At 41.5% G+C, this 72,089-nt stretch overlaps 1 protein-coding gene across 1 annotated transcript; it reads left to right on the top strand.

The window, feature by feature from the left end:
* Positions 1 to 24,374: 24,374 nt before the first annotated feature.
* tlr7 (toll-like receptor 7) lies at positions 24,375 to 57,713 on the top strand. Its single transcript, XM_072584865.1, has 2 exons — positions 24,375 to 24,666; positions 49,582 to 57,713. Exons 1-2 carry the CDS (start codon positions 24,660 to 24,662, stop codon positions 52,779 to 52,781), a joined length of 3,207 nt encoding a protein of 1,068 aa, XP_072440966.1. The 5' UTR covers positions 24,375 to 24,659; the 3' UTR covers positions 52,782 to 57,713.
* The last annotated feature ends 14,376 nt before the right edge of the window (positions 57,714 to 72,089 follow it).

The raw sequence follows: 72,089 nt of genomic DNA, 5'->3' as shown, positions 1-72,089 counted from the left end.
CCTCTCACTTTGGTGATGGGGGTTTGCTTTGGGAATCCAGACTATGAGGTGGTAATGCACAATGGAGCTCAGTTTTGACAGCTGTGAGATCTATAAATGTTGATGTTTTCTTCTGTTGTTGGGATGGCTGAATCATTTGTTTTCTGAGCTTTGAGCCAGTATCACAGCCAGTAAAAAACCCTCTTCCTCCCAAAAAAAGTGTCACACAAAGTGAAAACTTTAAAATGAGATCAAGTTGGCAAAAAGTTTGTGAAATGTTAGCCTCAGCCTTGGCTACACTGATTTTGACCGTCGCGTTAATACAGAGCTGTTAAATGCTCAGATCTTTCCCTATATGAGAATTATTATATTCCTCTGTTGGAGAGGTATAAATAAAATTAGTCACTAATGGCTGCATTCAGTGACTCCACATGACCTAGTGCAACACACAATAGTAATGGTCTCAAGACTAGGATGGAATTTAGAGAAAGTGAGGACTGCGGATGCTAGAGAGTCAGAGTCGAAAAGTGCAGCAGGTCAGGCAGCATCCGAGGAGCAGGAGAGTCGACGGTTTTGGAACTTTCAAACTGCCTCAAAATCAATTTAAAGATTGCTCCTTGTGCATGTCATGTTCAGGCACCCAGTGTGCCCTTACAGCATTTAATGAAGCAAAAGGTACTGAAGACATATTCATAAACAACGGAGGAGTTCAAGCCAAATAACAAGGGCTGATGTAATCAGGAATGAAGGCGGCACATTTGGCTAAAAGTGAATAAAGAATCTCCATGTATCTCCATGCTGGGGCCAAATGCGTTTGATGTCGTTTTTAACCAATGCTGTCCCAGAAACCCTAGATCAACACAATATGCAGAAGTTCTGAACTCGCCATGACCTAACTAAAAATGAGAATGCACTAAGAGTTGTATTCCACCAAAGGAAACTGTTGATGAGTGAGGTTGTGAGAGATTGGGTTCTCAAATCAAAGAATCTCCCTGTTGCAATTTAGAAATAAATCTTTGTTCAGGGGACACCTCAAGGACAATAAGATCCAGGCCAAGATTTTGAGCAAAGGCAATAAGCTGTTGCAGTAGGAGACGAGAGTAATGGCAATGGCACAGTAGGTTGCAAAAGAGCTCATTCCCTGAACCAACCAGGTAAGTACTCTGTATTTCAGTGCGTTCCTGGTCATGTTTGCAGTGTGTCCAATTTCTGACAGCCTATAACTAAAACATTACCATATCCAATCCAAGTGAATGCCTGTGGAAAAGCTAGTCAGATCCAGGCAGTTTGCAAGGAGTGGAGAAAACAATGATGTCTCAGGTTCTGGTAAAGCTCTGATTCATCGTGATGTACCAACTCACAGTCATGGTAGATCTAATGCTAGTTTGGAAAACCTTTGAATGTGGGTAGGATTTGGAAACAGAAATTGATGTTATTAAGTATGAAGATCTGGCAGAAGAAGAGCATGAGGCACTTCATTGTCCAAATTCCTGGCAGTGGAAATTATAAAGGAAATAAATGAGAGTCACAAAGTATTAAATGAGATCACAGTATCCATTAGTAGAGCAAAGTGAATCAGGGTCTTTGATTAAGACCAATCAACAATGTCACTACACCAACCATTAAGTGGAATTGATAGAGTTGGGATTCGACACACGAGATGTTGAGAGGGAAGAATTAATCAGAAGATGATGGAAATTGAAAGAGATATTTAGTCATAAAGAAAAAGAAGTTAGATAGGTTAATTGAAAGTAGGTAGGTAGGAAGGAAGAAGAAATAAATTCTTATTGATAAAAATATCTCCATTTAGCAAGAAACAAAGACATGCTGATGTAAAGTGAAGCAATTTTCATTTGTGAAATTACATAGAATCGGCCACATGTCTGTGATTACAGTAAAAACAAATGCAAGCAAATCTGTAACAGTTTCAGGTATTGTTGATGTTGGTTTAAGCATTGTATTCTAGGAACCCATGTGCATGTATCATTTTTCATTTTAATTTACAAGTTTTGCTTTAAACTGGGGAGGAAGTGGGTTACATTGGAAGTTCTGAGCATAATGGTGTATTGCTCTCTCTGTTGCCATCACTATTGTGGAGGTGTGAATAAAGTTATTCAATAATGGTTGCCTGCTGTGCATCCACATTTTATTCTTTTTCTCAGTACAACCTGTAATATTATTGACTGCTTTAATTAAAACAGTGTCAACGAACATGTTCTCCAGTAATTCTGCAAAGGACAAAAAGGCTGGTATAGGTATAAAATGGGTACCCAGATTTGTTCACTTAAATCTTTGACAGGAATTTTGACCTTTTACAGTTTAACAAATGACTAAAACTAGTATTTGATGCAAAAAAAGTTAATAAGGATTGAGTTTAATGTAACATAGCACAGAAGACCATTTGACCCACCACATCCGTGAAATCGTTTTAAAAGAACAATTCAGTTCAGACATCGGAAGTCCCCATCTCTGTGGTTATTATTTAATGTCTGTACCCTGTCCACCATCCTTGGTATCAATCTTAAATGTGACATCCACAACTGTATATGTCTGCTGAGGTCTAACCGATATTTTATGATAACTTGCATGATTTTGTATTCTTATGGCTCTATTTTTGAAGCCAAGGATCGTTGATTTATTTGTCATGTCTTTTCAATCTGACTTTCAAAGAACAATGGCAGTTTTGGATAGCTATTCACGCTATATATTAAAGGATGATGCACGTGACATGAAACTCATATTAAAGCATATGACTTTATCAACTTTTACATTAAAACACAAAGCTTTTTAAATATTGCTAACTTCTACTGGTTTGCAATTAGATTTAATTTTTCAGGAAGTGATACAGCTTTCTGTTACAGAATGGTAATATTTTTGAGAGAAGTTATAGCCTGGAGCATGACTGGAAACTTCCTTCCAAAAGTCAAGGTTGTGCTTTTAGATCATGTGGTTTTAGGCATGGTGGACTAGAATTTTGAGCATGAAATGAAATCAACTGCTTACAGAATAAGGACTTGGTAGTGAACAAGACTGCTTAATGAATGAAGCTTATATCTTGAAACATTCTTTAATGCAACCTTCAGTGCATCAAGCAAAATACATTTTTTTTATGTTGTCACCGAATCATTGCAGACTTGAAATCTTAACTTCTGTCCTGGTGGGATGTAGACCATTCTTAGGGAGTCTAAGATTCTCAATCAATCTTTGGACACAGTCATGGCATTAGAAAATGACAGCACTGACAAATAACACAAACCCTTATGGACCACGTGTTAAAGTAATTTTCTGATCAGGAAAGCAGCATTTCATTTCCAAATGACGTTGCAAGGTTTAGTTTTGCAAAGGTGATGCTTGTGCATTGCAGGCTAAAGAACAAAGTGCTAAGTCAATTTACATTGACCCTAGGTAGTTCACAGGCTGGGGCGCGGAATTCTCTTTTTATAGAATACTATTCTGTTTTAATAAAATGTGTTCACTGCAAGACGTTGGTATTTGTTAAGATTTGGCACAAATCTTGCCTTGCTTAGAATATAGAATGAAAGATAAATGGCCTTTTTTTGTACTCATTTGCAGGACGAGGGTGTCACTGGCTAGGCCAGCACTTATTGCCCATCCCTAATTGTCCAGAGGGTGGTTAAGGGTCAGCCTCATTGTGCATCTGGAATCACATGTAGGCCAGACCTGTTAAGGATTCTGCTTCCTTCCCGAAAGGATATTATTGAACTAGATGGGTTTTTTTTCCTCAACAACTAGCAATGGTTTCATTGTCATTAGTAGACTTTTGATTCCAGAGTTTTATTGAATTCAAATTCGTCCAATTGCTATGGCAGGGTTTAAACCCAGGTCCCCAGACCATTACCTGGGTCTCTGGATAAACAATCCAGCAATAATAGCACTAGGCTGTTACCTCCCCTTGTAATTGTAATCTATATGTAACATACAGATGTAAAATTAGACAACTAATGAGCTCTAGTTAGAAAGTGACTTCCCCAGATGTATGCATATTATAGACAAAACATGTACAAAATTAAGGTTATAGAGTCACAGAATCATAGAGATGTTTGCACGGAAACAGATCCTTGTTTCCAACTCGTCCAGGCTGGCCAGATATCTCAACTTAATCTAGTCCCACTTGTTGCACCTGGCCCATATCCCTCCAAACCCTCCCTTTTCATATACCCATCTAAATGCCTTTTAAATGTTGCAATCGTACCAGGCTCCACCACTTCCTCTGGCAACTCATTCCATACACGCACCACCCTCTGTGTGGAAAAAATTGCCCCTTAGGTCTCTTTTATATCGTTCCACTGTCACCCTAAACCTATACCCTCTAGTTCTGGACTCCCTCACCCCAGGGAAAAGACTTTGCTTATTTACCCTATCCATGCCTCTATAAAGTCAACCCTCAGCCTGTGATGCTCCAGGGAAAACAGGCCCAGCCTGTTCAGCCTCTCCCTAAAGCTCAAATCCTCCAGCCCTAGCAATATCCTGGTAAATCTCCGCCGAACCCTTTCAACATCCTACTGATAGGAAGGAGACCAGAATTGCACACAATATTCCAAAAGTGGCCAAACCAACGTCCTGTACAAACAACTCATCAGAATTTGTAGTAAAAGCCCATTTTGCAACAGACTGTGGTCACCAAATGTTCTTTCTGACTGTCAACAGTTAATTTTGTTTCAAATCACGTTGGTTTTAGTTAAAACTGAGTTGTAATGAGAACCTGATCATTGAATTGTGCACTGCTTCACATTCAGGTGAATTTAGGACTGTGTAATAAAATTTTATTACACATTACCACCATCTGCTGGTGTTATGTGGGAATACATTTTTAAAAATCATTCATGAGATGTGGGCGTCACTTAGAGTTATACAGTCATAGAGATATATAGCATAAAAACAGACCCTTTGGTCCAAAAGTGCCCAGCAGCCATGATCGAATGGCGGAGTGGACTCGATGGGCCAAATGGCCTTACTTCCACTCCTATGTCTTATGGTCTTAAATCATCCATGCCGACCAGATATCCTAAATTAGTCTAGTCCCATTTGCCAGTACCTGGCCAATATCCCTCTAAGTTCTTGCTATTCATATACCTTTTCAAATATTGTAATTGTACCAACCTCCACCATTTCCTCTGGCAGTTCATTCCATACATGCAGCACCCTCTGCGTGGAAAGTGTTGCCCCTTAGGTCCCTTTTATATCTTTCCCCTCTCACTCTAAAACTATGCCCTCTAGTTCTGGACTCCCCCCCACCCTAGGGACAATACTTTGTCTTTTTACCCTATCTATGCCCCTCATGATTTGATAAACCTCTATAAGGTCACCCTTCAGCCTCCGACACTCCAGGGAAAACAGCCCCAGCCTATTCAGCCTCTCTCTCTAGCTCAAATCCTCCAACCCTGGCAACATCCTTGTAAATCTTTTCTGAACCCTTTCAAGTTTAGCCAACCAGTGTTCTGGGGAAAAGGATAAATTGGGTGGTCACTAGGACTTTTAATTTGCGAGTCAGGGGGAAGGGAAAGGGAAAGCAATGGGGAGTATGGAGTCAAGTAGAAAAATAAGCAACAGGTCAGCATGGGTGTAAGGTTTAAGTTCAAGCCAGACTAGGAATGAAGCAAAAAGGAAGGATAACTTATGATTTCCAACATCTCTATTAATATGTCCTGAGGATAAGAAAATTAGCATTAAGATGCTTTACCTGAATGCTTGTAGTATTCGTAACAAAGTAGATAAATTAATGGCACAAATCATCGTGAATGATTATGATGTGGTAGGCATCACAGAGACATGGTTGTAGGGGGTTCAGGACCATCAGTTAAACATCCAAGGATTTACAACTTATCAATTAACAGGGCAGGGTTGCCATATTAATTAAGAATGAAATTAAATCTTTTGCACTGAATGGCATAGGGTTAGATAATGTGGAGATTGTGTGGGTGGAGTTGAGGAACCACAAAGGCACAAAAATAATAATGGGAGTTATGTACAGACCTCCCAGCAGTGGTCAGGACCAGGGGCGCAAGATGTACCAGGAAATAGTGAGGGCATGTCAGAAAGGCAAGGTCACAGTGATCATGGGGTTCTTCGAAATGCAAATTGACTGGGTGAATAATGTTGCTGGTTGGTCCAAAGAAAGGGATTTTTTGGAATGCTTACAGGATGGCTTTCTGGAACAGCTTGTGATGGAGCCCACAAGGGAGCAGGCTGTTCTGGACTTAGTGCTCTGTAATGAGCCACACTTTATAAAAAATCTTAAAGTAATGGAACACTTATGAGGCAGTGATCATAACATGGTAGAGTTCAGTCTGCAGTTTGAAAGAGAGAAGGCAAAATCGGCTGTAATGGTGTTACAGTTAAATAAAGTTAAATAACGAGCATGAGAAAGGAACTGATGAAAATAGACTAGAAGCAGAGCCTAGTGGGGAAGACAGTACAGCAACAATGGCAGGAGTTTCTGGGTGTAGAGACATAGAGATGTACAGCATGGAAACAGACCCATCGGTCCACCCGTCAATTCCGACCAGTTAACCCAACCCAATCTAGTCCCACCTGCCAGCACCTGGCCCATATCCCTCTAAACCCTTCCTATTTATATACCCATCCAAATGCCTCTTAAATGTTGTAATTGTACCAGCCTCCACCACTTCCTCTGGTAGCTCATTCCATACTCTTATCACCATCTATGTGAAAAGGTTGCCCCTTAGGTCTCTATCATATATTTCCCCTCTCACCCTAAACCTCTGCCCTCTAGTTCTGGACTCCCCAACTCCAGGGAAAACTTTGCCTAGTTACCCTATCCATGCCCCTCATAATTTTGTAAACCTCTGTAAGGTCATTCGTCAGCCTCCAATGCTCCAGGGAAAACAGCCCCAGCCTGTTCAGCCTCCAATCCTCCAAACCTGGCAACATCATTGTAAATCTTTTCTGAAACTTTTCAAGTTTCACAACGTCTTTCCGATAGGAAGGAGACCAGAATTGCACGCAATATTCCAACAAGTAGCCTAACCAATGTCCTGTACAGCCGCAACATGACCTCTCAACTCCTGTACTCAATACTCTGACCAATAAAAGAAAGCATACCAAACACCTCCTTCACTATCCTATCTACCTGCAACTCCACTTTCAAGGAGCTATGAATCTGCACTCCAAGGTCTCTTTGTTCAGCAACACTCTCTCTAGGAGCTTACCATTTAGTGTCTAAGTCCTGCTAAGATTTGCTTTCCCAAAATGCAGCACATCGCATTTATCTGAATTAAATTCCATCTGCCACTTCTCAGCCCATTGGCCCATCTGGTCAAGATCCTGTTGTAATCTGAGGTAACCTTCTTCGCTATCCACTGCACCTCCAATTTTGGTGTCATCTGCAAACTTACTAACTATACCTCTTATGCTCGCATCCAAATCATTTATGTAAATGACAAAAAGTAGAGGACCCAGCACCGATTCTTGTGGCACTCCACTGATCACAGGCCTCCAGTCTGAAAAACACCACCCTCTGTCTTCTACCTTTGAGCCAGTTCTGTATCCAAATGGCTAGTTCTCCCCATATTCCATGAGATCTAACCTTGCTAATCAGTCTCCCATGGCGACCCTTGTCAAACGCCCTACACCTCCAATTTTGGTGTCATCCGCAAGCTTACTAACTGTACTTCTAATGCTCGCATCCAAATCATTTATGTAAATAACAAAAACTAGAGGACCCAGCACCGATCCTTGTGGTACTCCACTGGTCACAGGCCTCCAGTCTGAAAAACAACCCTCCACCACTACCCCCTGTCTTCTACCTTTGAGCCAGTTCTGTATCCAAATGGCTAGTTCTCCCTGTATTCCGTGAGATCTAACCTTGCTCATCAGTCTCCCATGGGGAACTTTGTTGAATGTCGTACTGAAGTCTAGATAGATCACATCTACTGCTCTGCCCTCATCAATCCTCTTTGTTACTTCTTCAAAAAACTCAATCAAGTTTGTAAGACATGATTTCTCATGCACAAAGCCATGTTGACTATCGCGAATCAGTCCTTGCCTTTCCAAACACATGTACATCCTGTCCCTCAGGATTCCCTCCAACAACTTGCCCACCACCGACGTCAGGCTCACCGGTCAAGTTTCCTGGCTTGTCCTTACCGCCCTTCTTAAACAGTGACACCACGTTTGCCAACCTCCAGTCTTCTGGCACCTGACCTGTGACTATCGATGATACAAATATCTCAGCAAGAGGCCCAGCAATCGCTTCCCTAGCTGCCCACAGAGTTCTAGGGTACACCTGATCAGGTCCTGGGGATTTATCCACCTTTACTCATTTCAAGACATCCAGCACTTCTTCCTCTGTAATCTGGACATTTTGCAAGATGTCACCATCTATTTCACTATAGTCTATATCTTCCATATCTTTTTCCACAGTAAATACTAATGCAAAATCTCATTTCGTTTTTCTCCCATTTTCTGCAGCTCCACATAAAGGATGATCTTTGAGGGGCCTGTACAGACATTCATCCCAAAGAAAAGAAAGATTATTGTGAGGGAGAAAGAGGGGATTAGACAACCATGGCTGACCAAAGGAAGTCAGGAAAAGTATCAAAGAGAAAGAGAGATCCTATAAAGTGGCCAAGAGTACTGGAAAATCAGAAAATTGGGAAGTCAAAAAAGCAAACAGAGGATAACAAAGAGAGAAATAGGAAGGAGAGGATCAAATATGAAGGTAAGCTAGCCAGTAATATTAGAAATGGTAGTAACAGTTTCTTTGAATACATAAGAAACACACGAGAGGCAAAAGTAGACATTGGGCCGCTCCAAATTGATGGCGGAAGGCAAGTGATGGGAAATAAGGAAGTAGCTGAAGAATGTAGTAAGTACTTTACATCAGTCTTCAGAGTGGAAGACATGAGTAATATCCCAATGATTAAGGAGAGTTGGGACAGAGTTGAGTATGGTAGCCATTACAAAAGAGAAAGTGCTAGAAAGGCTAAAGCATCGAAACATTGACAAATCTCCTGGTCCCGATGGGCTACATCAGAGAGTTCTGAGGGAGGGGGCTGAAGAAATAGTGGAGGCATTGGTTGTGATCTTCCAAAAATCACTGGAGTCAGGGAAAGTTCCAGATGATTGGAAAATCACTGTTGTAACCCCCTTGTTCAAGAAAGAATCAAGACAAAAGATGGAAAATTATAGGCCGATTAGCCTAACCTCGGTTGTAAGTAAAATTCTAGAATCCATCGTTAAGGATGAGATTTCTAAATTCTTAGAAATGCAAGGTTGGATTGGAACAAGTCAGCATGGATTTAGTAAGGGGAGGTCGTGCCTAACAAACCCGATAGATTTCTTTAAAGAGGTAACAAGTAGGTTAGAACAGGGAAACCCAGTGGATGTTATCTATCTAGACTTCCAAAAGGCCTTTGATCAGGTGCCTCACAGGAGGCTGCTGAGTAAGGTGAGGGCCCATTATGTTCGAGCTGAGCTACTAGCATGGATTGAAGATTGGCTGTCTGACAGAAGGCAGAGAGTTGGGATAAAAGGTTCTTTTTTGGAATGGCAGTTAGTAACAAGTGGTGTCCTGCAGGGTTCAGTGTTGGGGCTGCGGCTGTTCACTTTATGTATTAATGATCTGGATGAAGGGGCTGGGGACATTCTGGTGAAGTTTGCCAATGATATGAAGTTAGGCAGACAGGCTGGTAGTTCTGAGGAGGTGGGGAGGCTGCAGAAAGATTTAGACAGTTAAGGAGAGTGGTCCAAGAAATGGCTGATGAAATTCAATGCGAGCAAATGCGAGGTCTTATACTTTGGAAAAAAGAATACAGGCATTGACTATTTTATAAACGGTGAGAAAATTCATAAAGCCAAAGTACAAAAGGATCTGGGATTGCTAGTCCAGGATTCTCTAAAGGCTGACTTGCAGGTTGAGCCCATGATTAAGGAAGCAAATGTAATGTCATTTATCTCAAGAGGGTTGGAATATAAAAGCAGTGATGTACTACTAAGACTTTATAAAGTTCTAGTTCAGCCCCATTTAGAATACTGTGTCCAATTTTGGGCCCCACACCTCAGGAAGGACATACTGGCACTGGAGCGTGTCCAGTGGAGATTCACACGATGATCCCTGGAATGGTAGACCTAACATACGATGAATGGCTGAGGATCCTGGGATTGTATTCATTTGAGTTTAGAAGGTTGAGGGGAGATCTCATAGAAACTTGCAAGATAATGCATGGCTTAGAAAGGGTGGACGCTGGGAATTTGTTTCTGTTAGGTGCAGACACTAGGACCCGTGGGCGCAGCCTTAGAATTAGAGGGGGTCAATTTAGAATGGAAATGATGAGACATTCCTTCAGCCAGAGAGTGGTGGGCCTGTGGAATTCATTGCCACAGAGCACAGTGGAGGCAGGAACGTTAAATGTCTTCAAGGCAGATATTGATAAATTCTTGAACTCGCAAGGAATTAAGGGCTACGGGGAGAGTGCGGGTAAGTGGAGTTGAAATGCCCACCGGCCATGATTGAATGGTGGAGTGGACTCAATGGGGCGAATGGCCTTATCTCCATTCCTATGTTTTATGGTCTTATGGTCATAAGTTTCAGACTATCCTTCTGATAGGAGGGAGACAGAATTGCACACAATATTCCAAAAGTGACCTAACCAATGTCCTGTACAGACGCAACATGACCTCCCAACTCCTGTACTAAAAGCACTGACCAATAAATGAAAGCATACCAAACACCTTCTTCACTATCCTATCTACCTGAGCTTTCAAGGAGCTATGAACCTGCACTTGCTGGGCCAGCATTTATTGCCATTCTCTAGTTGCCCTTGAGTGAGCTACCTTCTTGAACCTTTTGAAATGGATCAGCCCACATGGCATTGAGACGGAGTTCTTATGAACGATACAAACTTATGAACAAAATATCTTAAGAACATTTATCTCATTCATCCTATATGACATATTCTGACACATCCCTTTTTTGAAGATAAAGTTGCATGATTTTCACCAACAAATCAGTCATATAAATAAAATTACACAGGCATCAGACAGGGTTGATGAGGGTACTGTTATTGAAATGTATGCAAACTTTTCAACAACCACACAATAAAATTGTTCACAAAATTAAAGCCTTAAGGATTAACGATTCAGTGGCAACATGGATGCAAAATGTAAAGGATAGGAAACAGATTATGGTGAAATGTTGTTTGAGAGAAATATGCTGTGGTGTACCTTAGGGATCAGTATTAAGATTACTGCATTATTTATGTACACATCCACACATGGATAAATTACATGAACCTGGGTATGTAGAAAATAATTTCAAAATTTTTAGGGGACACAAAACTTGGAAGTGTAATAGCAAACTTCAGGAAGATATAATGTGGGGGTGAAATGGGTAGATATGTTGCGAAAGCAACAGCTTACATTTAAAAAGCATTTTTATCATAATGAAATGCACCAGGTTGCAAAGTGATATTTCATTATTCTCAATTTCATGAATGTAAACTAATTGATATCAGTTTAAGTAGGGCGTAAGAACAGGGAAACCTGGCAGTGCACTCTTGAAAGTGTTAGGACAACTAAAGAAGGGCATTAAGAAGGCATCCAAGGTAATTGTTTTTATTGATAATAACAATTCAAACTTTGTAAAATGCTTTACAAGGATATTATAAAACAATGTATGACATCAAGCCATTAAGAGATATTAAGTCACTTGACCAAACATTCATTCAAAAGGTACAGTATGATTGACAGAAATTCTCAAAGAAGAAAAATGAGGCACAGAGGGTGTAGGGTGGGTATTCCTGAGTTTAGGTTCTGAGCAGCTGAGGATATGGCCACCTATGGTGCAGTGAATAAAACTGGGGATGTTCAAGGTGGCAGAGCTTGATGAATGTCAATATCTCCCAGGATACTTAGATACCTCAGCTATCTGTGGGGCTGGACAAGATTGCAGAAATGGGGAGAGATGACACCAAGGATGGATTTGAAAACAAGAATGAGAATTTTTAAAATTAAGACATTCCTTATCCTTGATGCTATTTTGTAATATCTAACTTGATAGTTGTTACTGAAATATGTTGCAAAGTAACTCAATATTCAACATTTTGATGTTTCAATAGAAAAGAAGGTAAAATGGAAAAGAAGGTGTGGTAGTTTTGTTAATAAAGGAAGTTATCAGTGTTGTAGTTACTGGCGATATAGGCACAATAGGCATAGGTGAGGTGACGGCCTAGTGGTGTTACCTCTGGTCTGTTAATCCAGAGATCTAGTAAATATTTTTCTGGTTTGAACCCTGCCATGGCAGATGGTGGAATTTGAATTCAATAATAAGTGTGGAATTAAGAATCTAACAATGACAATCCATTGCTGATTGTCAGGAAAAAAATGATCTGATTCACAAAAGTCCTTCAGGGAAGGAAACTGCCAATCCTTACCTGGTCTGGCCTACATATGATCCAGACCCATAGCAATGTGATTGTTTTTTAACTGCCCTCTGCGATGGGCAATAAATACTGGCCTAACCAGCAATGCCCTCATTCCATAAATGAATTTTTAAAAACCACGATGCATGAAAATAAGGGAAGGCAAGGGATCTGAGTCATGGGTCGGAGTCATCTATATGACCTTGAAGAATTGTTGCATTGTGGGACAAAGTATAAATCAGGAATTAATGGAGGCATGTAAGAAAGGTACCACAATGGCCATCGGTGATTGTAATTTGTATATTGACTGGACAAATCAGATGGGCAAGGAAAACGTGGAAGACAAATTTGATCAGTAATTCATAGATTGTTTCTTAGTGCAGTATGTCGCAGTAGGTTATTTTAGATCTAGACATGTGTAACATGGTAGGATTGACAGGAAATCTCATAATTGAAGATAATGACCATCATGTAACACTGTAGAATTTCAAATTCAGTTGGGAAGTAAATCAGATTTCAAAGCAGTGTTTTCGACTTCACAAGGGCAATCACTAATGTATGGTAAAAGCAGGGAAAATAGACTAAGGGGAAAATCAATGTATGATCAGTGGCAGATATTTTAAGTAGATATTTCACAGCAACAGTTGCTAAGCAAAAGCTTATTCTGATCAAAGCATTGATGAGAAGATTGAATCACTTTGGTTAACAAAGGCAGTCAAGGAGAGTATCAATCAAAAACTAAGTCTTAGACCAGAGGATTGAGGTTTTTTTTTAGGAACAAGCAGCAGATGATTAAAAAAATTAAAATAATGATAAAATAAAGAGGGAGAAGATTGACTGTGAAACTGTAATGAAGTATAATTTTTTTAAAAAAAATGTTACAGCTTCCACAGTTATATAAAAAGACAGTAGCTAAAGTTAGAGTGGAATCCTTGGAAGATGCAATTGGAGAATTGAACAGGGAATGGGGAACAAGGTAATGGGGAACAGGGAAATGGGGAACAGGGTAATGGGGAACAGGGTAATGGGGAGCAGAGAATGTGGAACAGGGTAATGGTAAATAATTGAAAGCAATATTTTGCATCAGTCTTTATCATGGAGGACACTATTAAAATTCCAGTGAGAACAGATAAGCAAGATGCTAATGGGTGAAAAGATTTTATAGCAGTTCTATTATGAGAGACAAATTACTTGATAAACTAAACTAAATTAATGGGGTAATTTCAAAACTAGTTACAAAATAAAAGGGCCCTCATTTAAAAGTGAAAAGCAGAAGAATTTCTTCTCTCAGAAGGTTGTGGATAGCTGTGACTCCACTCCAGAGAGTTGTGAAGGAGATCACTGAAAGGATTTCAGGAGAAGGTAGGTAATTCTTGAAATTTCAAAAAGTTGAAAGCTATGAGGAGATGTCGTGAAATAAGGGTCAGGGCCTGGGCAGATGAACCATGGTCTTGAAGGAGCAAATTACTGCAGATGCTGGAATATGTACTTTGTGATCCTCAGCCATAATCTTTTTGAATGACTGGACAGGCTTGAGGCACTGAACAACCCATTCCTGTTCCTATTTCTTATGTTCTTGTCTAGGAACTATTATAGATCATTGAGCACAGAGGTGAAAGTAGAAAGGAACTTGATTCATATTAAGAAATAGGTTCAAATTTAAGAAGGTTAGAACTTGAGAGATCAGCCAGGACTGCATTGGAATCATTAAACCTAATGAAAGGAAAAAGATATGAATGGGGATTTCAGCAGCAGATGACTTGAAACACAGGTGAAGTCAGGCATAGAGTGAAAATAAAATGAAACCAAGCTAAATCTTTATCAAACATAGGTTAGGTCTCAGCTGGAGTACTGTTTGACCACCATGTTCAGGAAGGATCTTCCTAGAATTGTACCGACAATCAGGCACTTCAGTCTTTTGAAGAGCTTGAAGAACTTGGATTGTTCAGGGATGGAAAAGGTTAAGTCAGATATGTTAAATTAATCAAGTAAATACAGCAATGTTCTAGAGCTAACCAGAAATTGTGGATGTAAGGTACTGGGGTGGAATGAAACTTCTGTTTTTACAGGGTGAATTGTGAACTTAAATATACTGCTTAAAAGAAGATAGAAGCAGCTACTTAAACAAAAAAAAAGGATATTGAATAAGTGTTTGGAAGGAAAGAAACTGCAGGCAAAGGAAGAACAAACTTGTTCATCGAGAGAACTCATGCACAATGGGCAAAACGGTCTCCTGTGCCATATTATTGGATAATTCTATCAGCTAACCCCCTAGTAACATCCAAGACACACTGATGTCACAATCTTGCTCAATATTTGCTCATTACTCCCCAATGTGTTGACACTTTTTTTTTCTAGGGGCTTTCCAAAATTACAGCAATCAGAAGAGCCTCCTTAAAAATGAATCTTAATATATTTAAATTCAAGTTCTTGACTCCAAATCATTTCTGTAAATGATAACCAGCTGGGCACCATCAATTCTCACCATTTACCAATCTGAGTAATTATCTCTAACATCTATTCTGTTTTGTAACAAGATTGCTCTCCATTACTTGTCACATCACTACACGTCCTCTGAAAAGTAATTTGTGTACTATGCATAGTTTTATCAAAGACTTTTTCAGAGATCCAAATTATTTCCTTCTGCAATTTTCAGTTTTATTTCTATCATGGCCAGAGAGCATGAAAAGATATCTGTACGCCATATTTTGTTTCTTTACAAAATGTACAACTTTGCTGGACTGAGAATGGGTAAGGCTGATCACATTATTGTATTGCCAGAAGCTTCTGAAGCAACTGCATTATATAGACATTACATTGAAAGCTGATGCAAAGGACTTGGAAACAAGCTATCTAATTTTAGCCAGCTCTAGACACAGGAAAACAGAAAGATGCATAACGCTAAAATGAGCACTACAGATTTTAGTTATCTCATCACCTTGCAATGGAAACTCTAATGGGGAAGATAAAGCTACATTGTTAGCTTAACAGTCTTTAATTAGCCCACTAAGGTAGGTCCTCAATACCTAAGTGTTGTTCCTTGTCAAATGACTAAAATCGGAACTGATTAAATTGTTTAAATGTGCAATTCTTGGAGTCTAAGTCAGTTGCTGTTTGACCTCCCTGGACTTGTTCTTTCCTTGTGTACATATTTATAGATATTATATTAGCTGGCTGTGAGTCCTCTGATATTGTTCCCTTGTCTATTGTGACAGCTTAGCTGCAGAAATAAATTCTAAAGAATGATTGGGAATGCTCTTCTAGTGTGGAAAAGACTTGAAGGACATGTACTGATTCTTTGTGCTTTGACCCAGTCTTGGTTCACAATGGGCTCAATCCATCAAATTTCTCAGTCAAAAAGTTACATTTGCTGCAAATAATTTAAAGTGTGGATGCAGACATCAACGCAATCAATTTTTCACAAAATTGGAGATAGTCAACATGGTTTCGTCAAGGGCAGGTCGTATCTCACAAACCTCATTGAGATTTTTGAGAAGGTGACCAAGCATATGGATGAGGATAGGGCAGTTGACCTGGTGTACACAGACTTCAGTAAAGCCATTGATTAGGTTCCACATGGTAGGCTGTTGGAGAAAATGCGGAGGCATGGAATTGAGGGTTATTTAGCAGTTTAGATTAGAAACTGGGTTTCTGTAAGAAGGCAGCAAGTGGTGGTTGATGAAAAATATTCAGCCTGGAGTCCGGTTACTAGTGGTGTGCCACAATGATTTGTTTTGGGACCATCTCTATTTGTCATTTTTATAAATGGATAGGTTATTAAGTTTGCAGATGACACTAAAGTCAGTAGAGTAGTGGACAGTGAGGAGGGATGTTGCAGGTTGCAGGAGGACTTGGATAAACTGCAGAATTGGGCTGAGAGGTGGCAAATGGAGTTCAATGCAGCTAAATGTGAGGTGATTCACTTTGGGAAGAATAACAGGAAGGCAGAGTACTGGGTCAATGGAAAGTTTCTTGGTAGTGTGGATGTGCAGAGGGATCTTGGAGTCCATGTACATAGATCCCTGAAAGTTGCCACCCAGGTTTGGTAGTGCTGTTAAGAAAGCATACCGTTAGGTTTTATTGGTAGAGGGATTGAGTTCCGGAACCGCAATATCATGCTGCAACTATACAAAATACTGGTGCAGCCACACTTGGAATATTGTGTACAGTTCTGGTCGCCCCATTACAGGAAGGATGTGGAAGCATTGGAAAAGGTGCAGAGGAGATTTACCAGAATGGTCTGGAGGGAAGGTCTTATGAGGAAAGGCTGAGGGACTTAAGTCTGTTCTGATTGGAGAGAAAAAGGCTAAGAGGGGATTTAGTAGAGACATACAAGATGTTCAGAGGATTAGATAGGGTGGCAGTGAGAGTCTTTTTCCTAGGATGATGACGTTGGTTTGTACAAGGGGCTGTAGCTGCAAATTGAGGGTGATAGATTTAACCAGATGTCAGATCAGGTTCTTTATGCTCACTCTCTCAGTGGAGCAGGTAACAGCTGTCTGGGTGGTGTTTTTGTAAGTCACGGTATAGTCCAGTTATTGTTTTTTTTAACGGCTAAAATTTAAAGTTTTTTTAAGCGCCTAACGGACCCGGAAGCTGGTGTCGCGCTAGCTTACCTGGGAAGGCTTTTTTCTTATAAAAGCGTGCAGGCGAGGAACCCGAGGCACTACAGGGGTAGAGCCTCCCACCCGCCCTCCTCCTCTAAGCTAATAATAAGACCCATTGTGACAAGCAGGTAAGTGCTGCATTTTGCTTGTTTGTTTCTTTAGGTCTAGTTTTTAAAGTTTCTCTTTTAGAGGGATGGCAGCGAAGGCAGTGCAATGTTCCTCTTGCAACATGTATGAGGTGAGGGAAGCCATTAGCGTCCCTCCTGATTACACTTGCAAGAAGTGCACCCATCTCCAGCTCCTCCAATACCGTGTTAGGGAACTACCGTGTTGGATGAACTGCGGATCATTCGGGAGGCAGAGGTGGTCATAGATCAGAGCTTTAGGGAAGTAGTTACTCCGAAAGTTATAGAGAGATGGGTGACAGTGAGGGGGAGTGGGAGGAAGCAGCCAGTGCAGGGACCCCCTGCGGTCATTCCCCTCAAGAACAAGTATACCGTTTTGGATACTTGTGGGGGGGGATGACTTACCAGGGGTAAGCAACGAGGTTCAGGCCTCTGGCACGGAGCCTGTCCCCGTTGCTCAGAAGGGAAGGGCGGAGAAAGGTAGAGCGATAGTTATTGGGGACTCAATAGTGAGGGGCACAGATAGGTGGTTTTGCGGGGGCGACAGAGACTCACGATTGGTATGTTGCCTCCCAGGTGCAAGGGTGCGTGATGTCTCTGATCGTGTTTTCCGAGTCCTCAAGGGGGAGGGGGAGCAGCCCCAGATCGTGGTCCACATTGGCACCAACGACATAGGTAGGAAGAGGGGTGAGGATGTTAGACAGGCTTTCAGGGAGCTAGGTTGGAAGCTCAGAGCTAGAATGAAAAGAGTCGTTGTCTCTGGTTTGTTACCCGTGCCACGTGATAGAGAGTCGAGGAATAGGGAGAGAGAAGTTTTAAATGCATGGCTACAGGGATGGTGCAGGAGGGAGGGATTCTGGTTTCTGGACAACTGGGGTTCTTTCTGGGGAAGGTGGGACCTCTATAAACAGGATGGTCTACACCTGAACCTGAGGGGCACCAGTATCCTTGGGGGAAGGTTTGCTAGTGCTCTTTAGGAGGGTTTAAACTAACTCTGCAGGGGCATGGGAACCTGGACTGTAGCTTTAGGGTACAGGACCTTGAGTGTAGGGAGGTTAGGAACATGGCATCGATCTCGAAGGAGGGTGCCTGTAAACAGGAAGGTGGCTTGAAGTGTGTATACTTCAATGCCAGAGGTATAAGAAATAAGGTAGGTGAGCTTGCAGCATGGGTTGGTACCTGGGACTTCGATGTTGTGGCCATTACAGAGACGTGGGTAGAACAGGGACAGGAATGGCTGTTGCTGGTTCCAGGGTTTAAATGTTTTATTAGGGTCAGAGATGGGGGTAAAAGAGGGGGAGGTGTGGCATTGCTTGTCAAGGATAGTATTACAGCAGTAGAAAGGGTGATGGAGGAAGACTTGCCATCTGAGGTAGTGTGGGCGGAGGTTAGAAATAGGAAAGGTGAGGTCACCCTGTTAGGAGTTTTCTACAGGCCTCCTAATAGTCCGAGAGAAGTAGAGGAAAGTATTGCGAGGATGATTCAGGAGAAGAGTGAAAGTAGCAGGGTGGTTGTTATGGGGGACTTTAACTTCCCAGATATTGACTGGGAAAGCTATAGCTCGAGTTCGTTAGATGGGTCGGTGTTTGTCCAATGTGCGCAGGAGGGTTTCCTCACACAATATGTAGACAGGCCAACAAGAGGTGAGGCTATACTGGATTTGGTTCTAGGTAATGAACCAGTCCAGGTGTTAGACTTGGAGGTAGGTGAGCACTTCGGGGGCAGTGACCACAACTCGGTGACTTTTACTCTAGTGATGGAGAGGGATAAGTGTGCACTGCAGGGCAACAGTTATAGCTGGGGGCAGGGAAATTATGATGCGGTGAGGCATGACTTAGGATGTGTGGATTGGAAAAATAGGCTTCAAGGGAAGGACACAAATGATATGTGGGGCTTGTTCAAGGAGCAGCTATTGCGTGTCCTTGATAAATATGTACCAGTCAGGCAGGGAGGAAAGGGTCTTGCGAGGGAGCCGTGGTTTAATAAGGAATTGGAATCCCTTGTAAAAGGGAAGAGGGCAGCCTATGTAAAGATGAGGCGTGAAGGTTCAGTTGGGGCGATTGAGAGTTATAAGGTAGCCAGGAAGGATCTAAAGAGAGAGCTAAGAGCAGCGAGAAGGGGACATGAAAAGTCCTTAGTTGGTAGGATTAGGGAAAACCCAAAGGCTTTCTATAGGTATGTCAGGAATAAAAGGATGACTAGGGTAGGTATCGGTCCAGTCAAGGATAGTAGTGGGAAGTTGTGTGTGGAGGCGGAGGAGATTGGTGAGACACTAAATCAATACTTTTCATCAGTATTCACTCAGGAACAGGACACTGTTGCTGATGTGAATATTGAGTCACAAGTGATTAGAATGGATGGCTTTGAGGTACGTAGGGAAGAGGTCTGGGGAATACTGGAAAGGATGAAAATAGATAAGTCCCCTGGGCCTGATGGCATTTATCCTAGGATCCTCTGGGAAGCTAGGGAGGAGATAGCGGAGCCATTGGCCTTGATTTTTAGGTCGTCGTTGTCTTCGGAAACAGTGCCAGAAGACTGGAAGATAGTGAATGTGGTCCCCTTGTTCAAGAAGAGGAGCAGGGATAGCCCGAGTAACTATAGGCCAGTCAGTCTCACTTCTGTTGTGGGCAAAGTCTTAGAGAGAATTGTAAGGGATAGGATTTATGAACATCTGGATAGGAATAATGTGATCAAGGATAGTCAGCATGGTTTTGTGAAGGGCAGGTCGTGCCTCACAAACCTTATTGAATTCTTTGAGAAGGTGACCAAGGAAGTGGACGAGGGTAAAGCAGTAGATGTGGTGTATATGGATTTTAGCAAGGCGTTCGATAAGGTACCCCATGGCAGGCTAATGCAAAAACTACGGAGGTATGGCATTGAGGGTGCATTAGAGGTTTGGATTAGGAATTGGCTGGCTGGAAGGAGACAGAGGGTAGAAGTTGATGGTATAGGTTCATCTTGGAGCGCAGTTATTAGCAGTGTTCCACAAGGATCTGTTTTGGGACCATTGCTGTTTGTCATTTTTATAAATGACCTGGAGGAGGGGCTTGAAGGCTAGGTGAGCAAGTTTGCGGATGACACGAAAGTCGGTGGAGTTGTGGACAGCGAAGAAGGATGTGGCATATAGATAAGTTGCAGAGCTGGGCAGTAAGGTGGCAAATGGAATTCAATGTAGTGAAGTGTGAAGTCATTCACTTTGGTAGGAGTAACAAGAAGATGGATTACTGGGCTAATAGTAGACTACTTGGTAGTGTGGATGAGCAATGGGATCTTGGTGTCCATGTACACAGATCTTTGAAAGTTGCCACCCAGGTAAATAGTGCTGTGAAGAAGGCATATGGTGTACTGGGCTTTATTGGTAGAGGAATTGAGTTCCGGAGTCCTGAGGTCATGTTGCAGTTGTATAAGACTCTGGTGCGGCCTCATCTGGAGTATTGTGTGCAGTTTTGGTCGCCATACTACAGGAAGGATGTGTAGGCATTGGAACGAGTGCAGAGAAGGTTTACCAGGATGTTGCCTGGCATGGTAGGAAGATCGTATGAGGAAAGGCTGAGGCACTTGGGACTTTTCTCATTGGAGAAAAGAAGGTTTAGGGGAGATTTGATAGAGGTGTACAAGATAATTAGGGGTTTAGATAGGGTTGACAGTGAGAACCTTTTTCCGCGTATGGAGTCAGCTGTTACTAGGGGACACAGCTTTAAATTAAGGGGTGGTAGGTATAGGACAGATGTTAGGGGTAGATTTTTTACTCAGCGGGTTGTGAGTTCATGGAATGCCCTGCCAGTAGCAGTGGTGGACTCTCCCTCTTTAGGGTCATTTAAGCGGACATTGGACAAGCATATGGAGGTTATTGGGCTAGTGTAGGATAGGTCGGCTTCGGTCAGCGCATCATCGAGGGCTGAAGGGCCTGTACTGCGCTGTATTTTTCTATGTTCTATGTTCTATGTTTACTCAGAGAGTGGTAAGGGCGTGGAATGCCCTGCCTGCCAATGTAGTTAACTCAGCCACATTAGGGGCATTTAAACAGTCCTTGGCTATGTATATGGATGATGATGGGATAGTGTAGGGGAATTGGCTTAGATTAGTTTTCAAGTCGGCACAACATCGAGGGCCGAAGGGCCTGTTCTGAGCTGTATTGTTCTAAGTTCTCTTAAAACAGGATCAACATGCTGTCTGAGGAAAATCATAATTATAAAGATGAAGAACTGCAAACTGCAAAAAAAATTTTGTTTGGGGATAATAATTGAGGAAATAGACTAAGCTTCCTTTTAAAGGCACTTCATGTTTATGCATCAGATTATAATGCTTACATTTATTAGCTAAAAGCAGGACCATGATGGAAACAACAAATGAAAGGTTGTGACATTCTGGTTTCTGTTGGTGGCAAGAATTTTTTTTATTGTCTTGTAATACATTAATGCAGCGTTCCAAACGGAACTTACCTACAACAAAAAAAAGCCTTTACATAGGAACTATATTCTGCTCACAGAATATTTGTGTCATTGAAAACGAATTCAGTAAGCTACATCCACAGGTGACCTAATAGTGAATGGAAGAACATTGGATTATTTAGAGAGGTAACAATTGAACTTGTAGGATTTTGTTAGAAAATACGTGGTATATATCTCTCATCTTGTTCTTAAAAGCTTAAATCAGCAGTTGCCTGAATTTCAGCAGATTCCTGATGAAGAGCTTTTGCCTGAAACGTCGACTCTCCTGCTCATCTGATGCTGCTTGACCTGCTGTGCTTCCTTCCAGCTCCACGTTTTATTGACTCTGACTTTATAGCATCTGGAGTCCTCACTAACTCCAAGTTGAAATACACTGACAGACTTATTAAAAATAACTGAATATGTGCTACCAACAGCAAGATGGTTACTTGCGAATGCACAGATGGCAAATGTAACTGCACCGCTGCGATATAGCCTTCAGACATTCGTGTAGCTATTGCAACCACCTCCATCCCCGGACTATTGTGCTGGCTGCATCGTATCCCTGCTGCAGTCTCTCCTCAGTTGCTGCACCGACTGTCTGGATCACCCCTTGTCTCTGGCATTTGGAGTAGCAAGTGAGACGGGTCTGAGGCCCCTCTGTCTGAGCTCTGCTCCTGGTTAGCTGTTTTCCTATTTACCTCAGAGACGTCAGGCCCTCTACAAAATAATCTACGAGGCTATTCCTTGCTCAAGCCAGTATCGGTGCTGATGGTATTGTCAAAGGGACAGGCTGTAGGCGGCCGAGCAGTTGTGCTGGTAACAAACACAACCTGGAAATACAGCTGTAAAAATGACTTAAAACCCAACTGATTCACACCCCAGAATTATTTTAAACACATGGCCAATTATAGTACATTTCATAGAGACACTGTTGATTCCTATTAAGAGAATTTACTGTCATCATATTTCTGTGGCAGGAAGTAAAGCATGTACTGTGTAGCTCCAAGACAAGGTGAAAGTGAATGTGTGATCCACTGAGAGACAAGCAGCATCAGCCAAATTCTACCTATAAATTCAAATGTTCATGCAATCTGTTGGCTTTTCTACCTGTCTCGAGCTATCAGATATCTTGGCAAAAGTGAGGATAGCAGATGCTGGAGATCAGAGTTGAGAGTGTGGTGCTGGAAAAGCACAGCAGGTCAGGCACCATCCGAGGAGCGGGAGAATCGACGTTTCGGACATACGCCCTTTATCAGGATGAGAGCGTCAGATGACTGTCTGTGAGGAGTTTACATTTCCTGATGAAGGGCTTATGCCCAAAACGTCGATTCTTCTGCTCCTCGGATGCTGCCTGATCTGCTGTGCTTTACCAGCACTACACTCTCAACTCATAAGTATTTCCTTCTATTTTGCTTCCAGTTCTTTTTTTTCATATGCGAACTTCTTTTAAATTCACCACATTAAATATAAGATTTTCCATTGAAGGAAAAGCATTAGCCATCAAAAGCAATCTCCATTTTCATACATTGATGCCAGCTAACTGGCTTCTCAACATATCCTTTGATCATCTCCGAAAGAAAACACCACATGTCACTTGAATCTATTTAAACATTTCTTTCACTCTAGAAACATCCAATAACTACTTTTTAAGTGACCTAGTTCCAGCAGATATAGCTGCGACTCATTTAGAACTTGCCTCTGAGTCAGGAGGTTGCACTTTGAGTTTCACTGGCAAATCCAATGCTACTCCAGTGGTGTGCAGTTAGAGGTGCTGTTCATCAAATTCTGCATTCTTGAACATCACCATATGCCGACCAAAGGCCTTATTTGCACTCTCACTTGGATATGAAAGATATCATGGAAATACTTTTCCCAATATCAACATGACTAAAAAAGATGACCTGGTCATTATCACTCACTGTTTGTGGGATCTCACTGAATACAAATTAGCTGTCATGTTCTTACGTTACAATGATGTGGAGGTGCTGATGTTGGGCTGGGGTTGACAAAGTCAGAACTCTCACAATAACAGGTTATAATCCAACAGGTTTTTTATTTGAAACCACAAGCTTTTGAAGCACTGTTCCTTCATCAGGTGAAGTCCTTTCCATGTTAGTTAAGTGGGTGCCATCGTGAAATGTTTGGGTTATTGTGGTTTCCCCATAGGTGGGAGAGAGCAAGTGAGACAATCCTAGAAATGATCTTGATTTCCATTTCCTCCCCCAGCAGCAAAAATCCTGCCTTCCTGTTTAGGTGGAACGGTGGCTCAGTGGTTAGCACTGCTGCCTCACAACACCAGGGACCTGGGTTTGATTCCAGCTTCAGGTGACTGTCTGTGTATACTTTGCACATTCTCCCCATGTCTGTGTGGGTTTCCTTCCACAATCTAAAGATGTGCAGGTTAGGTGAATTGGCCATGCTAAATTGCCCATAGTGTTCAAGGGTATTTAGATTAGGTCAATTAGCCAGGGGTCAACGTAGAGTAATAGGGAATGGGTCTGGGTGGGATGCTCTTTGGAGGGTCGGTGTGGACTTGTTGGGCCAAATAGCCTGTTTCCACACTGCAGGGATTCTATTCTTCATATTTACATCTCATCAGCTGGGATATTGTATCTGAGCCTAACTTAGTGTGGTTCAATTTTTTTTTGGTCTACTATTCAACTTGACACAAATTAATATCCACAATAACTGGTGTATTTTAGTTAACAAATTTGCTTTGTTTTAGGTATAGGAAAAAAATCAGTAGAAAGCATTTGGAAACTCCTTTACAAAATGTGTAACACAGAATTTACTCATGGCTACAGTTTATTAACCAAGCAAATCATTTTGTTTCATGCTATCTTTGGAGAGGTGGAACTAATAATTGAGTTTCAGTTTCATTCTTCTGATATAAGGGAAACTTAATTTGACATGAAGTTCATACTTGCTCCTGGTTATATCTACTGCTAGATCTACAGTATGCACTATATACACTCTATAAAAAACTACAATTGCTGATTAAGACGAGATAATGATGAAAACATTGTCAATCCAAGCATATTCTACCACTTTCTTTTGTCGAAAGATGGAAGGTTACTGAGACAAGTGTGGAAACTCTTAGCTACAGCAGAAAAAATGGTAGGTGTTGTATCACTTCCACTTTTCTTTAACCATGTGTTGATCTTTGGAGATTTTTAAGTAATCTAGTTTATTTAATTTTCTTACACTTCTCACATTTATGTGTTGGGTTTTCAGGAGATATTTTGTACTTCAATTTCAACATGTTATGTTTGATTTCAGAGGCAGCCTTGCTTTCAACAATGAACATTATTTGTGCTGTATGGCTGTTCAATATTGCATTAGCAGAACCTATTCATTTTTATATACAATGTAAAACAAAATGTAAGTTTTCATTGCTGAACAGAAACACAATGGACAGAGGGGTCTTCAGAAAGGATGCTCACTTCTCTTCAGGAGAACTTGGAATAAATAAATGTTTGCTGAAAATGTACCATTAAGAAAGTTGTTCGTATAGATGAGTTTGATTCTCACTGGTGCGCTGCATCAGACAGGTCTGTACTATATTTGTTGTCCCTTTCACCAGGGCTAGGGAGCTGGAAGACAAGCCAAGGCTCTCAGTCTTGAGCACTTTAACAGACCTGTACTAGAAATGTTTGTGGAAGACATGTTCAGGTTTAGCAACAATGTCCCCACGAATAGACTAGCTGCACATATTCACTGCCTAGAGGATTGTAACTCATCATAAATTATTGCTTTGAAAGAAGGAGGCAAAAAGAAGTTTTTCTGGAGATAAAAGAAATATGCGTATTTAAATCTATCTTTAATTTTAAACTCTTGTGTGAAATTAGGTTTTAAGATGGTTCTAAACTGACATCTGTGATTTAAGAGAATGGTTTGCAATCTTAAAAACTGACTAGTACATTATGATGCGATAATTGAGAAACATTCACTGTAGTTTCTTTTTATTTATTTGTGGGATATGGGCCTTTCCAGCTGAGCCAGCATTTATTGCCAATCCCTAGCTGCCCAGGAAAAGTCAGCCACATTGCTGTGGGTCACATGTAGGCCAGACCAAATAAGTATGAGATTTCCTTTCCTAAAGGACATTAGCAAACCAGATTGTTTTTTATAACCATCAACCAAAGTGGTTTACATGGTCAGCATCAGGCTAGTTGGCTCAGTGGTTAGCACTGTTGCCTTACAGTGCCAGGGGCCCAGGTTTGATTCCAGCCTTAGGTGACTGACTGTGTGGAGTTTGCACATTCTCCCCGTGTCTGCATGGGTTTCCTCCAGGTGCTCCGGTTTCTTCACACAATCCAAAAAAGATGTGTAGGTTAGGTGAATTGGCTATGCTAAACAGTGTTAGGTGCATTAGTCAGAGAGAAATGGGTCTGGGTGAGTTACTCTTCAGAGGGTCGGTGTGGACTGGTTGGACCAATATATTATTGAATTCAAATTTCACATTTGCTATGTAGAGATTCAAACTCAGTTCTCTAGAACATTAGCCTAAGATTCTGGATATATCTGGAGGACTGAAGTATAAGGATGCTGAGATTACATTGCAGCTAAACAAAGCCTTAGTTAGATCTGACTATGAGCAGATTTGAGCACCACACCTTAGGAAGGATATATTAATCTTAGAGTACAACACAGGTTTATAAGAATGATACCTGGATTTCAGGGGTTAAGTTACGAGGAGAAATTATACAAATTAGGCCTGTTTTCTCTAGAATTTAAAAGGTTAAGGAGCCTGTTTGAAGATTTTGTGATACTAACAGTTAAAGACAGGATGGATCAAAATAAACTTTTTCTAATGTTTGGAGATTCTAGAATAAGGGGCATAATCTAAACAGTAGGGCCAAACTGTTCAGGGGAGATATTAAGAAGCACTTTTTCATATAAAGAGTGGTTGAGGTTTGGAATTCTCTTCTAGAAATGGCAGATGACGTTTGATTTGTTGTTAATTTTAAATCTGAGATAGACAAATACGATAGATAGATTGATTAGATAGATAGATTTTTGTTAAGCAAAGATATTGAAGGTTATGGGTCAAAAGCAGGTACATCGAGTTAGGCCACAGATCAGCCATGATCTCATTGAATGGCAGAACAGGCTCAAGGGCTGAATTGCCTACTTCCATTCTTATGGAATACTAGCACAATGACTACGACTATGCAACTGTCTCTCTTCAAGAGATTTTAGCATTAAGAATGTTCACAAACCCAAAACAACTAAAAAAAAACCCTGAAAATATTGGACATGCAGAATACGTATTTCCAAGAATGCTATATAAAGTATAAATACATATGTGTTCATTTGTAATCACTAAGCAATTTATTTAACATTAATGCTTATTAACCATTAGCAGTCAGGAGTCACAATGAGTTTTTCATTAATAGTAAAAGTTAAGAACTATTATGAGGAGAATATTTTTTCTGGTCTATGAGATGGACACATTGTACACCTAATGGAAAGATCTTGCATGTTCGCTATTTCTAAACTGAATATGGATTTGTGATTTTGCCAAAAATAAAGATCATATGCAATCTTCCTCTTAGTTTATAGAGTCAAAGTTATAGTCATACAGCATAGAGTATACCCTTTGGTCCAATCAGTCCATACTAACCATAATCCAAACGAAATTAATCTCAACTGCCTGCCTGTCTTTTAAACATTGTAACTGTACCTGCATCCATCACTTCTTCCTCTTGAAGTTTTTTTCACACGTGAAACACTCTGTGTAAAAAATGTTGCCCCTCATGTACTTTTTAAAACTTTCTTCTCTCACCTCAAAAATATGCCTCCTAGTTTTGAACTCCCCCATCTTGGGAAAAGACCTTTGCTAGTCACCTTATTTATGCTTCTCATAATTTTATAAACCTGTACAAGGTTACAGTCAACCTCCTCAGGTCCAGTGAAAAAAGTCTCCTTATTACTCAGGTATAAATAGGTTACTAGATTGTAGCAAGTTGAAATATTAACAGTTAATCTTCTGATTTATGTTATCTAGAACTAATTCAATGTTTATATATTTGCTGAATTTTCCACTATAGCTGTTACCTCACACCATTGCATGCATTATGTTTCCCGATGGCAAAGTGTTAGATCTTCATAAAGCATGCTCGAGGATTAAAAACAATAGGGTCAATTGAGAAATAATTACATTTACTTTAGATCAGAATATTTGTGAATACATTTTTATGAAGTATAATAATGCATACACAAAGCTCAATGTAATTCCAAGTTTGAACAACGTACACACTTTAGTTAAAATTAAACGTAAGTCTGAAATCATTGTTTTTGTTTGGGTCCACTTATTTTGGAAGTGAGACAGAAACTGGAAATAATTGCAGCGACTTCACCTAGTTCTGAAACAGAGTCCACCATGAATGTATATTGAAGCCACCTTTGTAATTGTGAGGGGATAAGTATTGACAAATATTCAGTACAAGGTGAAGGATGTCACCAGTTGAAAATGGAATAATTTCCACTGTCGATTTTGGGCAGTTTTTGTTTTCATTCTGGGCTTCTATCCAATTTGAACAGGTTTCACAGCAACAGGTTTCATCCCATCAAACTGAATTAATTTTAAAACCCAGTCCTGAGCAGGAATGGGCAGATTATTAACTTACTGCACTACCATCCTGGCATATCTTAAATTTAAATGTACCAGGCACAATGCATTCAAGGAAATTCAGGTCATTCAATGGGTTATAAAATGATAACCATTAGGTACGTCTTTTGGAATAAAAAATTCTAAGGGGATTTTCCTGGTAGAAATCTGCATAATTACAAACGGTTATAATAAGGTGTAGTAAGGTCTGTGAGATGATAAAACAGGAACAAATCTAAGATGACATAAAGAATTGAAAGGAAGTTAAAATATTTACTTGAGATATTTTTAGAATATAAAATTCTCTGCCGCAAACAAGGAAGTAGACACCTGAGTAAAATTGAAAGAATTGTGAATGCCGTAAATCAGAAACAAAAACAGAAATTGCTAGAAAAGCCCAGCAGAGAGAAATCAGAGTTAACGTTTTGGGTTGAGGAACTGTGTTCTGAGGAAGGGTCCCAGTTCTGAGGAAGTGTCACTCAATCTGGAACAATGACTCTGATTTCTCTCCACAGATTCTGACAGACCTGCTGAGCTTTTCAGCAAGTTCTGTTTTTGTTTGTGAAATAGGTACCTGCTTGGATTTTACGTAAATTATAGGTTTGGGGAGTAGAACATGAGATTAGACTCAGTGGCTCATGCAGACAGAAACAGAATTGCAGACTTCATGAGACCAATAGCCTGTTTTGTGCTGTACATTTTATGATGCCAAATGTCAGAATCATAACATCTCCAATCTGTTGGTGAATTCACGATGACATAGAAACTGTAGACAAGTATGAAGAACTGCATGAAAAAACTGAAAATGGGCAAAAGTATATTAATAGCCTTAACACTCAACATATTCAACATTTGCAAACTAGTAACCAAGCAGAGCCTACACAGTGTTGAATAGTGCAGCTAAAATCATTGACCAGCTGTTGCAGAAAGTTGTGATCAAACTAAAGTGTTTCAGTCCCATTACATCATGAATATTCTTTCCAGATCTGTTAGTTGAGAAACAAAAAATACTGGATGTAGGCTTGCTCGCTGAGCTGGAAGATTCATTTTCAGACATTTCGTCACCATACTTGGTAACATCTTCAGTGAGCCTCCGGACAAAACATTCCTGCTTTCTATCTATATGTTTGGGTTGCTTTGGGTTGGTGATGTCACTTCATATGGTGATGTCCTCTGATACTAATCTTCTCAAAACTCGCTAACAAAAAATACACTCAACAGCTCTGAGATATTGATGAAAGCTCCTTCCCATCAATATTATGAATTATGATGAATGGGATAGCCATAGACGTCCTGACAATTCATAGATAAATTTAAATTGAGGATGGAATGGAATGGTAAAGAAATGAATAATGGACCAGACTTTGCTATGGTGATCATGAGAGCTGCAGATGCTGGAGATCAGAGTTGAGAGTGTGGTGCCGGAAAAGCATAGCAGGTCAGGAAGCATCTAAGGAGCGGGAGAGTCGATGTTTCAGGCAAAAGCTGATGAAGGGCTTTTGTCTGAAACATCGACTCTCTTGCTCTTCGGATGTTACCTGACCTGCTGTACTTTTCCAGCACCACACTCTTGACTTTGCTATGGTGATGAAGGGTAAATTTAAAGTAGCAGTTTAAGTGCCAGCAATTTCAGGAGCCCACACATGGGAAATTGAGATGTTACTGTGAGTCAGCACTCGTCTGTGGGTGCATGGTAAAGATTCCCACAGACAATCAGATCAATTTCAAATTGATAAGAACATCGCTGTTAAATGTGCTATAGGAATCCCTGCACAGATCTGGGGTCTGACTCAAAATGTCAACTGTTTCTCTCTGCACAGAAGTTGCCAGAGCTGTTGAGCTTTTTCAGCATTCTCTCTGCTTGTTTCAGATTTCCATCATCCACAATACTTTCAGAGTTCATCATAGTCATTAGGCTATGCCTCTTTATATAACCCAGTTAATTGACATGGCAGATTCTTTGACAGTGAAGTGAAAGAATAAACTGTTTGCAAGGTTGCGTGACACAGTGGTAATGTCCCTTCCCTGAACAAGAAAGCCCAGGTTCAAGTTCCACCTGCTTCAGAGGCATGCAGTAACATCACTGAACAAGTTGATTAGAAAGTTAGGTAAAATAGCCTTTGGAGACAGAAAGTAGTGTGAGATGACGACAGCTCTTTTCTTGTCAAAACTGTGCTTTTTCTGAAATGTCATACAAAGATGTGCCAATTGCTCCAATCACTCCCATTGAATGCCTAAGGGACCAAAAGTCTTGGTCAAAAATTATTTTTGTTCTGCTAGTTGGTATGTTAGATTTCGAAAGCAATATTGAGAATGTTTGGCAGGTTCCTGTGAAATGTGAATTTTGTCTATGCTTTTAATTGTGCGCTGAAATGAGAAAATAATTTTAAAACTAAGAATTGCTGGCGAGTGGTGCATGTTTTGAAACCAAGTACACTGACAGATATTGCAACATCATTTATACTCCTGCTTTTGTGAGTAGTAATTGAATTGGGCAGCACTGTGGTTAGCACTGCTGACTCTCAGCACCAGAGACCCGGGTTCAATTCCCGCCTCAGGTGACTGACTGTGTGGAGTTTGCTTATTCTCTGCGTGGGTTTCCTCCGGGTGCTCCAGTTTCCTCCAACAGTCAAAAAATGTGTAGGTTAGGTGAATTGATCATTCTAAACTGCCCGTAGTGTTAAGGGCAGGGTGAATGTAGGGGAATGGGTCTGGGTGGGTTGCACTTTGGCGGGTCGGTGTGGACTTGTTGGGCCAAAGGGCCTGTTTCCACACTATAAGTAATCTAATCTAATCTATAGTTTGCAGACAGGCTGGCTTTGAGAACTGTGTACAAATGGAGATATAGGGGACAGTGAGGACTGCAGATGCTGGAGATTAGAGTCGAGAGTGTAGTGCTGGAAAAGCACAGCAGGTCAGGCAGCTTCCGAGGAGCAGCAAAAGCCCTTCATCAGGTAACTCAGACCATAACTTTGCAATTTGTTTTAGTAAGTATACAATGAGAATTACCCGGAGTAAGCTAGCTAAAGCAGACAGAAATTTATTCACCAAATTACACAATGAAAAACAAAGAATAGAATAAAAAAACCCCTACAGAATTCAGTCTATCCAAACTAGACTTAATTATGCTGTTCCGAATATACACAACAGTCCCAATAAGCAAATCCCTTAAAGATCGGTTAAAAAAAAGGAACAGGTGCTTACTGGTTGAAGTTAGAAGGACAGAAAGAGAGAGAGAGTCCACTGCTGAACTCCTACCTGGTTCTGGACTGAACTGCTTAACTAGAGAGCTGACCACTCCCTTTTCCTTATACAGGTCACTTCTAAAACATGACCACTTTAGCCTGAAGTCTCATCTGTTTACATATAAACAAAAAGACCTCTCAATACCCTTTAAACTCTGTACCAAACCAGTCTAATCGGCACTGGGAGCATTTATGACCGCTCTGATAAAAACCGAGGACATCCTTGATGAAAAGGAACAGTTTTCAGAAAAAAAGGATCCAGCTTTGTGACACCTCCCCACTTAAAAAAATGAACCATCAATACCAAAAGTTGGCTTCATTTTTAAAACCCTTCAAAACCCAGTTAGTAGTTTAAAACACACATATACACTATACTAAGTATAAACATGCAAACATGCGCAACGACATGCAAATTCAGGCCGTGGCACACCCGCCACCAAATGCCTCCGTAACTCATTCAAGTCTTGATAACGCACCGGCAATCACGTCTTGTGACCTGCCACATGCAAATTGAATGGCTGCAACAAACAAGCTCCATCTAAACAGGCTGGCATTTTTGTCCTTAAATTTTTCCACAAATGACAATGAATTATAATCAGTGTAAATGATTGCCTCAGATGCATTGCTAGTAATATAAACACTGAAATGTTGTATTGCCAACACCAAGCTTAAAGTCTCTTTCTCCACCATTGAATATTTCTGTTGATGAATGTTCAACTACCTGGAAAAATACCCCATGGGTCCTCCTATTCCCTCGTCATCCTGCTGCAGGAGCACCTGCACCAATACCCACATCACTGGCATCGATAGCTACCTTGAAAGGCTTTATGTAACCCGATGTGGCTAATACTGGGGCAGTGGTTAAGATAGTTTTTAGGCTGTCAAAAGCCTTTTGACAGTCTGCTGTCCACTGAAACTTCTTGCCCTTTTTTAACAATTCAGTGAGTGGAGCAGTCACACTGTTAAAGTACAGCACAAACTTGCGGTAAAATCCACTCAATTGTCGTACAGTGCTGCTTTTCTCGTTGACGGTGTGGGAAATTCCCCAGATACTTTCGGTTTCGTATCTCATGGGGCCATTTGTCCATGTTGAATAACATGGCCCAGGAAGGTGACTTGGACTTTGGCAAATTCACTTTTAGCTAGGGTTACCACCAAGCCTGCCTTCCGAAGTCAATCGAACAAGCCCAATAAATATTGTAAATGTTCATTCCAAGAAAGACTAAAAATCACCTGGTCATCAATATACACCACACAGTTGGGTAATCGGCAATGACCTGATTCGTTTGCCTCTGAAATGTAGCTGGAGCGTTTTTCATACCAAATGGCATGACTTTGAACTGATACAGTCCATTTGGTGTTACAAAAGCCAAAGGTGCCTTTGCTCTCTCTGACAGAGGTACTTGCCAGAAGCCTCTGAGCAAGTGCAACTTAGAAATGTAAGTTGCTTGTCCCACTTTTTCGACACAGTCTCCAACTGTGCAATTTGATATGCATCAGTCTTTGTAATGGCGTTGACTTTGCGATAGTCCACACATAATGATTGGGTACCATCTGGCTTTGGTACCATGACTATGGGTGAGATCCAGTCACTGTAACTCACTTCGATTGTGCCATCTTGGAGCATGTACTCTATCTCCTTCTGAACCTGTGCCAACTTTACAGGTTATGCCTATAAGGATGTTGCGTAATCAGAACAGCATCTCCCATCTCTACATCATGCACAGTTAGGTTAGTACTTCCCAGTTTATTTCCGCATATCTCCCCATGCAATAGCAATAACTTTTTCAGGTCATTTTGATTTTCTTGTGGAAGGTAACTCAATAATTTATCACAATTTTTGACAACTTCCTCATTGTCCAATTTGATTTGAGGAATGTCCAATTCAGAATCCTGTGAACGTGGTTCTTCCTTCTGTGCTGTAATCATTAACACCTTCTCCTCTTGCTTTCCTTCTCTCTCAAAATACCTTTTGCGTATATTCACATGACACACTCTGTGAGATTTCTTCCTGTCTGGAGTCCTTATCAAGTAGTTCACCTCACTCAATTTCTTCTTGATTTGATAAGGTCCACCAAACCTTGCTTTTAAAGGCTCACCTGTTACTGGAAGTAACACCAATACCTTATCCTCAATTGCAAAATTGCGAATTTGTGATTTCTTATCTGCTTCCGGTTTCATTATATGCTGTGATACTTTTAAATGCTATCCAGCCAATTCCCCAGCTCTATTTAATCATTCTCTAACATTTGACACAGAGTCCAAATGGGTGGTCTCTGAATTCTGACTTATTAATTTCTCCTTAATCAATTTTAATGGTCCTCTTACTTCATGCCCAAAAATTAATTCAAATGGACTGAATTTGGTCGATTCATTTAGGGCATCTCTAATCGCAAAAAGTAAAAATGGAACTCCCTTATCACCTGGATAATCCTGACTATAAGCCCTCATCATGGTCTTTAATGTTTGATGTCATCTCTCCAGTGCTCCCTGTGATTCTGGATGGTACACAGTAGATTTGAATTGCTTTATTCCCAAATTGACCATAACCTCCTTGAATAGTTTGGATCTGAAGTTTGATCCTTGATCTGACTGGATCTCTATTGGTAGCCGGTATCTAGCAAACAATTTAAGTAATTCTTTTACAACCCTTTTAGCTGTGATGTTGCGTAATGGGATTGCTTCTGGAAATCCAGTCGACACATCCATTATTGTTAATAAATACTTATTCCCACTTTTTGTTTGAAGTAGGGGACTGACGCAATCAATCAAGAGTCTTGTGAAAGATTCCTCAAGTGCTGGAATAGGTACTAAAGGTGCAGGTTTTATTACTGCCTGTGGTTTTCCAATTAGCTGACATGTACAATACGTCTGGCAAATTCAACTACATCCTTGTGTAGTCCAGGCCAGTAAAAATGTGTTTGTATTTTAGCCTGTGTTTTCCTCACCCCTAAATGACCTCCAAGTGGTTGCTCATGTGCCACTCACAGCACCTCCTTTCTATACTCTACTGGCAAAACAATTTGATGAATCTTTGCCCATTTCTTATCTGCTTGAATGTGTGATGGTCTCTATTTCTTCACTTATTAAGTAATAACATACAGGGGTGCATTCACGCTCCTTCTCTGTTTATGCCTTTTGATATAACTGTTTTAAGTTCTCATCTTTCTACTGTAATTCAATCAGCTTAGCAGAGCTAAAGATATTTGCATGTTTACCTATTTGCTCTTTCACTGTGCCACGTATCTGAATACCAAAAAAGGTCTCGGATAAAGCTATGTCAGCTTCCTTATCTGTGCCTTTTGAACTGTCCTGCTTGGCTTGTGCCTCTGTGACCTTGTGACCACACAATCAGGGAAAATTCATGGATAAACTTCTTTCCTATTTTCAGTTGCCTGCATCTCCACTGGCTTTTCAACTAGAGTAGGCAGTATGCCTACTGGTGAATCAGCTTTATCATTTGCAAGGACAAATTGTATTCCTGGAGCTGAGAGTTTGTCCAGTACTCCTACCATAAATTCTTCACTCTTCTCTGGACTCTCTAGCCTCACTTTACATAATTAAACACTTTTTGTCTCACCATGAATTCCTGTTATCAGTACCTTTTCTGACAATAGTCCCTCAGGAGTACATATCTCCTCATCCTTCAGCATGACAGCCTGAGAGGATCCTGAGTCCCTTAATATTGTAACCTCCTTATCTATTACTCCTGGCCTAAGTGAATAAACATTACCCTTGCATGTATATGTTTTAAGCAGATCTGGCACTTCCTCCTTAATCAACTTCTGATCATCTTGTACACTCTGAGGCAGTTGTCTAACTTCCCTTGTGTTTTTTGTTACTAGTCCAACAAAATTCCCTGGTTTTCCTACCTCTGGCTTTCTCCTAGCCCACCAACACTGTGATGTTGTGTGGCCCACTTTATTACAATGAAAACACCAGAGCTTTTTAACTTCTTTATCCCCTTCAACGGTTTCTTTTTTACCCTATGGTAAGTTATCCTTATGATCTTTGCTGAGATCTACCTTTCCCTTTCCACGTGAGGATTTCTCTTTGCCCCAGTTTCTGTCCCTCATGGACTGAAATTGATTCTGGAAGCCAAACCATGTTATATGGAGCAGCTCATAATCATCAGCCACTTCAGCTACTAACCTTGCTGTTTTAACTCTCTGCTCTTCCACACGAGTTCGCACTACTTCCTCATTAAGGTTACTTTCAGCCTTAATCTCCAGCCTTTTAAGCTGACTTTCCTTTGTAAGTGTCAGTTTTTGAAGTTCAAAAGCTCTCTCTTTTCCCCTCTCTTTTGCTGCTCTCACTTTTCTCTCTGTTCTGCTGCTCTCTTTTTCCCTCTCTTCTGTTTTTAATCGTAACTCAAACTGTTTAATTTTTGCTGCCCTTTCCTTATCTTTTGCCTCTAACTCAAGCTCCTTCATTTGCAATTGAAGTTTTCTGGTGATTTCCCCAGGAAAGTTAAATGTGGAGCTACTGCTGTAAGTATCTCTATTTCCTCACAGAAGCAGGCAAGTCCAATCCCAGTTGGTCTGCTAATTCCTGCAGTTTGATCTTATTCACCTTTTGCAAAACACCCAGTCACCAAATCCACTTCCAGAAAGTTTTTGGCAATTGAAAAGCCATTACTATCCCAAGCTTTGTCCACCCAACCAAACCAATACCTGAAATAAAGAGACGAGCACCTACCACTCGCTGTTTAAAATCCTGCAAAGAGTCCCTAATCAGTTGTGGACTAGGCCAGACTACTCAAAATATTCTTGAGCAGGCAACCCAGACCATAACTTTGCAATTTGTTTCCATAAGTGTCCAGTGAGAATTATGTGGAGTAAGCTAGCAAAGTTCACTACCAGGTTTTAAAACTGACAGAAATTTATTCACAAAATTACACAATGAAATGCAAAGAACAGAATAAGGAACCTCTACAGAACTCAGTCTATACAAACTAGAATTAATTATACTGTTCTGAATATGCACAACAGTCCCAATAAGCAAACCCCCTTAAAGACCAGTAAAAAAATGGAAGAGGTGCTTACAGGTTGAAGTTAGAAGGGCAGAAAGAGAGAGAGCCTGTTCACACAGTCCACTGCTGAACTTCCAACTAGTTCTGGATTGGACCGCTCAGTTAGAAAGCTGACCATTCCCTTTTCCTTGTACAGGTCACTTCTAAGACATGCCACTTTGGCCTGACGTCTCATCTGTTTACATATAAACACAAATACCAATCAATACCCTTTAATCTCTATACCAAACCAGTCGAATCAGCACTGGGAGCATTTATGACCTCTCTGAAAGAAACGAAAGACACAGTATCCTTGAGAAAAGCTACAACTTTCAGAAAAAAAGGAACCAGTTTTGTGACAGAATAGTCATTTTTGTTACATATGTAAAACAGGTCCATGTTTTCTGTCAACCTGGGTGTAAGACAGGTGAATTGGGGAATTCTACATGTTAAAAAAAACTTTCATTTTTGTGACAACTGTGGAAATTGTGATACTGAATTTTTAATGTGTTATTCCAGTGACATGTGACAACATATGAAAAGCATGCATGTTGAAGGTGCAGAAAGTGGTGCCAATCAAGGGGCTGTTTATCTTGCATGCCGTACCCATTCAAGTGAGTGGGGGAGTTTACCACCAAATCCAGGATTTATGCTTTGGTAGTTCATGAATAGTTCATTGAGGAATTAAGAGGCTAGTTATAGCTGCAAAATTCCTCACTTCTGTAAGCACAATACTAATATGGCTGATCAAGCTAGGTTTCTGGTCAGTGGCACACTGAATGTTGACAGTTAGGGATTCAGTTTTAGTAATGTCACTAATGTAAAAAGATATTGGTAGATTCTGTCATGTTGAACATGGACATTACCTGGCACTTAAATGACAAATATGTTACATACCATTTATGATTTCAAGAATGAATGTTGTCCAGATCTTGTTGGATGTCACTGAAGATTGCTTAGTACTGGAGAAGCTTCAAATGATTCTGAATAGCACAGAACCATTACCATAGAGTCTGATTTCGGATCATATTATGAAGGGAAGAATATTGATTAAAGCAGAACACTACCTTCAGGAACTCATACAGCAATATGCTGGGACTGTTTTTGTGACCGGAGATCTGTTACATTAGGTTCTCGAAGGGTTCTATGATGGGGCATTTGTTGCTTGTGTGTACATAGAGATGTACAGCGTGGAAACAGACCCTTCAGTCCAACACATCCATGCCAACCAGATATCCCAACTCAGTCGAGTCCTTCCTTCCAGCATCCTGCCCATATACCTCCAAACCCTTCCTATTCATATACCCATCCAAATGCCTTTTAAATATGGCAATTGTACCAGCCTCCATCACTTCCTCTGGCAGCTCATTCCATACACGTACCACCCTCTGTGTGAAAAGGTTGCCCCTTAGGTCCCTTTATATCTTTCCCCTCTCACCCTCTAATTCTGGACTCCCTGACCCCAGAGAAAAGACTTTGTCTATTTATCCTATCCATGTCCCTCATAACTTTGCAAACATCTATAAGGGCACCCCTCAGCCTCCGACGCTCCAGGGAAAACAGCCCCAGCCTGTTCAGCCTCTCCCTATAGTCAAATCCTCCAACCCTGGCAACATCCTTGTAAATCTTTTCTGAACCCTTTCAAGTTTCACAACATCTTTCCGATAGGAAGGAGACGAGAATTGCATGCAATATCCCAATAGTAGCCTAACCAATGTCCTGTACAGCCGCAACATGACCTCCCAACTGCTGACCAATAAAAGAAAGCATACCAAACGCCTTCTTCACTATCCTATCTACCTGCATCTCCACTTTCAAGGAGCTACGAACATGCACTCCAAGGTCTCTTTGTTCAGCAACCATTAAGTGTATAAGTCCTGCAAAGATTTGCTTTCCCAAAATGCAGCACCTCGCATTTATCTGAATTAAACTCCAACTGCCACTTCTCGGCCCATTGGCCCATCCGATCAAGATCCTGTTGTAATCTGAGGTAACCTTCTTCGCTGTCCACTACACCTCCAATTTTGATGTTATCCGCAAACTTACTAACTGTACTTCTTATGCTCGCATCCAAATCATTTATGTAAATAACAAAAACTAGTGGACCCAGCACCAATCCTTGTGGTACTCCACTGGTCACAGGCCTCCAGTCTGAAAAACAACCCTCCACCACTACCTTTGAGCCAGTTCTGTATCCAAATGGCTAGTTCTCCCATGGGGAACTTTGTTGAATGTTGTACTGAAATCCAGATAGATCACATCTACCACTCTGCCCTCATCAATCCTCTTTGTTACTTCTTCAAAAAACTCAATCAAGTTTGTGAGACATGATATCCCATGCACAAAGCCATGTTGATTATCTCTAATCAGTCCTTACCTTTCCAAATACATATACATCCTGTCCCTCAGGATTCCTCTAATAACTTGCCCACCACCGAGGTCAGGTTCACCGGTCTATAGTTCCCTGGCTTCTCCTTACCACCCTTCTTAAAGAGTGGCACCACGTTAGCCAACCTCCAGTCTTCCGGCACCTCAACTGTGACTATTGATGATACAAATATCTCAGCAAGAGGCCCAGCAATCACTTCTCTAGCTTCCCGCAGAGTTCTAGGGTACACCTGATCAGGTCCTGGGGATGTATCCACTTTTATGCATTTCAAGACATCCAGCACTTCCTCCTCTGTAATATGGACCTTTTACAAGGTGTCACCATCTATTTCCCTACAGTCTATATCTTCCATATCCTTTTCCACAATAAATACTGATGCAAAATATTCATTTAGTATCTGCCCCATCTCCTGCGGCTCCGCACAAAGGCCACCTTGCTGATCTTTGAGGGGCCCTATTCTCTCCCTAGTTACCCTTTTGTCCTTAATGTATTTGTGAAAACCTTTGGATTCTCCTTAATTCCATTTGCCAAAGCTATCTCACGCCTCCTTTTTTCCCTCCTGATTTCCCTCAAGTATACTCCTACTGCCTTTATACTCTTCTAAGGATTCACTCGATCTATCCTGTCTATATCTTACATATGCTTCCTTCTTTTTCTTAACCAAACCCTCAATTTCTTTAATCATCCAACATTCCCTTTACCTACCAGCCTTTCCTTTCACCCTAACCTTCTCTGGATTCTTGTTATCTCATTTCTGAAGGCTTCCCATTTTCCAGCCGTCCATCTACCTGCGGACATCTGCCCCCAATCAGCTTTCGAAAGTTCTTGCCTAATACCATCAAAATTTGCCTTTCTCCAATTTAGAACTTCAACTTTTAGATCTGGTCTATCCTGTTCCATTGCTATTTTAAATGTAATAGAATTATGGTCACTGGCCCCAAAGTACTCTCCCACTGACACCTCAGTCACCTGCCCTGCCTTATTTCCCAAAGAGGAGGTCAAGTTTTGCATCTACATACTGAATCAGAAAATTGTCTTGTACACACTTAACAAATTCCTCTCCATCTAAACCTTTAACACTATGGCAGTCCCAGTCGATGTTTGGAAAGTTAAAATCCCCTACCATAACTACCCTATTATTCTCACAGATAGCTGAGATCTCCTTACAAGTTTGTTTCTCAATTTCCCTCTGACCATTAGGGGGTCTATAATACAATCCCAATAAGGTGATCATCCCTTTCTTATTTCTCAGTTCCACCCAAATAACGTCCCTGGATATATTTCCAGGAATATTCTCCCTCAACACAGTTATAATGCTATCCCTTATCAAAAATGCCACTCCCCCTCCTCTCTTGCTTCCCTTTCTATCCTTCCTGTAGCATTTGTATCCTGGAACATTAAGCTGCCAGTCCTGCCCATCCCTGAGCCATGTTTCTGTAATTGCTATGATATCCCAGTCCCATGTTCCTAACCATGCCCTGAGTTCATCTGCCTTCCCTGTTAGACCCCCCACCACCCAATATATTAGTCCCCTTCCAATTTAGGTGCAAACCGTCCTTCTTGTACAGGTCACTTCTACCTCAAAACAGATTCCAATGGTTCAAAAATGTGAATCCTTTGCCCATACCAGCTTCTCAGCCATGCATTCATCTGCTCTATCCTCCTATCCCTGCCCTCACTAGCTCATAGCACCGGGAGTAACCCAAATATTACTACTCGCGAAAACCTCCTTTTTAAATTCCTGCCTAACTCTCTGTAATCTTCCTTCAGAATCTCAACCTTTTCCCTTCCTATGTCATTGGTTCCAATGTGGACAATGACCTCTTACTGGCCCCTCTCCCCCTTGAGAATATTCTGCACCCTCTCTGAGACATCCTTGATCCTGGCACCAGGGATGCAACACACCATTCTGATTTTTCCCTGCTGGCCACAGAAACATCAGTCTGTACCTCCCTTTTAAAACTACTTTTGTTTTGACTTTTTTCCCCCAAAGTTCCAAAACAATGCAACAGCATATAAAACAATAATTGCTGCTCCTGGAATTTGCGGAAATCTCCTCCAGCACCTAAAATGTTGGCTGTTACAGCCAAAAAATTTTCCCGTCCTCCATCTTGGATTACCCAGAATATATAAATAATTTGGACTTAATGTGAGAGGTATAGCTTTCGCAGATGACATGAAAAATGGTGGAATGATAAATAGTGAGGATATACTGCATAAAATCAATTAGCTGGTCAGCTGGACTGAGCCGTGGCAAATGGAATTCAGTCCAAAAAAGTGTGAGGTTTTACATTTGGAGATGGTTAACAAGGAATCATGCTGTGAATTGTTGGATTTGAATAGTATTTAAGATCAGAGGGACCATGGTGTACATATCCACAGATCTCTGAAGGTAACATAGCATCTAGATAAGGTCATTAAACTACATGGAATTATTGTCCTTATTAGATGAGACATAGATTGTAGGAGCAAGGACTCTATACTAGGGTGGCACAGTGGTTAGCACCTCACAGTGCCAGAGACCCAGGTTCGATCTCCAGCCTTGGGTGACTGTCTGTGTAGAGTTTGCACATTCTCCCTGTGTCTGTGTGGATTTCCTCCCACAATCCAAAGATGTGCAGGTCAGGTGAATTGGCCATGCTAAATTGCCCATAGCGTTAGGTGCATTAGTCAGAGAGAAAAAGGCCTGGGTGGATTAATCTTCGGAGAGTCAGTGTGGACTTATTGGGCCAAAGGGCTTGTTTCCACACTGTAGGTAATCTAAAAAAATACTGTTTAGGTCACAACTGCAATACTGTGTTCAGTCGCCACATTATAAGTGTGTGATTGCATTAAAGAGGGCACAGGTTTTCCTGAATGTTGCCTAGGCTGGATAATCTGAGCTATATGGAAAAATTGGATAAGCTAAAGTTACTTTCCTTGCAGCACAGAAGGTTGAGAGGGGACAAAAGTGCATAAGATTGAAAGAAATACAATGAATCGGAAAGCATGTCTTTTCCATTAGTAGAGCTATTAATAACCAGTGCGCAGAGATTTAAGAGGTATAACTGTAAGAGAAGGTGGAATTTTTTTTCACTGACTGGTGGGATTCTGAAACACATTACCTGAAAAGGCATTTGAGTCATAACATTTAGGCACTATTTAGATCTTCACTTGGGGCTGTGTTGCCATAGCCTCCAAAAGTATTGTGCAGAAGCTAAAAAATGGGATGAATGTAGTCAGATCTTTAATAATTAGGACATGGAGGTGCCAGTGTTGGGCTGGGATGGACAAAGTCCCAAGTTACATGACACCAGGTTATAGTTCAACAAGATTATTTGAAATCACACGCTTTTGGAGTGCTGCTCCTTCATCAGGGAAAGTCAGTTCTCTGAAAGTTTATGGTTTCACATTGGACTATAACCTGGTGTCGTGTGACTTCTGATTTTATAATTAGCATTGCTGCCTCACAGCACCAGGGACCTGAGTTTGATTCCACCTACGGGCAACAGTCTGTGTGGAGTTTACAATTCTCACCATGATTGCATTTATTTCCTCCCACAGTCCAAAGATGTGCTGATTTAGTTGGATTAACCATGGGAAATGTAGGATGATAGGGTAGGGAGATGGGATGCTCTTCAAAGGTGTGTATCCGATAGACCAAATGTCCTGTCTCCATACGGTAGAGATTTTATGAACCAACAGTGGCACAATGTGCCAAATTGTCTGCTCAGCACTATTAATGTCTATTCTTCTTCAGCAATTGTAAGTGTCATTGGCTTCATGTTTATTGAGCTCCGTGATATCATACTCAGGCAATGCTGCCATATTATCAATGTAGCTACTCTCAAATCAACTCTGAAATTTAGCTCTTCTGTCTTTCAAACAAGGTTGCAATAAGTTTGGAGCAGATTGTCAGGGGAAAGTGCCACATAATAATACAATCAATAATACTTTCCATCACTTTACTGATGATTTGAAAGTCAACTGATGGAGTAGTAATAGTTAAGTTGGATTTGTACTGCTTTACGTTTGGCAGGCTAGAAATGAGCAAGGGGCTCAGTTAGATGATTTGTGATGCAGAGTGAAACCAATAGCATGGGTTCAATTCCTGCACTAACTAACATGACCATGAAGGCCTCTCCTTCTCAACCTTGCCTCCTGTCTGAGGCGTGGTGACCCTCAGATTAAACCATCACTAATTTTATCTCTAATGAGAGGGTAGCCCTATGGTTTGATGTGATTATGGTGATGCTGCATTAATCATGGGCACAGTTGAGAGTGAGGTGCTGGAAAAGCACAGCAGGTCAGGCAGCATTCGAGGAGCAGGAAAATCGATGTTTCGGCCATAAGCCCTTCATCAGCTTATGCCCAAAATGTCGAATCTTCCTATGTGCTCGACCTCCTGACCCACAGATGGCAATCAGTAAGGGTAGGCTATATGAAGGGCTTTTGCCCGAAACATCGATTTTCCTGCTCCTCGGATGCTGCCTGACCTGCTATGCTTTTCCAGCACCACTCTAAGTCTAGACTCTGGTTTCCAGCATCTCCAGTCCTCACTTTTGTCTAATATCTCCACTGTAATCAACAACACCCACAAGGCTGTGTACTCAGCCCCTTATACACTCCTTATATTTTCGTGACTGTGTGGTCAAATTCTGCTCTAACTACATTTACAATTTTGCTGATGACACCACCATAGTGCTTTGGATCTTAAAATAATAATGAGACAGATACAGGAAAGAAATAGAGCTTAGTGACATGGTGTAATGACACACCATTATCTGTATCAATGGCGCTGAAGTGGAAATGGTCAAGAGGTTAATGTTCCTAAGAGTAAAGATGTTCTGCTTTATCCATGTTGATGGTACAGTAAGAAAGCACATCAACACCCCTACTTCCTCAGAAGATTAAGGAAATTCAGCACCTCCACAATGACTCATCAGTTTTTATAGATGCACCATAGAAAGAATCTTATCTAGATACATCACAGCTTGATATGGCAATTGCTCTGCACAAGATTGCAAATTAGAAAGTTGTGAATGCAGCCCAGTCCATCACGCAAACCAGCTTTCCATCCATTGACTCTGTCTACACTTCTCACTGCCTCGGGAAAGCAACCAACATTATCAAAGACCGCTCACATCCTAGTTATGCTCTCTCCCATGTGCAAATGTATTCAAAAATAACTTCCTCCCTGTTGTGATCAGAGTTTTGAATCGACCTCTCATATTATTAAAGGTGATCTTTCTCTGCACTTTCTCTGTAGCTGTAACACTATAGTCTGCATTCTATTCCATTATCCTGATATAATTATGTATGGTATGATTTGTCTGGACAGCCATGCAAAACAATACTTATCACTGTTTCGCACAACATGACAATAATAAATCAAATCAAAGCTACCCCTCTAGCTCCTGCCTCCGGGTCATCTGACCGACTCTCAAGGTGGCATCACACACCCATCTACACAAAACAGGATGCACCTTAATGTTGGATATATGGATGATAATACATTGTCACTTGTATTTTGTAGTGATTAATACAGTAAAATAGTGAAAGGCTTATAGTGTCACCACAATCCAGCAGAATTTTAAATAGTTTAAGAATAAAAGGATACAGGTGAAGGTACATCTTCAATGCGCATCTCCTACACAAGTCCTGAGCCCTGAGCCAGATCACCAACAAAACCTGTGCCTCCAAACCATCGCCTCTGCCAGATCCACCAAAGTCACCATTCTTCAGGTGCTGTCTCTTCGATAGGCCCACCTCACCGACACCAATGTCAGGTCCTGCGCTGGATTTACATTCGCCCAACAACCAGGAGTCCCTGACTCCAGGCCTACACAAACAGGAGCTGCTGCTGCTGCCTCACCAATAACCTGAAGACACAAGCTCCGGGCCTACTGCAACCAGAAGCTATTGCCATCGCCTCACCAGTATCAAGGATTCCCAATTCTGAGCCTATCAAAAGCAGGAGTCCCCATTCGCAGGCATACCACACCGCTGTCACTTCAGCTACTACTTGGAGCCCCTGCTTCTGGCCTACCACACAACCACCACCTCAACAATGCGTGGAGTCGCCACTCTGGGCATATCACTTCAGCTGCCACCTGCAGTCCCTGGTCTGGGCCTACCACAACCAAGAGTCCCTGGCTCTGCTGCAGCCACAATCTCGCTGCAGCCACAATCTCGCTACACCTTGGAGTCCTCACTCTGGGCCTACCACAAACGGGAGTTGCTGGCTCCACTACCAGGCTAGGCCGCCACCAACTCACGAAGAGTACCACACCAGCTATTTTCCTCCATAATGTCACTGACAGGAAGATGAAGAAGTCAAAGAAAGATAAAAAGGGTAAAGAAAGGAGGGAGGAGTCAGCCTGTCTGGAGCAGTGGGTCCAGAAGCCTGAACACTGCCTACCATACCAGCGCTACCATCTTGGAAAAACCTGAGATGTTTGTCAAGATTACTGCTCTGGTTATTCATCCTCCTTCATTCACAACTGGATGTGACAAAACTACAAAACCTTGATCTGATTCACAGTTTTGGATCCTATCAGTTTTCAATTATTCCTATCCATTTTGCATGTCTCCTCTACTGTTTCAACATACGTCTAGTTTTGAGTTGTAACCTCACTGGCATTAGCTCTACCTTATAGATATGACAGTATTAATCCTGGTAAGTTCTCTTACATGTTACATTTCAGCCAACATTCATTTAACTGGAAGCATCATAGAAAAGAATTAGAGTATTCTTAGTGCAAAGATATGATATCTTTTATTCAATAATTATCTTAGTAGGTGGCAATATAAATATCAAATCAAAACTACTCCTCTAGCTTCTACCCCGGATCACCTGACCCATTCTCAAAGGGGCATCACACACCCAACTACACACACAACAGGATACACCATCATTAGTGCTGGGTGAATGAATGATGATATATTGTCACTTCTTTTTATGGTGAATAATGCAAGAAAATACAGTGAAAAGCTTCAACTGTCATCACAATCCAATGCCATTTTGAATAGTTTAAACATAAAAAGATGTAGCTGAAACAGTGTACGTCTTTGTTCCGTTGCCTACTCCATGAATCCTGAGCCCTAAGCCGGCTCACCAATGAAACATGGGCCTCTACATTGCCACCTGCACCATATGTACCATCAGTCACCACTCTTCAGCTGCCATCACTTCGTCGCAAGGCATCCTCAACTACGCCAATGCCATGTCCTTTGCTGGACCCACACTTGCCGAGGAAACAACATTCCCGGCTCTGAGCCTACACAAACAGGAGCTGCCACCACTGCCTCACCAGTAACCAGGAAAACCCAGCTCTGGGCCTACCATGACCAGATGTTGCTGTCACCACCTTGTTGATAACCAGGAGCCCTCACTCCGGGACTATCACAACCAGGAACTAATGTCACCACCTCATTGATAACCAGTAGTCTCCAGTCCATGCCTACCACAACCAGAAGTCCCTGGCTCTGTGGCTGCCTGGAATCCCGGGCATTCCATACTGCTACTACTGCCTGGAGTCCTTGCTCCAGACCGACCACAGGGACAGACTTCTCGACAACATCTAGAGTTCCCACTCCAGGCATACCACACTGTCATGGCTTCAGCAACTGCCCGGAGTCCCTGCTCTGGGTCTACTATACCACCACCATTTCAGCCATCACTTGGACTCCCTGCTTGGGCCGACCACAATCAGGAGTCCCTGACTCCACTTTAGCTGCTGTTTCACTGATGCCTGGAGAATCTACAGGTTTTCTGGTGACCACCACATGGTAGGACAGATATCAAACAATGAGTTGGAATATAGAAAGATGATAAAGGACTTGGTGACGTGGTGCAATGATAACAACCTCTCTCTCAATGTCAGCAAAACAAAAGAACTGATCATTGACTTCAGAAAGCAAGAAGATCATGACCCCTTCTTCATCAATGGAATGCAGATTGAGAGGGTTAAGAGCATCAAGTTCCTAGGAGTGACAGTAACCAACAACCTGGCATGGGCTTCCCAAGAAACGTGATGGTCAAGAAGGCACAACAACAACTCTTCTTCCTCAGGTGGTTTGGGAAATTTGTGCTGTACATAAGGACCCTCACCAACTTTTACAGATGCACTACAGAAAGCATACTATCCAGGTGCATAATAGCAGTTGCTCTACCCAGGACTGTAAGAAACTGCAGAAAGTTATGTGCACAGCCCAGACCAACATGGAAGCCAACCTTCCATCCATGGACTCCATTTACATCTCTCGTTGTTGCAGAAAGTCTGTCAACATCATTAGAGACCCTTCCCACCCCAGTAATGATCTTCTGCAACCTCTTCTGTCAGGCAGAGGATACAGAAGCTTGAACATATGCACCGGCACGTATAAGAACAGTTTCTTTCCTGCCGTTACTAGACTGATAAATTAACGCTTTAACTTCAAGTACTGCTGATCTTGTTAATATTGGTTAAGTTTCACGCACATCCTGGGCAGTAAAACTTGTATGCCTCACTCTGTCCAAGTTTTTTTTTGCCTTATGATCTGCTTGTACTGCTCGAAAGCAAAGCTTTTCAATGTATTTAGGTATGCAGGACAAAATGGATTCTCCACTTTGGGTCCATACAACCAAGTCCCTGGCTCTGCTGCCAGGCTCGGCCGCCGCCACCTCTTCACAATGGGTCACAAAGCAGCTATCCTCCTCTACGGTGTCACCTTCTCTGCCATCACTGACAGGAAGAAGAGAAAGAATTAAGTAAGGGAAGAAGACAGGAGGCTGTTGGTCTGCAACAGACTGGTGCAGGACCCTATCTTGCCATCTTGGAAAAAAGTGATTACTTTTGTCAAGATTATTGGTCTGATTATTTGTCCTCCTCGACTCACCTTGGATGTGACAGAACTGCAAAACTTTGATCGATTCATAGTTCCGGAAATCAATTATTCCTGTCCATTTTGTATGTCTCTTCTAATGTTTCAACTTACAGGGCAATCCCTACATCCATAGGTCTGGTTACTGTGGTTTCAGTTACCTGCGGTTTACCGCGACCCGAACATATTATAGGGAATGTTCCAGAACCAGGGACCAAGAGGCTGTCAGGAAGGTACATTTCCCAATTAAATGAATAGGTTCGCACCTATCCACAGTTTTGGGCATCCACAGTGTGTCTTGGAAGTATTCTCCCGCAGGGCTACTGTACACCTCATCTTGCATTGTAACTTCAGTGGGTGTGCTTTTCCTTATAGATATGATGGTGCTAATCCTGGTAAGTTCTCCTACACTTTTCATTTCACCAACATTCATTGAGCACGTAGTGTCACAGAAAAGAATGAAGAATATTCTTACAGTGAAAATAGGACATCTTTTGTCAAATAGTTATTAATTAAATGTAAATTCCCCAGGTGCTGTGGTGTGATTCTAATACCCCGGAGACTGGGTCAGAGCTTCTGAATGGTAGCACATCCCCACAAAAACTTATTCCATGATGAAGTAACACAGCCAAACAAGATGATAAATTTCTGGGTTGTGACAGAAGTCAGGAAGAATTTTATGTCCAGCTTCTGTTCCAAATGGTGGAAGAGTATGAAAAGTTCTGAACTGTCTTTATTTGGAGAACAAAAAAAAACATTCTCCCAGAATTCATATCAAGTAAACTGAAAGACCTTGGTGAACTGAAATTTCAGAAGATCCACACAAGGCAATTATATTTTTCACATTGAACCTTTGTTTTTGCATCTCAGCCTGGGCCTAATGCTAACAAAATTGTCTGTACTCATGTCTTATTCAAAATCTAACACATCCAAGCCAAAATGGCCACTGGTGGTCTTCAGGTTGTACTGTATGTGAGTTGTGTTAATGACACATACATAGATCAGCACATTCTTCTTGAAGAAATTTCTTTACATCATAATATCAAAATATTATGGGAAAGAATGGCCATTCAGCCGAAGTGCATTTAGCCTATCCTTGCAAACAACTCAGTTTTCTTACCAAATTCTACATCTAATATCCAACTTGTTTTCCGATCATATCCTCGGATGGTAGTGATGTTTTAACATTATCACTGCGCTAGTAATTGAGGGATCCAGACTAATGCCTTGAGGGCATGAGTTCAAATCCCAAGGCAGCTGGTGCAATTTAAATTCATTATAATAAAGAAATTGAATTGGAAGTTTTTTACTATCAATTGTTGTGAATCAGTTGGATTTTCACTATCATCCTCTAAGGAAGGAAATCTGCTGCTCTGACTGGGATTTGACCTACATTTGACTCCAGATCTATAACATGGTTAAGTTTTCATGTTCTCTGAAATGACCTAGCAGGACATCCTGTTCAAAGACAATTAGGGTCAGGAACAAATGCTGGCCTTCCAAGTGATGTCAAAAAATTATCCAGCACCTCCTTTTAAAATTAATGCTTTGACTTCTGAAGAAGTCATGCCAGACTCCAAAGATTAACTGTTCTTCTCTCTGTACAGATGGTGGCAGATCTCCTGAATATTTCCAGCATTCTGTCTGCCTCTTTCAGATTTCCAGCAAATGCAGTATTTCAAACTTATTTGAACTTAATGCTAGATCATGCCTCTTTATATACTGCAGTTAATCTAAGTGCCTGAATCATTGACTGTAATTTGAATGAATGAATTATTTGTCTGATTGAATAGAACTGAGTTTGCAGAGTTAGAGGACAGTGGGAGGTTACAGCAGTTCTTTGCTCGTCAAAATTGTCCTTTCTGTTGAAATTTTATGCAAACTTTAAGATGTGCCAGTTGCTTAAATCATTGTTCTCTTTCCTTTTTAGGTAGTTTTGAACAATGCACCTGTACTGCTGCTTCATACCTTCTTTCTATTTATCTCACTTTCAAAATCAACTGCAAACATATGGTTTTCAAAAAGTCTCCCATGTGACGTAACAAAAGATGGCCCTGCAGTGGTTGTGGACTGTAGTGAACGTGAACTTAGGCACGTGCCAACTGGCTTTCCCTCTAATGCTACCAACATCAGCCTGACTATTAATCACATCCTTGAAGTTCATAGCACGTCTTTTTCTGGGTTAAGTGACCTCACTGAGATCGACTTGAGGTGTAACTGTGTGCCTGTCAGAATGGGTCCCAAAGACAAAGTGTGCACTAATGCCTTGAGGATTCACAAAGGGGCCTTCTCCTCCTTGCCAGCCTTGAGATCACTCTATTTGGATGGGAACCAGCTAAACAAGCTGCCTCAAGGCTTGCCCCATACTCTGACAATGCTGAGTCTAGAAGCCAACAGCATCTTTGTCCTGACCAAAGCAAATCTTTCAGTGATGTCAAATCTGGAGGCCATCTACCTAGGTCAGAACTGCTACTATCGCAACCCCTGCAACACCTCGTACCAGATTGAACAGGATGCGTTCTATGGCCTAAGCAACCTCACCATCCTGTCACTCAAAGACAACAATTTGACCCATGTTCCTGGGAAACTGCCACGCAGTTTAAAGCAACTTCTTCTGTATAATAATGTGATCAAGGAAATCAATGATAAGGACTTTGCTGAGCTGCCTGAGCTCGAGACCCTAGACCTGAGTGGGAACTGCCCCCGCTGTTACAATGCTCCATTTCCTTGCCAGCCATGCCAGTCTCCAAGTTACATCCAAATACATGCTAATGCTTTCCAAACACTAAATAAATTAAAAACTCTGCGTCTGCAAAGCAATTCTCTCTCAACAGTGCCCAGTTCTTGGTTCAAGAACACTTCCAACCTGCGACTACTGGACTTGTCTGAGAATTTTCTACTGAAAGAAATCGCCAATGCCGCGTTTCTGAAATATCTGACCAAACTTGAGGCTATAGACCTGTCCTTTAACTTCGAGCTAAAGCTGTACGCCAAGTATCTGAATCTGTCCGAGAATTTTTCCAACCTGCAGTCTCTCCAAAGTTTAAGGATCAGGGGCTACGTTTTCAAAAACCTGAAGGAAGAACATCTGAAGCCACTGTGGGATCTCAGGAACCTCAAGTTCCTGGACCTGGGCACAAACTTCATCAAAGTGGCCAATCTGCAGATCTTCAAGAAATTCCACGGTCTGAAAATACTCGACCTGTCGGAGAACAAAATCTCGCCTTCCTCTGGCGACTCGGCAGATGCCCAGTGTGGCTCCAACGAGCCGAGCCAAGCACCCAATGCCTTTTATGGCTGGTCCAATCAGATGCATTACTTTCGCTATGATGGCTACGGCCGGAGCTGCAAGTCCAAGGCGGAGAAGGAGGCCAGCTACCCATTCGTGCCGTCTTGCCCAACTGAGTGCGGCCGCCTCGGCTCCTTCTTGGACCTGAGCAAGAACAACATCTTCTTTGTGGGGCCCACACTCTTCGAAGGCCTCTCCTCGCTGCGGTGCCTGAACCTGTCCGGCAACGCCCTCAGCCAGACCCCCAATGGCAGTGAGTTCCAGCACCTGCCAGACCTCCGCTACCTCGACCTGTCCAACAACCGCATTGACCTGCTGTACGAGACCGCCTTCCAGGAGCTCAGGAAGCTGCGGGTGCTTGACCTCAGCCACAACAGCCACTACTTCGAGATGGAGGGCCTGACCCATCGCCTGGGCTTCATCCAGAACCTGACGGCGCTCTCCAAGCTCTTCCTGAACGGGAACGCCATCCACTCGTCGGCCGACACGGTGCTGAAGAGCCGCTCGCTCCGGGTGCTTGAGTTCCGTGGAAACCGCCTGGACTACATGTGGAGGGACGGCACCGACCACTACCTGCAACTCTTTAGGGGCCTCGTCAACCTGACCCGCCTCGACCTGTCGTCCAACCTCCTGACCTTCATACCACAGTCCGTCTTCGAGACCCTGCCGCCGCGGCTGGAGGAGCTGGTGCTGGCCTCCAACCATCTGCGCTCCTTCAAGTGGCTCAGCCTGCGGCACCTCGACTCGCTGCGCCTGCTCGACCTGGGCGGCAACCAGCTGGCCTCTGTGCCACGCTCGCTGGCCGACTGCTCGGCCGGCCTTCGACGCCTGGTGCTGGCCGGCAACCGCATCACCCGCCTGGGGCGCTACTTCCTGCGGGGCGCCGTCTCGCTCAGGGAGCTCGACCTCAGCAACAACCGCCTGCGGATGATCGAGGCGTCGAGCCTGCCGCCGCCGCCGCGCATGCCCATGTCGGAAGAGGTGGGGAGTGGCTCGTGGGCGGGGCTGCGCGTGCTGCGGCTCGACGGCAACCCGTTTGCGTGCAGCTGCGACGCCACCTCCTGGCTCGCCTGGTGGCTCAACCGCACCGAGGTGCACGTGCCCCGCCTGGTCACCGGCGTGACCTGCGCGTCGCCGCGTGCACGCCGCGGCCTCAGCGTGCTGAGCCTGGACCGGCGCGCGTGCGAGCTGGACTCGCTGGGCGCCGGCCTGCACGCCACCACCGCCGGCCTCACCCTCTCACTGCTGCTGGTGTCGCTGGCGGCCCGCCACCTCTCCTGGGACGTACGCTACGCCTACCACGTGTGCGCCGCCAAGCTGCGGGGCTACCGGCGCCTGCCGTCGTCGCCGGCCTCGAGCGCTGCCTACGCGGCCTTTGTCGCCTATGATACCCACGACCCGCTGGTCACCGATTGGGTCCTGAAGGAGCTGATCACCCACTTGGAGGAGACGGGCGACAGGCGCTTGTGTCTGTGTCTGGAGGACAGGGACTGGGTGCCAGGCCGCCTGGTATTGGAGAACCTCTCGCACAGCATCCACCGCAGCCGGAAGACCATCTTCGTCCTCACCCGGCCTTACATCGCCACCGGGCAGTTCCGCACCGCCTTCCACATGGCCCACCAGCGGCTGCTGGATGAGAAGCTGGACGTGATCGTGCTGGTCTTGCTGGACAAGGTCTGGCAGCGGTCCCGCTACCTGCGGCTGAAGAAGAGGCTGAGCCGCCACTCGGTGCTCGAGTGGCCCCGCAACCCTCGTGCCCAGCCCCTTTTCTGGCAGCACCTGAGGAGCACCCTGACCACTGACAGCCACATACAGCATGGCAAACTCTTCAATGAAATTGTCTAGCCTGCCTGTAGCCAGGCGAGCGTGTGTGTGGTGTCTGTGCGTGTGCCTGTCTATGTGTGTGTCTGTCTGTGTGTGGGTCTGTCTGTGCATGTGCCTGTCTATGTGTGTGCCTGCATGTGTGTGTGTGTCTGTTTATGTGCCTGTTTGTGCGTGTGTGTCTGTCTCTGTGTGTGCCTGTCTATGTGTGTCTGTCTGTGTGCCTGTGTGCACGTGTGTGCCTGCGCATGTGTGTTTATGTGTGTATCTGTATTGCTGTGTGTGTCTGTGTGCGTGTGTATCTATCTGTCTGTGTGCATGTGTGCCTGACTGTCTGTCTGTGTGTGTCTCTGTGCGCACCACACGAACCACCATCTGCTGCAGACCTCCAATATCCAAAATTACACCCGATAAACTCTCATTCTATTTAAAATGGCTATCAAACCCACACTGTAAATGCATGGGAGGTTATATTTCACCATCAACACACCTGGTTACGAACTAGCTTGTACTCAAACACCACAGAAAGAGACCCCTCAGCCCATTTTATTGGTTCCAGTCATTAAACATGCATCTGTTCTTATCTAATTTTTCAATATTTGTTGCTAGTCTAGTATGCTGTGGCATTTCAAGAGCTTATCTAAGCAGTTCTTAAAGGTTTCCTGCCTCTATCACCCTTTTGGTCATTGAGTTACAGATACTCTCAACCCTATGGATGAAAATATATTTCCTTAAATCCCCTCTCAGCTTCCTGCTTCATATTATAAAATTGTGCCCCCGGTTATTGATTGCTCTATCATATTCACTTATGGCTCAAATAACCCTTTACATAGATCCATCATAATTTCCTTGCTCATGTATTCAATGTCTTGATTGAAAAGACTTTCTTAACCACCTGATTTACCTGTTCTGTTCTTTTTAAAGATTCATGGTCATGTGCACCAAGGTTCATCTGTACTATCTAGGGACCTTCCATTCAATGTGTACTATCTTGCCTGGTTATTTTTCTCAAAATTTATCACTTCATACTCTTCCGGATGAAATTCCATTTGGCCACTGTTCAGCCCATCTATATCTTCCTGTAGTCTAAGGCTTTCCTCCTTGCTAATACAATGCTACCAATTTGCGCGTTATCTGCTATCACACTGATCAGACCTACTTTCATGTCTAGATCATTTAAAGTAAACAACAAACTCTGTGATACAGCACTAGACACAGGCTTCCAGTTTTAAAAAAGCACCTTTCAATTATCACTCTCTGCTTTCTCTCACTATGCCAGTTATGCATCCAAATTGCCCTGGATCTTATAGGTTATTAAGATCTTGAATGACAGACTGGTCAAGAACCCGTCAAAAGCCTTTCAGAAACCTGTGCAGACAACATCAACTATATTACCTTCATATACATCTATAACCTCCTATACATCTTCGCAAAATGTTAGATATTATCTATCCCTTGCAAGCCTTGTTTAACCCTTGCCTCTCCATGTGGAGATTTATTCTGTCCCTCAGAAATTTTTTCAACTGCTTCCTGACCACAGTTGTTCGACTCATTAGCCCATAGTTCCCTACAACCTTTTTTGAAGAATGGTACCACATTAGCTATCCTCTGGCACCTCACTTGTGGCCAGAGATGAATTGAAAGTTAATGTCAAAACCCCTGAAATCACCTACAATAATAGAAATTGCTGGAGAAACATAAAGGTCAGACAGCATCAATGGAAAGAAAGCAGAGTTAATGTTTTGAGTCCAGTGACCTTCTTCAGAAATGATAGTAGCCAGGAAAAGGTGGTATTTATGCAGAAGACAAGGAATCGGGGGGAAAGGGTGAGTCAAGATGGAACCTGGAGAGAAAGAACAATAATTAGGCAAAGAGATGGGTGATAGTATGGAGAAAGAAAAGCTGCTAATGGGGACCACAAGTAGGTGAAAATGGATTGAACTTGATACAGAGTCCTGAAGGCTGCAGGACCCCCAAAAGGAAAATGAGGTGCTGTTCTTCCAGCTTGCACTGAGTCACGCTGGAGCACTGCAGTATGGCTGAGACAGAAATGTTTGCCAAGGAACAGTGGTGTGTTGAAGTGGCACACAACTAGAAGCTTGGGATGACTTTTGTGGACAGAACATAGATGTTCCATAAAGTGGTCCCTCAGTCTGTTTCGTCCTCACTATGTAGAGGACACTACACTGAGCAGTAAATACAGTGGATGACATCGAATAAAGTGCAGTTAATTCCTTGCTTCACCTGGAAGGTGTGTCTGGAGTCTTGGATAGAGAGGAGAGAGAACTTAAGAGGGAAGATATTGACCATTCTATGATTTCACGAAAAGGTGCCACGGGATGTGGAGAAGTGTTGGAAGTGAGGGAGAAGTGGACCAGGGTGTCCTGGAGAAAATGGTCCCTGTGAAATGCTGACAAGGAAGGGGAATATGTATTTGGCGGTGAAATTCTGTGGGAGGTGACAGAAATGGTAGGCTGGAAAGTAACTCTGAAATTCTACAGTCATACAGCATAGAAACAGACACTTCAATCCATACTGATCCCAAACTAAACTATTTCCCAACTGCCATATCCCATATCTCTCCAAATATTTGTTATTTGCATACTAATCCATTAAAAGTTGTAACTGTACCTGCATCTACTACGTCCCTGGAAGTTCATTCTACACACGAACCACACACCGTGTAAAAGAAAAATGCCCCTCATGTCATTTTTAAATCTTTCTCCATGCAACTGAAAAATATGCCCCCTAGTTTTGAAATCCCCACCCTAAGGAAAAGATATCTGCTATTCACCTTATTTATCCCCCTCATGATTTTATAAAACTCTATAAGGTTACTTCCCAACCTCCTCTGTTCCAGTGAAACCAGTACCAGCCTATTCAACCTCTCATTATAAATTGAACCTGCCATTCCTGGAAACATTCTGGTAAACCTCTTCTGAACCCTCTCCAGCTTAATAATATCAATCCTATAATAGGACGACCAGAGCTGGACACAATACACCAGAAGAAACCTCATCAATATCCTGTACAACTTCAACGTGACGTCTCAACTCCTTAAAGATCTGAACAAGGAAAACAAACGTGCTAAATCTTTTCTAAACCCACCCTATCTACATGTGATGCAAACTTCCAAGAATTATGTGCGTGAACCCTTAGGTGTCTTTGTTCTACAACACTATCCAAGGTCCTACTTTATTGTATAAGTCCTGCCCTTGTTTGATTTACAAAAATGCAATATCTTGCATTTATCCAAATTAAGCTCCATCTGCCACTCCTCAGCCCATTGACCTATTTGATCAAGATCTCTTTGTAATCTTAGATAACATTCACTGTCCGTTATACCTACCAATTTTGGTGTCATCTGAAACCTATCAACTGTGCCTTCTATCTTTTCATCTAAATCATTTTATATAAACGATAAACAAAAATGGACCCAGTACCAATCACTGTGGAACACCGCTGGTAATAGGCCTCCAGTCTGAAAATCCCTCGTCCATCACTCTGTATCCTGACATCAAACCATTTTGTATCCAACTGGCAAGCTCACCCTGAATCCCATGGGTTTGAACTTTATTGGCTGGTCGATCATGTGGAACCTTGTCAAAGGCTTTATTAAAATCCAAATAAGCAATGACTACCACTCTGCCCTCATCAATCATCTTGGTTACTTCCTCAAAAAGCTCAACCAAGTTTGTGAGACACCATTTCCCTTGCATAAAACCATGCTGACTATCCTAATCATTCCTTGTCTTTCCAAATGCATATAAATACTATATTTCAGAATCAGCTCCAGCAAATTACCCACTACCAAAGTCAGACTCTCTTGCATTTCTTCTTAAACAAAGGTACAACATTAACCACTCTGCAGTCATCTGGCACCTCACCTATATATATAGATGATACAAATACTTCTGCAAGGGCCTTCAAAATTTTCTCCTAGCTTCCCACAACATCCTGGAATACAGTAGATCAGAATCCTGAAGATTTATCCGCCTTTATATTTTCTAAGATTACCAGCATGTCCTCTTCTGCATTGTGAACTGTTTTCAAAATATCAATATTTATTTCTCTGAGTTTGGTAGCCTCCATTTCTTTTTCCGCAGTAAAAACTGATACAAAATATTCATTTACTATTTTTCCCATCTCCTGAGGTTCAACAAAAAGATGACCTGTTTGATCTTTAAGGGGCCCTACTGTCTCTCTAGTTGCTCACTTGCCCTTAATGTACTTGTAGAATCTCTTTGAATTATCTCTAACCTTATTTGCCAAGCCTATCTCATATCTTTTCTTTGTCTTCCTGATCTCCCTCATAAGAATGTCTTTACATTCTTTACATTATTTGAGAGATTCATTTGAGATGCCTGTATCTAATGTATGGTGGTTTTTTATTCTTGACTAGAACCTCAATATCTTCATTCATCCACTGTTTTCTAATCCTTCCCTTTTACTCTAACAGGAATATACTGACTCTGAACTCTCATTATCACACTTTTGAAAGCTTCCCACTTATCAGATGTCCCTTTACCTGCGAACTCAACTCCAATCAACTTTTGAAAGTTCTTGTTACATACCACTAAAATGTTTATAACTCTGATTAAAAGCTTTTTTTTTAAATGGAAGGCTTATCCTGTTCCATAACTATTTTAAAACAAATAGAAATATAATCACTAGACGCAAAGTGTCCCTCCACTATCACTTCAGTGACTTACCCTGTCTTATTACCTAAGAGGAGATCAAGTTTTTCTCCTTCTCTAGCAGGAACATTTACATATTGATAAAGAACATTTTCTTGAACACATTTGACTAATTCTTCACCATCCAAATCTTTAACACTATTGTGGTCCCAGTCAATGCTTGGAAAATTAAAATCGCCCACGATTACAAACTTATTATTCTTACATATATCAGTTCCTTAATTTCTATCTGATTATGGTGAGGTCTGTGTGTGTGTGGGGTGGGGGGCAGGGGTTGGGGTGGGGGGGAGTGGGTGGGATAAGGTGGTGGGGGAGTGTTCTATAGTACGGTTCCATAAAGGTGAGCGTTCCTTTTTTATTTTTTATTTCAATGTGTATATTTTCACTGGATGATTTTTCAGAAATATCTTCTCTAACTACAGCAGTAATGTTTTCTTTAATCAAAAACACGACTCCCCTTTTCTTTTCCCATTATCTTTCTATCCCTCCTGTAACATCTGAAACCCGGAACATTGTGATACCAGTCCTGTCCATCCCTCAGCTAAATTTATGTAATAGTTCTGACATTCCAATCCCATGTTCCCAAACATGTTCTGAGTTCATTAGCCTTACCTGTAAGACCCCTTGCATTGAAATAAATACTGTTTAATTCTGCGGAGTTGCTTCATTCTCTGACTTGCTTTTGTCTGTCTTTCCTAATTAACTTGTTCTATTCAGATTCAAAACCATTCTCATCAATTTTCTACTTACTCTGCTACTTAAGACTCCTCCTCCTCTCTCTAATAGTTTACAGTCTCCCTTAATACAATTAGCAAATTTTCCCAGTAGATTATTGGTCCCTTTCCAGTACAGGTGAAACCTATCCTTCTTGAGCAGATTTTTTTTTGCTCCAGAAGAGACCGCAATGATCAAACAACCTAAAGCCCTGAACATTACAGTACTTTTTCATCCATTGATTTATCTCTTTTATCTTTTTTGTTCTTTCCCTCATTTGAGCTTGGCAGTGAGAGTAAACTGGAGATTACCACTTCAGAGATTGTGATTTTTAATCTTCTACTTAACCGCTTATATTCACTCTGTAAAGCCTTAATCTTTTCCCTAACTATGTCATTCCTAACAATGTGTACAATAACTTCCAGTTTCTCACTTTCCCCTTTAACAATATGCTTCTCCCTTGCCTCCCACAGCAGCTTGGGGATTTTCAGGCCTGCTAAAACGACTAATACTTCCTCAATAATAATTTGTTTAAGTTTACCACCTCCCTGTTTTCTATTCCTATATCATCCTTCCCTTTGTTAGAAAGGAATTTTAAGTTATGGGGCTGTTTGAAATTTAACAATATAAACCTCAAGACCATTTAGCACAAAAAGATGTAAAGCTCGTGGTTTATTTTTCTACTGATATTTGTTCCCTGTTTGTATGCACCTTGAAATTTCAATTACAGGAACTGTGACTACCCAGTAACTGAAATTCTTCATAGCTGCTTCAAATCCCTTGTACAACTAAATCATTAAATGTATAATGCACAAATATTTGTGCCACCTAATTAAATAAAGTTTTTGTATTGATGAAAAGTTATATTGTGTGATAAAATACTAATCTATTTTGTGTCTTGAATAGCCCCAGTAATCATGACTCACTAATAACCTAATAACTCACTGTTACTCCATTATTATAAGTGATTGAAGGAGCTGCGGATCAAAAAACATACTGTTAATATATATCAAATGCTTTAAATTGCATGTATGCAAATATTCTACATATAGAGATATACTAAAGGTATCTCACTTTAGATCATTTGTGGACCAAAGGTTTTGTTTAGAGGCTAGAATCCTGCAGTAAGTAACACACCACTAACTCCAAGGTTTCTCCACTCTGATCAAGATATAAGTCAGGAGTATGAGGGAATATGCCTCACTTGCCTGAATAAGAACAGCTCCAACAATACTCCAGAAGTTTGATACCATCTATGATAAAGGAGCCCACTTGATTGGCACCATATTTCTAAACATTCACAGCTTTCATGGTTGATGCACAGTACTGTGTGTACAATTTACGAGCTGCACTGCAGAAATCCACTAAGAACCACAGCATGTCACAGTAATGAATTAAAGGAACAATAATGGAGAAAATCCAAGTCAAAACAAACTAGATCTCTTGTAACTACAAAGATAATAATGGGCTGATAACACTCTGTTAACAACAAATTGTCCTGACCCAAGCTGCAGACACATTTTATATGTTTCCTTTTGAAAAATGTACTGGGGATGGGTTAAAAAGCACAAGGGCAACAGATGCACAGGAACACCAGCACTTTCAATTCATCTCCACCTCCAAAGCCACTCCTATCCTGACTTAGAAATATATTGTCAATTCTTCACTATCACAGGGCCAAGATCCTGGAACTCCCTCCCTAACAACATTGTGAGTGTTCACACACTAAATGGACAGCCACAGTTCAAAAAGGCACTTCAGCACCAGCTTCTCAAAGATAACTAGGATGCACAATGAATAGCCCACCAAGGAAGCCCACCACTCCTGAATGAATAAAATAAAACTGCACATATTGCTTTCCGATGTAGAGATGTATTAATGCAAATGTCACATTTGTGTACAGTATTTCTTCATTAAGTCTTTCAGTGGCAATTTATCTTTCAGCTGATTCCTTATTGAAATGGGTAGCTAATTCCATTCCAGCTAATGTTTCAATTTAATTGAACTGGAGATTTTTATGGCCAGTTTCAACACACCATTAGTGGAATAATTAGAATTTTATGTATAAGAAAATTGTGCAATAGCAGCACTATTTAACCTAATGGGGCTGGAACCCCGTCATAACCAATACACACTTTAGGAGTTCACACTTTACAAACAGTGTCCCCAGTTCATCAATCATGTTATTAGTGAATTCACATGAATGAAACATGTTAATGAATTCACATTAATGAACGACCTGTATTTCTAAGCCCAAGACTCAGGATCCAGAACTGGATTTTGAGGATTGTTTTGTGGTAAATTCATAATTGCTTCCAGTGTACGCATCAAACACTAGACAAACACTACAGGGATTGCCTACAATCAAAAACTGACAAAGGGATTGCATCATCACAGCTAAGTTATTACTTTTGAAGAGTTATTGTTTTATAAGAAAACATAGCATATCTGTTATGCAATAGCCATTTTCCACAAACATTAATAGGATAACCAGTTGATCTAGACGGTGATCTTAATTGAGGGATCAACTTAACTAGAGAAATTAACCAGGCAGAACATTATAATCTCAAAACGTTCAATTTTTGCTCCAAACAAACTTCCAGCCCCAGCCACGTTCATCATAACTTTGTATTCCTTTCTCCTTCATAAGTTCCCTGCTATGAATTAGTGAGGGCAGGAATAGGAGGATAGAGCAGATGTATGCATGGCTGAGGAGCTGAGTGTATGGGAGGAGGATTGACATTTTTGGATCATTGGAATCTCTTTTGGGGTAGAAGTGACCTGTACAAGAAGGATAGAATGCACCTAAATTGGAAGGGGACTAATATACTGGCTGGGAAATTTGCTAGAACTGCTTGGGAGGATTTAAACTAGTAAGGTGGGGTGGGGTGGGGGGGAGGTGGGTCCCAGGGAGATAGTGAGGAAAGAGATCGATCTGAGACGGGTAGAGCTGAGAACAGAAGTGAGTCAAACAGTCAGGGCAGGCAGGGACAACATAGGACTAATAAATTAAACTGCATTTATTTCAATGCAAGGGGCCTAACAGGGAAGGCAGATGAACTCAGGACATGGTTAGGAACATGGCACTGGGATATCATTGAAATTACAGAAACATGGCTCAGGGATGGGGCAGGACTGACAGCTTAATGTTCCAGGATACAAAGGCTACAGGAAGGATAGAAAGGGAGGCAATAGAGGAGGGGAAGTGGTATTTTTGATAAGGGATAGCATTACAGCTGTGCTGAGAGAAGATATTCCTGGAAATACATCCAGGGAAGTTATTTGGGTGGAACTGAGAAATAAGAAAGGGATGATCGCCTTATTGGGATCATATTATAGACCCCCGAATAGTCAGAGGGAAATTGAGAAACAAACTTGTAAGGAGATCTCAGCTATCTGTAAGAATAATAGGGTAGTTATGGTAGGGGGTTTTAGCTTTCCAAACATCGACTGGGACTGCCATAGTGTTAAAGTTTAGATGGAGAGGAATTTCTTAAGTGTGTACAAGACAATTTTCTGATTCAGTATGTGAGTGTACCTACTAGAGAAGGTGCAAAACTTGACCTACTCTTGGGAAATAAGGCAGGGCAGGTGACTGAGGTGTCAGTGGGCCACCATAATTCTATTTGTTTTAAAATAGTGATGGAAAAGGATAGACCAGATCTAAAAGTTGAATTCTAAATTGGAGAAAGGCCAATTTTGACGGTATTATGCAAGAACTTTCAAAAGCTGATTGAAGGCAGATGTTCGGAGGTAAAGGGACGGCTGGAAAATGGGAAGCCTTCAGAAATGAGATAACTAGAATCCAGAGAAAGTATATTCCTGTCAGGGTGAAAGGGAAGGCTGGTAGGTATAGGGAATGCTGGATGACTAAAGAAATTGAGGGTTTGGTTAAGAAAAAGAAGGAAGCATATGTAAGGTATAGACAGAATAGATCGAGTGAATCCATAGAAGAGTGTAAAGGAAGTAGCGGTATACTTAAGAGGGAACTCAGAAGGGTAAAACGGATACATGAGATAGCTTTGGCAAATAGAATTTGGAGAATCCAAAGGGTTTTTATAAATATATTAAGGACAAAATGGTAACTAGGGAGAGAAAAGGGCCCCTCAAAGATCAGCAAGGCAGCCTTTTTGTGGAGCCACAGAAAATGGGGGAGATACTAAATGAATACTTTACATCAGTATTTACAGTGGAAAAGGATATGGAAGATATAGACTGTAGGGAAATAGATGGTGACATCTTGCAAAATGTCCAGATTACAGAGGAGGAAGTGCTGGATGTCTTGAAACGGTTAAAGGTGGATAAATCCCCAGGACCAGATCAGGTGTACCAGAGAACTCTGTGGGAAGCTAGAGAAGTGATTGCTGGGCCTCTTGCTGAGATATTTGTGTCATCGATAGTCACAGGTCAGGTGCCAGAAGACTGGAGGTTGGCAAACGTGGTGCCACTGTTTAAGACGGGCGGTAAAGACAAGCCAGGGAACTATAGATCTGTGAGCCTGACCTTAGTGGTGGGCAAGTTGTTGGAGGGAATCCTGAGGGACAGGATGTACATGTATTTGGAAGGGCAAGGACTGATTAGGGATAGTGAAAATGGCTTTGTGCATGGGAAATCATGTCTCACAAACTTGATTGAGTTTTTTGAAGAAGTAACAAAGAGGATTGATGAGGACAGAGCAGTAGATGTGATCTATGTAGACTTCAGTAAGGCGTTCGACAAGGTTCCCCATGGGAGATTGATTAGCAAAGTTAGATCTCATAGAATACAGGGAGAACTAGCCATTTGGATACAGAACTGGCTCAAAGGTAGAATTCAGAGGGTGGTGGTGGAGGATTGTTTTTAAGACTGGAGACCTGTGACCAGTGGAGTGCCACAAGGATCAGTGCTGAGTCCTCTACTTTTTGTCATTTACGTAAATTATTTGGATATGAGCATAAGAGGTATAGTTAGTAAGTTTGCAGATGACACCAAAATTGGAAGTGTAGTGGACAGCGAAGAAGGTTACCTCAGATTACAACAGGATCTTGATCAGATGGGCCAATGGGCTGAGAAGTGGCAGATGGAGTTTAATTCAGATAAATGCGATGTGCTGCATTTTGGGAAAGCAAATCTTAGCAGGACGTATACACTTAATGGTAAGGTCCTACGGAGTGTTAATGAACAAAGAGACCTTGGAGTGGAGGTTCATAGCTCCTTGAAAGTGGAGTCACAGATAGATAAGATAGTGAAGAAGGCATTTGGTATGCTTTCCTTTATTGGTCAGAGTATTGAGTACAGGAGTTGGGAGGCCATGTTGCGGCTGTACAGGACATTGGTTAGGCCACTGTTGGAATATTATGAGCAATTCTGGTCTCCTTCGTATCAGAAAGTTGTTGTGAAACTTGAAAGGATTCAGAAAAGATTTACAAGGATGTTGCCAGGTTTGGAGGACTTGAGCGACAGGGAGAGGCTGAACAGGCTGGGGCTGTTTTCCCTGGATTGTTGGAGGCTGAGGGGTGACCTTATAGAGGTTTACAAAATTATGAGGGGCATGGATAAGATAAATAGACGAAGTCTTTTCTCTAGGATCGTGGAGTCCAGAACGAGAGGGCATAGGTTTAGGGTGAGAGGGGAAAGATATAAAAGAGACCTAAGGGGCAACTTTTTCAAGCAGAGGGTGGTATGTGTATGGAATGAACTGCCAGAGGATGTGGTGGAGGCTGGTACAATTGCAACATTTAAGAGGTATTTGGTTGAGTAAATGAATAGGGAGGGTTTGGAGGGATATGGGCCAGGCGCTGGCAGGTGTGACTAGATTGGGTTGGGATATCTGGTCATCATGGACAGGTTGGACCGATGGGTCTGTTTCCATGCTATACATCTCTGTGACTCTATGATTCTAAATGTTTTTTACCTTAATCACTCTGAGTGATAAAAGTGTGGTGCTGCAAAAGCACAGCCAGTCAGGCAGCATCTGAGGAGCAAGAGAACCGGCATTTCAAGCCTATGTACCACACTTTTTGACTCGGATCTCCAGCATTTGCAGTCCTCACTTTCTTCCATTCTCAGTGATAGCCTATTCCACATTAGAAACCCACTCTACTTAAAGAAGTTACGTCTGAATTCGCTTTTGGGTTTATCAGTTTCATTGCTAGAATTTTGACCTTTCATTTTGTCTTTCCCAAGTAGAAAATGTTCATTCAGCCTCTCTCATAATTTAATAATCTTAATGAATTGTATTAAATTCCTCTTAGTATTCTATTTGTCAAGGTAAAGTATCTAAGCTTGTTCACTCTTCATTGAAAGTTATTACCTCCTAATTCTTGCATCTTTCTAGAAAAATTCTTTGCACCTTCTCCAGTATTTCTATATACTTTTTATAATAAGGAGATGTTTTGATAACTTTTCATAAGATCCCTACAGTGTGGAAACAGGTCCTTCGGCCTAACAGGACCACACAAGCCCTCTGAAGAGGAACCCACCTTGACCCATTCCCCTTTATTTATTCCTGATTAATGCACCTAACCTACACATCCCTGAATTTAGCATGGCCAATTCACCTAACCTGCACATCTTTGGATTGTTGGAAGAAATAATCTGTTTTGGGACCATTGCTGTTTGTCATTTTTATAAATGACCTGGAGGAAGGGTTAGAAGGTTGGGTGAGCAAGTTTGCGGATGATACGAAAGTTGGAGGAGTTGTAGACAGTGAGGAAGGATATGGCAGGTTACAGCGGGATATAGAGAAGCTGCAGAGCTGGGCAGAAAGGTGGCAAATGGAGTTCAATGTAGCTAAGTGTGAAGTGATTCACTTTGGTAAGAGTAATAAAAAGATGGATTACTGGGCTAATGGTAGACTACTTGGTAGTGTGGAAGAGCAGAGGGATCTTGGTGTCCATGTACACAGATCTCTGAAAGTTGCCACCCAGGTAAATAGTGCAGTGAAGAAGGCATATGGCGTACTGGCTTTTATTGGTAGAGGAATTGAGTTCCGGAGTCCTGAGGTCATGCTGCAGTTGTATAAGACTCTGGTGCAGCCGCATCTGGAATATTGTGTGCAGTTTTGGTCGCCATACTATAGGAAGGATGTGGAGGCACTGGAACGGGTGCAGAGGAAGTTTACCAGGATGTTGCCTGGTATGGTAGGAAAATCCTATGAGGAAAGGCTGAGGCACTTGGGGTTGTTTTCATTGGAGAAAAGAAGGTTTAGGGGTGATTTGATAGAGGTGTACAAGATGATTAGGGGGTTAGATAGGGTTGACAGTGAGAACCTTTTTCCACGTATGGAGTCAGCTATTACAAGGGGGCATAGCTTTAAATTAAGGGGGGGTAGATATAGGACTGATGTTAGGGGTAGGTTCTTCACTCAGCGAGTCGTAAGTTCATGGAATGCCCTGCCAGTAGCAGTAGTGGACTCTCCCTCTTTCTGGGTATTGAAGCGGGCATTGGATAGGTATATGGAGGATAGTGGGTTAGTGTAGGTTAGGTGGGCTTTGATCGGCGCAACATCGAGGGCTGAAGGGCCTGTACTGCGCTGTATTCTTCTATGTTCTATGTTCTATGTTCTAAATCAGACTACCAGGAGGAAACCCACGCACATACAGGGAGAACATGCAAACTCCGCAGCGACAGCCATTTGAGGCTGGAACCAAACTCAGGTCCCTGGCATTGTGAGGCAGCAGTGCTAACCACTGAGCCACCATGCTACCCTATCTGATTAACTATCTTTAGCCCTACACTTGTATTTTTTTTTGCACTCTAACTTACCATCTGCTCTGCTAGCTTTTTTCTGGAGAAACTAAAGTGCAAATTTTAAGACATTAACAATTTTTTGACAGAGTTACTGGAAATGGTGAGATATAAGTAGATTAGAAACAAGCCAACAATGTGCACGTATTCAGAAAATTCAACTAAAAGATTTTGTGCAAAATAATAGAGTCTATTCTCAAAGTAAACTTGAAGGTAATGTACATAATAACTATTTTGTCAACAATAGTCAGTGTGAACGAGAAGAGGAAAATGCTATCTGACCAACTTTCCTAATTCTGTTCAGAAAATAAAAATCCACGTGGATCAGGGAAAGCCCTCTGTTGTGGTGTTCCTAAACTTGTAAGAGGTAATGGACCAAGTTCCACACTAAGGAATTACATTTAAAGCTGAAGGGATCACAAGCTCTGAGAATTAGTAGAAATTAGCTGAAGGGTGAAAAGCTATGCACATTTCTTGGAGACATTATGTTTTGATGAAGAAGTCTCATTATGTGGTGTGCCCCAGGAATCATTGTTAGAATTACTAATGTTAATATCAATGAATTGGAATAATATACACAGTTGTTCAAAATTATAGTTGGTCCCAAACTTGACGGGAGAGGGTGAAATCAGAAAATAATCTCAGAGATTGGAGAAGATATGCCATTTAGCTATTCCAGAATTCCTTGACCGACTATTGGTCATCATCCCCTAATTGCTGAGGTCTCAGCTCTGGAATATTTTTTTCAACCTCTTTGCCTTTCCCACTCATTTTTTTTTAACCTACCTCTTTGACCAAGTTTTCAGTCACATGCTTTACCGACTCCTTTAATTTAGTGTCAATTTTTTTTTGTTTGATTATGGTACAACATTATGATGTGGCTTGGGATGTTTTACTATGTTAAGGCATTATTTTTAAAAATGCATGTTTTGTTGCTCCTATCATTTGGTTATTTTCTCTATTTAATTTTTTAAGCATATCTAAGCATCGTGGGTCAGTGGTTAGCAGTGCTACCTCACAGCACCAGGGACCTGGGTTTGATTCCACCCTTGGGCTGTGTGGAGTTTGCACATTCTCCCTGTGTCTAAGTGGGTTTCCTCTGGGTGGTCTGGTTTCTTCCCACAGTCCAAGGATGTGCAGGTTAGGTGGATTGGTTGCACTACGATATGGCAACTATACCATTCAAGATCAGAGACCATTGCAGAGAGTGGTGAACTCAGCCCAGACAATCACAAAGGCCAACCTCCCATCTAGCAGGCCCACTGTCAAGGAAAGGCTGCCAGCATTCTCAAAGATCCATCCCACCCTGGCAATGTTTTTTCACAACCTCTACCATCATACAAAAGCCTGAACACACATGCACCAGCCGGTTTCAAAACAGTTTCTACCCTTCTGTTGTTAGAAACTGAATGGATTCACAAACTCTTAACATTCGCCTGTAACTGCTGTATCTTTATATTTACTTTTCTATGCTACTTAACTCTATGATCTGCCTCGGTACACGTGACAATGAATTCCATTCAATACAATTCAGTTCAATGTGTAGGTTAGGTGCATTAGCCATGGAAATGGATGGTAGGAGATTGCATCTGGGTGGGGTGCTCTTAAGAGGACCAGTGTGGGCCAAATGGCCTGCTTCCACACTGTAGAGATTCTATGAATTGATGAGTAAGTGTAACATTTGTCACTGATTTCCTTTCTTTTTCCTGTAGTTCTTTTTCAAGGAGCCAAGCATTGTAAGGTGAATTAATGTTTTAAAACTAAGGTTAAAATATGTTTATTTCAAAATAGAAAAATCTTATGCTTGCTTTTACAGTAATACGGAAGTGATATAAATTGTCAAACAAGTTGTAGGATTGTACACTGGTGACTTAATTCTGCAACATTAATTTTCATATTAAAATTTAGAATATGTGAAAAATTAATACATTTACAATATTTCATCACATCTTCTTGAAACACTCTCCAAGCTCACTACAAACAATTATTTTCTGTGAAATGCAAAGTTACAGTACAGATTAATGCAGTTATCACATTGTGTTCAGTAAGGTACTTTAAACAGCCATTACATCTGTTTTCAGCTCAAGCTACAATGTTTGAATGCTTTACGTGTATCATAGAACCTTTTAGTGGTTACCCAAACAGACAAACAGATCATAAAATTATAAGGAGATTCAAATTCTAATTTAGAGACCTAACTGCACAACTGGCCAACAAAAGCATGGAAATCTCAAAGCAGAGAACAAATGAGTATTAATGCAATTAACATCAACATTGACAGATTTGTGAATAATGCAAATATTGCACACCAGGGGGCACTAAGCAACTTCAAAGGATGTAAATGATGGAACTGTATATTCTTTGGTAAATTACACTATTATTAAACAGAATTTATTTTTACACGACATTTAATAGTACATGCTAAAATCACTAGTAGCTAATTTAAACAATTCAGGACAAACTGCAAAACACTGAAGACAAGATCCTCAACCCTATCAATCTTTTATTTTTTGACAAAATATTAACATTCCAAAATCAATTTTGAGATAATCAAATAATATTTCAATTATCTAATCTTCTCTCCCAGTCTTTCTAATCTTGCGTATTATTTTTGTGAAATTTAACCCTTCACATACATTTCTGAATGTGAAAGGACAGCAAGTTGACTGTATTATATTCTTGCTTTTCGGAGATCATACAAACATTCTTGCATATATATACATATAATAGGCTGACAATTACTGAATCAAAATGACCCTAAGAGACCCAAACAAATGCTAACAGAATTAATCAAACTCTAACAGGCTTATTCAGAACCTAACAGAAGATAATGTGCAAAATTAGATCATAATAGATCCCATAGACCATAAAAGAATCAAACTGAACCAAACAGACCAAACAGATACAAACACACTTTAACCACAACTAATAGTCTCAACCAGAGCCTGACCAACCCTAACAAAACCCAAACAGACTATGGCAGATCAAAACAGAATGAAACAATCCTAACATACGCAAACAGAACTAAACTAATTTTAACAAATCCAAAAAGAAATTGATGAACAGAACTAAACCGATATTAACAGATCTAAACAGGCTATAATATAATCCAGCAGAACTATTTCTGACAGACCTTAACGATAATAAAACCAAACAGACTATGACAAAGCCTAACAGATTGTAATAGACCGCAACAGCCCTAAATAGAGACAAACAGAAATGAACTGATCTGATAGATCCGTACATAATATAAGAACATAAAAATTGGAAATGGAGCTGTGTTTAGTACCTCGAACCTGCTCTGATAGCCAATAAGATCATGATTAATCTGACTATAGCTTTCGTATTACTCTGCAATCCCTTGTGATTCTCTCTAACTTAGCTTCAAAGTTGTTTTTGTTGATTCATGGGAGGTGGGCCTAACTGACAAGGCCAGCGTCATCCCCAATTGCCCCTGAACTGAGAGGCTTGCTAAACCATTTCAAAGGTCAGGTAAGAGTCATTGCTGTGGTTCTGGCACAATAGGTTGGCCAGAAAATGTATGGACAGCAGACTTTGCTCCCTGAAGTGCATTAGTGAGCTAGATGGTTTTTTTCAAACAACAACTGGTGATAGAAAACTGTTATTGTTATAATTACTAAGATTAGCTTGAGAGCCAAGATTTATTAATTAAATTTAAAGTCTGAAACTGTTGTGATAGGATCTGAGCCCCAGTCTCCAGACCCTCGGAACACTTCAACCCCAGGGCATCAATGTGAACTTCACCAGTTTTCTCATTTCTCCTTCCCCCGCCTCACCCCAGTTCCAAACTTCCAGCTCAGCACTGTCCCCATGACTTGTTCTACCTGCCTATCTTCCTTTCCACCTTTCCACTCCACCCTCCTCCCTGACCTATTACCTCCATCCCCATCCCCATCCCCATTCACCCATTGTACTCTATGCTACTTTCTTTCCACCGCCACCCTCCTCTCATTTATCTCTCCACCCTGCAGGCACTCTGCCTCTATTCCTGATTAAGGGCTTTTGCCGGAAATATAGATTTTCCCGCTCCTCGGATGCTGCCTGAACTGCTGTGCTTTTCCAGCACCACTCTAGAATCCAGAGCATTAGGCTGGCCCTGATATTACCACTAGGTGTCACATATACTCAAACATCTATTCGTCAGTGCTGTCTGTTGAAGAGAATTCCAAAAACTAACAATGCTGTGAGGACTTGGATGGAATAACTGCCTATATTTTATATACTAAGTGGGTAAAGAGTTCCTAAAAAGACTCCAATCTTCTGGCTAATCACTAATCTTCAGAATGTAACTTTAAACAAAAAGTTCTGGAATTTACATATGAAAGAATTGAAATCAAACATGGTCATTCTAAAAGATGAGAGACTTAACAAACAATCCAGGTCTTTTTCAATGTATAATTTCAGTTACATCACACTGTAAACTTTTGCTATAAATTCTGTGTCCTACAATCTTATTCTCCACAACCACCTGATGAAGGAGCAGTGTTCTGAAAGCTGGAACTTCGAAATAAACCTGTTGAACTATAACCTGGTCTTGTGTGATTTTAACTTTGGTACACCCCAGTCCAATACCGGCACCTCCAAATCATGACGAATCTCAGCATTGTAAACTTGCTCTTTCAATTTGATATAACCTTAAATAGTCTCAGTTAGTCACGATTGATGTATCCATCTCAGGTGTTTTTCTGTTTCAATGGAATATAATTTGTTAAGAGTTATGCATTACCTCCTTGAATGTCTGCATTGCTTATCTACTTTCTTAGATTTTAATCAATTTACCTAATTCACTTCAGCCATTTCTACATTCATATGCTTATCACTGCCTTCATATTTAAGACACTGCGTTTTCAAAGTTTGGGAGGAGATTTGTAGCTCGGGTGCTCGTTGTTGTGGTTCTGTTCGCCGAGCTGGGAATTTGTGTTGCAGACGTTTCGTCCCCTGTCTAGGTGACATCCTCAGTGCTTGGGACCCTCCTGTGAAGCGCTTCTGTGATCTTTCCTCCGGCATTTATAGTGATTTGTATCTGCCGCTTCCAGTTGTCAGTTCCAGCTGACCACTGCAGTGGCCAGTATATTGGGTCCAGGTCGATGTGCTTATTGATTGAATCTGTGGATGACACTCATTCACAGGAGGCTCCCAAGCACTGAGGATGTCACCTAGAAAGGGGACAAAACATCTGCAACACAAATTCCCAGCTCGGCGAACAGAACCACAATACTGGGTTTGGACACATTTTATTCAACCTCAAAATGAATGAAATTCCATCATGTTATTATTGTTTCTGTCTGGAGGATTCTTTACTATAAAGTCATTAACTAATTCTGTCTTATTACACATTTCAAGTTTTAATATGGCCATCTACCTGGTTGGTTCCAGAATGTATTGTTCACAGAAGCTGCCCTGAAAGTCCTATATGAACCCATCCTCCAGGATGTTTTATATGAAGTATAAAACCACACACAACTACAACAATACCTTTCCTACAAATTCCTGTCTTTTATTGACTTGTAAATATAGCTAATGTTGGGGATCTATAAACTATTTCCAATATTGACTTGCTTTCTTCACTATTTCGTACCTCCAACAAATCTAATTCTACGTTTAATCTGTCTAAGCCAAATTCATTTCTCATCACTGTAATGATATCATTCTTTATTAACAGACCCATCCAATCTCCTTTGCCTTTCTTCCTGTCCTTCTAAAATATCAAATGTCCTTAAAAATTCATATCCTCCTCTTGGTCACTTTGAAACTCCATCTCTGAAATGGTTGTCGTAGCATACTCATTTATTTCTATTTTGCTATTTAGAGTCATAGAGTCATAGAGATGTACAGCATGGAAACAGACCCTTCGATCCAACCTGTCCATGCCGACCAGATATCCCAACCCAATCTAGCCCCACCTGCCAACATCAGGCCCATATCCCTCCAAACCTTTCCTATCCAAATGCCTCTGAAATGTTGCAATTGTACCAGCCTCCACCACATCCTCTGGCAGCTCAGTCCATACACGTACCATCCTCTGCATGAAAAAGTTGCCCCTTGGGTCTCTTTTATAACTTTCCCCTCTCACCCTAAACCTATGCCCTCTAGTTCTGGACTCTATAACTTCATAGTCGTTATAATTGGTTAAAGTCTTCACTGCAGTTATTATCTATGGTATGGTGTGGCT

Source organism: Chiloscyllium punctatum, chromosome 15 (assembly GCF_047496795.1).
Source record: "Chiloscyllium punctatum isolate Juve2018m chromosome 15, sChiPun1.3, whole genome shotgun sequence".
Classification (NCBI taxonomy): domain Eukaryota; kingdom Metazoa; phylum Chordata; class Chondrichthyes; order Orectolobiformes; family Hemiscylliidae; genus Chiloscyllium; species Chiloscyllium punctatum.
This window is presented reverse-complemented; position numbering and strand designations above follow the sequence as displayed.